The sequence below is a fragment of the Berghia stephanieae genome, chromosome 3 (genome assembly GCF_034508935.2).
Source record: "Berghia stephanieae isolate SIO BIC M18660-M18661 chromosome 3, UCSD_Bste_1.3, whole genome shotgun sequence".
Taxonomy (NCBI): Eukaryota; Metazoa; Mollusca; class Gastropoda; order Nudibranchia; family Aeolidiidae; genus Berghia; species Berghia stephanieae.
Window position 1 is genome coordinate 88,256,019 of NC_088362.1, and position 56,058 is coordinate 88,312,076.

Consider the following 56,058-nt stretch of genomic DNA (forward strand, 5'->3'; position numbering starts at 1 on the left):
GAGAGAGAGAGAGAGAGAGAGAGAGAGAGAGAGAGAGAGAGAGAGAGAGAGAGAGAGAGAGAGTTAAATGACTTTGCCCAGCATTTGACATGTCTGTGAGAAGTGATACTTTTATTTTTTTATTTTTTTAAATTTTGTAATTCATCTCTCTGACTCTGAGTCTTGATAAAATACGAGTATGAATAACCATCTAGTATTTATCTCCTTTTGACGAGCAACCCCGTCTCAATGTCTGTGTGTGTTGATACTTGGTGGTCATACATTGGGTAGACTGCTGCTGTGACATATTTAGGCTTTATTCTTAGGTGCCTGTGACCCAAGATTGCAGGCATTTTTTATGTTTTGTGTACATTTTCTCTTTCATTCAAACGACAGCAAAACGTCATAATCACACCCCCTCTCGGTGGACTCTTCATCGGTCAACATCCTGACTAAACTATCACTTTTTCCCTCTATACTACACCATTTGGATTCCATGTCATTTACTGTCACCTCTATGTGTACAGTTCTTCGGGACCATTTTATTTAGCCTGGGCCTGGGATCTTGAACGAAACGGTACATATGTTAGCTTTTATAATAATTTGCATTTGCACCCATTTGAGTGTATGATATGCTATCTACGTAGGCCTTTTAAATGGCGAATTTGTCCCCAAGTGGTAATTGCCCCCCCCCCCCCCCCCCAACCATGAACAGGGAGATCACTTGCCATTTTTCCCATTCCCCCTCCCCCCGATTCGTTTTTGCTCCTGTCTTGGAATAAAATTACTTTGTTTTGTTCTGGCCCTGATCAGAGACCTTGGCTGAGAGGAAAGCAGTTATTTGTGTCGTTTGTTTTTGGAGATTATGGGTTTTTTTTTTCTCCTTGTAAGTTACCTCTTTGTTTTGTAATTTATGTAGAGTTGTATTCTTTTGTTGTGTGTGTATAATGATTTGTAATCGAGTCTATCTGTTTCAGTTGTATCATGTGCTTGTGTCTGGTGAGACTTTTGGGTGATCTCAAACTAAATACACGGATGGTCCGCTATTGGAATCTACATCTGTTCCCTTTTTGAACCATTTCCGTTTGCCTTATTAATTTTTTCTCGTGTGCTAATATAACTTCCTTTCTACTATCCCTAAAATGACCTCAATGTTTTATAACTATTATAAGTGCCATCAAACCTTCAAAAACAAAGTTCTTGAAAGAATGTTGATTTCATTTTCCCTGCGGCTCACGCCGATATTGCATAGACCAAAAGTGTCCCAAGCCCGTAACCTTAACTTATAAATAAAAATAGGAGCCAAAAATTATTTTTTTTTAAATCGTGCGGGTGCAAGTAGCTACAAAGCAGTCCTTAATCTCTCTCTCTCTCTCTCTCTCTCTCTCTCTCTCTCTCTCTCTCTCTCTCTCTCTCTCTCTCTCTCTGATGCTCCGCTCCCTTAAACATATTCAAGACCCTATGACGATAAAATTTTGTTCTCTTTCATTTGTTGTTGTTGTTGTTGTTTTTGTTTCGTTTTTCTCCGGACTCATATTGCCACGTACAAGAAATGCACAAGGCAATAAATTTTGACGTCTCACTGTCATAAATTAGAATAATAAACTTAAAAGTGAGAAAAGTAAATAAATAAAAAATGTTAAAAGTCAATCGAACTTCTCGAGTCACCAGGAATGGTGTCAACGTGTTGAAGTTGAAAATTAAGAAATTTTTTATTAAGGAAGTACAAAAAAAAAAAAAAAAATTAAGGAATAAAGAAAGAAAATATGCCTAGAAAAGAGCTCGAATCCCTAACTAACCCCACCTGGGTTACAGTACGCTGTGCTAAACAGCCGGCCACATCGCTTTCTCGCGCTAGGTCAAACAGCCCGTGCCGTAAAATCTCTTCCGGTGGACTGAAAACACAGCTGTGTATTCAGTCCACTGGTGAACTGAAAACACAACTGTGTTTTCAGTCCACTGGTGGACTGAAAACACACTTCCTTATTTTATTTTTTGTTTTTGTTTTCCACATTCGTCTTGGAACTGTGTTTTCAGTCCACCAGTGGACTGAAAACACAGCTGTGTATTCAGTCCACCGGAAATAAAAAATATTTAAAAAGGACCAAATATCGTCGATACTTACCTCAATATTGACCACATTGATGCTGAGCCTATTATAGGTTAGGCATCATCAAAAATGGACAGGCATAAAATGTATGGCAATTTGACGGCTTAATAATACAGAGTTATAGTTGCTCACCGAACGGACACCGAACGAACGACTTACCGATCACGTGATCAGTTTTTTCTCGCGTCCTCTCGTCTAATCTCGTCACTCCGGAATAGAAAGAGGAGGCGGAGCTAATATGATATAACGCAATGAAAGTTCTGTCCGATGACGGGTGGGGGGGATATCACCTCTCCAAAACTTACCTTATTATATGAGATCTTGAGATTCTTATCCAATCATCGATTGCTCGTTTGACAGTTCGCTTGTGAACAGTTAGGAGACCATCTCTTGATTTATGGGCAGGCGGCTTTGCGTAAAGGCGGTGAGTGTTGTATACATCAAAGAGTACCGCTGACCGATGGGTAAATAGTGATTGTGTAACCTAAAAGCCCTGCCGACTCGACTGCAAGGTCTTGTATGTAATAACTGCGTCATCATATCAACGATCAGGAATTAATTACTGAGGACTCTCAGTATATATATATATATAATATATATATATATATATATATATATATATATATATATATATATATATATATATATATATATATATATATATATATATATATATATATATATATATATATATATTAAAAAAACAAACAACGCTTTTGAATCACACGAGATACATCAGTGTGCTCGTCGCATTGAGAATTGAAAAATGAGATATAAATCAAGAAAACCGACAGGAAAATAAAGAAACTATCATTAAATTTAAAAAATTGAGCAATATTTTTTTCAAAATCAATCTACTAGAAAAAATTTTTTATTTCTAAACCTATTTTTGTGAAACAAAGATAAATGTTCTCCTTTTTGCAAGCTGATTCAACAATGTGGTTTTCAAATTTATCGTATACGTAATCATTTGGAAGCTCCCGAGAAAGGTATTTTTGTGTAATCTCTTTCACACACGCGCGCGCACACACACACACACACACACACACACACACACAAACATATACAAACAATACACATCCCTGGTCATCTATTGCCTATATTATGAATGTTAATATATACATCCCATGCTGATTGTCACTACCCCCCCCCCCCCCCCCCACCCCCCAACCATTTCCACCATCCAAGTACCAGCGGTCTTTTCTCTTTGATTTCGTATCATGGTCTACCCGAAGCCCAACACCTCGATCGTTTGTGGGTCAACCCCCCCCCCAACTCCCCCTCCCCTCCCCCCACTCGCCGTAATCAATTTCTAATTTTCTCTCTGTATAGAGCGCCATGTGCACAATTATATACTATTGAATGACACTGACCTTGCCCTCCCCTAACAAAACCAACAGCAACCCAAGCTATCCTCTTATCACGTGACCTTAGATCCGATGCTGCATACGCTTGAGAGTCTTCACTATCCAGATCTCGTTCATGGTCACGTGAGAAGGCTATATCCGTTCGGGTTCGGCGTTCGGCGTCTCGTTCGACCCGATTTCGTTAAAAGCCCAATATCATTTACAACGTTTTATTTACTCTCGGAAAGTCTTGATGAGAGTTGCTCGAAATCGGGAGCCCGAGATTCTTACCGTGGTTGTTAGATAGCCATTGACCTGACCGATTTGGCCAAAATTGGCCACACATAGAAAAGTGTTTCTATAATCAATTTAAATTTAACATTTATATCTATTTTTCCTAGTCAGTTAGAATTTTTTCGTGATTATCAAAACCGATGATTATTTCCAAGGAGATCAGAGTTTTGGTATTGTTTGCCCAAGGAAGGTTCTATTTGGCCACTTTTCACATCAATCACTGGCCTCGAGCTTGCCTGTGCCCCCCCCCCCCCGCCCCGGGCAGTCTTGACTTTGTCTTCTTCCAACGTCTTTTTCTTTCACAATCATTCCTTGTCCTTTGGCTTGTAGAGCTAGTCTATTGTTCATTGTCTATCATGTCTTGTAAAACTAGAATTTTTTAAAATGGTATCCCATTTCTTCCTTTCTACTAGCCCGGTCTCTCTCTCTCTCTCTCTCTCTCTCTCTCTCTCTCTCTCTCTCTCTCTCTCTCTCTCTCTCTCTCTCTCTCTCTATCCCTAATCTCTCTCTCTATCTATCTATCTATCTATCTCTAATCTCTCTCTCTCTCTCTCTCTCTCTCTCTCTCTCTCTCTCTCTCTCTCTCTCTCTCTGACGCTCCCTCAGACATATTCAAGACCCTATAACTATAAGGACTAACTATAAAGTTGTTCTGTTAACTTTTTGTTTTCCTTTTTTTTTTTTTTTTGTTCGTTTTTCTCTTGGCTCATATTATTGTTACGTACAAGGAATGCAAAAGGCAATAAATTTTGGCGTCTCGTTCTAAATTAAAATAATAATATTAAAAATGAGTAAAAGTAAATAAATAAGAAAAATGTTAAATGTCGTTCAAACTTCTTAAGTCACCAGGAATGGTGTCAACGTGTTGAAGTTGAAAATTAAGAATTTTTTGACTGGTATCCCATTTCTTCCTTTCTACTAGCCCCCCCTCTCTCTCTCTCTCTCTCTCTCTCTCTCTCTCTCTCTCTCTCTCTCTCTCTCTCTATCTCCCCCTCTCTCTCTGATGATCCCTCAAACATATCCAAGACCCTATAACTATAAAGTTGTTCTCTTAACATTTTTTTTTGTTTTGTTTTGTTTCTTTTTTTTTAAATTTTGTTTGTTTGTTTTTGTTTCGTTTTTCAACCGACTCGTATTGTTACATACAAGGAAAGCACAAGGCAATAAATTTTGACGTCTCACTGTGTTCTAAATCAAAATAATAATATTAAAAGTGAGTAAAAGTAAATAAATATCAAATATAAAAAATGTTAAATGTCGTTCAAACTTTTCAAGTCACTAGGAATGGTGTCAACGTGATGAAGTTGAAAATTAAGAATTTGTTTGCCAAGGGAGTACAAAAAAAAAATGAATGAAAAAAAAAAGAAAGAAAGAAAGAAAATATTATGCCTAAAAGGAGCTTGAACACCTAACCCAACTTTGTATTCAGTCCACTGGTGGACTGAAAACATAGTTCCTAGTCATTTATTCCGTAAAAGCAACAAAAGTTTATGATTACCAATTTGGCTTTTTAAAAGCCAAATTTAAGAAATCTGTCTTTTTCCAAAGCAATTGGTTTGTTTGTTTTTTCCAAATTTTTGATCTTTTTCGCAATTGAGTTGGCTTAAAAAATATCTGGTCGATTCGTTATACATTTCATGGTTAAACTGCAATAAAAAGTGAGTGGTGGGGGTGCAAGACATCATTAGGAGCGATTTGGTTTGTTTTTGTTTTGTTTTGATATTCTGAGCAAATTTGGCTTATTTTTTTTGTTCTGGCAACCTTGGTGATTTTTCAACCTTACGATGTCCATGTTTGGAACTGACTGACCAACTGACCAACAGTAACACTAGAACTAGAATGCAATGTAATAATTTGACCGTGAGAAAAAGGGATTGAAGTTGATGTTCGCATTTTCGGACTAAAAAATGGGGGTTTTTTTTCACCCGGCAAGTGAGTTAAGAAATTGAGAAATAAGATGGTAGCACTAACACGATTAATTTTTAATTAAATTTGAATTTGATAAAAAAAAAAGTTAAAACTGTGCTGTCATCTCTAATCTCTAGAGAAGATAGATAGATAGACCGAGTACGCTTTTAATTTTAATAAACGCTGTGATTATCCCCAGACACCTGTCTGGGGATAACCAAATTTCGTTATCCCCAGACACATTCCCATATGGCTGGCATATGGGAAATTCCACGGGTAACGGACTGACAAATCAGAGTAAAAATGCGTGCCCTGAAATGCAATGTATTTATTGTATGGACCTAATATTTCCCATGGACATGTATCATGTCCTCCCCTATCATATATCAAAAGGATAAAGATGAATCTTTATCAACTTGAATTTTTTGACATAATTATAATGTTGGTAACGGACTGACATCAGAAAATCCATCTTTTTCAGTTTTATATGCAGATGGATCAAACTTTCTGAAGTTAAACCTTCCAGTAACAAATAAGAGCTTTTATAGTAACCATGAGATGTTGTTCTACAAAATTATTTTATTTCATCTTGAAAGCCCATTTCAATGATTAAGATATTTCAAAAACCATTGGTTGATGGATTGGATGCCCTTAGCAGTACAAGTTTAATTTTTTTAAAAAAATTTTTTGGGAGGATTGTAGACACTCAAACTCAAAGTTGAATTCAGTATTTTACTTTCCTTTGCTGAAATGTGAGGCAGATGATGATTTAGGTGTGCTTGGTTTACTTTCTTTTGGAGTTGTAGATTGATTGGCTTTTCTCTTTTTTTTTTTTTCCATTTTGCTTGAAAAAATCCCGTTATTTCTTTTAAGCGTCCTTTACAATCACTTTCAAGTTTTCTTTGAGACTCCTGCTTTTGTTGTCTATCTTTTTCTTAAACAATGTAATGCCCTTCAGTTTTCAGTCTTTCTTGATAATTTGAACCATGGATAGAGTAGGCATCTTGAACCTGTGAATAAAGAAAATTGAGCGAAATTACATCATAAGCTATGAAAGTCAAATCAGAATAAAAAGCAAATCTTGTTTTCTTAAAAATGATACAGCAAAACTAAGAAAATAAAACTTGTTTCTAACTTGTATCACATTACTTTGTAACAACTAAAATATTGACATTATACACATCTAAACAGCTTGCTGACCCATTACATTTAAAGCCTCGGTGACTCAAAAGTTTTTCACATTAATTTAAATGTTTGATTTATTTTTCTTTTTTTTTTTTTTGCTCCCAGGGCTTCTTGCCCCTTTAACAGAAGACTACTACTGGCTCCATTGTCATAAGTATCATTATAGAACAATAAACAGTGTTTTTCCCTCAATTTAAACAGAGCAAAAATCTTCAAGTGATCAAAAGATTCACAAGCTTTGAAAGATTCAACCTACCTTTGCAAAATAGCAGGCTTGATGTTGAAGACCAGTGTCAGTGTTTGAAATTTTATGATCCAAATGTTTATAAAATGGCTGCCTGATCAGTTGAAACACATTGGAGTGGACATTACTCTTGAGACTTAAAAAACAACTTTTATATATTGTCTTTGAATTAAAATAGAATTAGTCAGTCTGTTACTGTCAGTCCATTAACCTTAAAAATGTCAGTCCGTTTCCCTACAAAAGTACCTTAAATGATAAATTTCTAAAAATTATCTTACAGTGCTAAAGCCATTCATGTAAGAACAGAAAATCTGAAATAATGAGTCTGTACAACAATCGCATCTTTTGTAGATGAAAAAATACTGTTTTAATGGTAACGGACTGACATACAATTTCCCAAGGTCATTAAAACAACTGATGAGGACAACATTTCATTTCAATCGTAAATTTGAATTTTTATTTAGGTTTCTGATACTTATAATTGTTTTAATATCAATAAACAACAGCAAAGGTGGCTATAATTTTGTTGAAGTTGAAAGATTTATAATATTAATATTGAGAAAATATTCTTTTCGTTCTTCAATTAGGGGATACCCTTACATAAAGCTACAATAAGCATCCTGTATCACAAATATGCAAGAAATATCCTTATATATTCATAATCCTGAATGATTTTCCAACAAATTGGTACCAAATTTTAACATGTTCTTAAGAATTTGTAAAACACCCCTTCGGTTGACATTTTCATGGAATTTCCCATATTTGAAACTCCGCTGTTTTAAACAATTATCCACATTCCAGAATATGGAATGTTTCCAAATGCACATAGAAATAAGGAAAGTTAATAAAATATCTATAAAAACATAAAATTAACCAACATTAAATCAGTTGTTACTACATATACACAATATGCGTCGACTTCGAAGCGGGTGTCATGGCCGAATGGTTTAGTCGTCTGCCCTGTAACTGTAAGTTTTACCAGAATCGACGTTGTGGGTTCGAATCCTGGTTCCGCCACTTTTTTTTTTATTTTTTAAAAATTCCATCTTCTTTTTACAGTTGCAAGGGATAAATGTCCCATCCATCCTCCCCCCACCTTTTTTTTTCTTTTTTTTTTTTTTTTTTTTGTGCGAGTCTATTGTTTTCTCCTTTTTGTTTGACCTTTTGTTCCATTTCTGAGCATGACTTTCTTAAAATTGTTTTTATTTTTTTTAAAATTATTGTTTTTATTTTTTAAAAAATTATTTTTTGTTTTTTTCTCCTCTATCTGACCATTTGGTCGCTCTCTGAATATTTCTGTTTGTTTGCTTTTTAATTATTTATCCTTTTTAGACACTTTTTGAGATCGGAGTGGGGAGGAATATGACAATTTGTTAGAAACTAGAAAGGAACTAAGAGAGAGAGAGTTAAATAAAAAGAGGTGGGGGGAGGATGGATGGGACATTTATCCCTTGCAACGTTCTGTAAAAAGAAGACAGAATGTAAAAAAAAAAAAGTGGGGGAACCAGGATTTGAACCTGCAACGTCGATTCTGGTAAAACTTACAGGGCAGACGACTAAACCATTCGGCCATGACACCCACTTCGAAGTCGACGCATATTGTGTATATGTAGTAACAACTGATTTAATGTTGGTTAATTTTATGTTTTTATATATATTTTATTAACTTTCCTTATTTCTATGTGCATTTGGAAACATTCCATACTCTGGAATGTGGATAATTGTTTAAAACAGTGGAGTTTCAAATATCTGTCTGGGAATAACGAAATTTGGTTATCCCCAGGCAGGTGTCTGGGGATAACGAATTTTCATTATCCCCAGGCAGAACTGTCGATAGGAGGAACTGCTGTGATTAGATAGGGAAAAAGTTTGTGTTGATGAGCTCAATAAAACTCTATAATTCAATACCACTAGCTATTTTATTAAATTATAAAGTGCTTTTTGACACGATTCTAATGATACAGTCCAACATTTTAAAAATCAGATGAGCAGAAGTTAAGTTATTTTAGAGTTTAAATTTAAAGGTTTAAAAATGCGATGGCAATTCGGACTCGGGTCTGAATAGTCTCCCATGGCTATTCGGACTCAAAGTCCAATATATATAGCATGTGCCCAGATATATCACACTGACACAGCTCATACCCATACTTCAGCCTGAGTAGAAGGATGATTTCTGCCTATCTCACACTGTCACTGTCACAAATATATTCTTTTCGTCCTGATTTTTATGTGGACATCTTGTTATGTTGTAGAAAAGCTTTTGCTTTAGATCACAGTCCCTTTGACTTTTGTTCTGGACTTCCCAGTGATCTATGATTTTGTCTTTCTCAAATAATAAATCAGTCGATGGATAGTAGGTATATTACCGACATTCATGTGGATGGCGTGGCCGAATGGGCCGAAGTGATCTGTCTTAGAAGGCTAGTCTAAATCGACGCTGTATGTTTGAATCCCGGCTCCGCTACTTTTTTTTTTTTTTTTTTAAATCATAGTATTGCCGTTGGAGTGCCAAGCACTAGATACACATCCTTCAAAAGGGTAGGAATTGTTCTCTTCCTTTTATTTTACAACTAACTCAGACCTGGGCCCACAAATGTGGGTACTCTCTCAAATGGGATTTTTTTTTTTTGGTACCATAAAATAAGGACCTCATTATAAGGCAAGTGACGTGATTTGACTAGTCAATTGACGTGTCAATTCTTTGTTGTGTTTATTAATTAATCCATATTTTTGTCCTGTTGTGTCTGTTTTCGCGTGTTCAAAAAGTTCCGACAATTTTTTCACCAACCATTTACAGGCCTGCTTGTAAATGAGTTGAATTAATGATAACATTCAAAAGGGATCCCAACTCCCAACTCACACTGAAGACAATACCGCTTCATAGTAAATAAGTTGTAACTCCATCGCATGTCATCGCGGTGACTGACTTCTGAAATCGTGGTTTCTTGGTTTTGGTGACATGGGGCTCTGGTCGGGAAGTATAATAATCTACTTTTGGTTTTAGACTTTCCATATTTATTTAAGCAATAAATAATTTGTTAAGCCTATACTATATTTATTAATTTAATCTTCGTTTAGTGTTTAATTGCTATGAGCAACACCCTTTTATGATATTAACTCTTAAGCTATTTAATTATCAATTCTATCCTAACCAGGACCGTAGGTTGTTACATCTCCGATGTGCCACCCTGGTCAAATAATTTTATTAATGAAAGACAGTAGATGTTCAAGGCCAAGGTCGATAAAACTAACTTCCTGCTCTGAGTTTCTGTCTCTATTCCATTGTAAAAAATCAAGGCAGCATATCATATAGCTTTTGTGCTCATCTCTCACTTACAATGTATTAGCCACGAGGCGATGGTTGCATGCTGGTGATGGTTGAACAAACGGCCAGGAGGGAATGTACATAAATCAGTGAGGGAGAGATTATAACAAAGCACGCAGCTTGACGAAAAGCCATAAGTGCTAAAATATATTTTTTTATTAAAAACCTTTTAAAGGAAGTTTACTTTGCTGGATGTCAGATTCTTGGAAAAATAAGGCGTCCAGAAGCAACTTTGCTCTGTAGAGTGACTGCCAGTGGCCTTAAATAAATTGTCACCAGTTGTCTCTCTATCTAAATAAAGAGAAATGACGATGCAATAATACATAAAAGTAGCAAACTGAAGTTTCATTTGTGAGACAGTCAAATAAGAAATGATACAATTTAAAATGTAATATTGTTTTGTCATATTCAATCAGATTTTTAAAAAATCTTCATTTCAGTCATAGTTCTCAGCTTATGTGATAGTTCTAGACCCAGACATGGATAACGAAGACATTAAGCCTACACCACAAGCACTGTTTGTTAATGAGAATTTTCATGAAGATGTGAATGATCTTCAAAGAGAGTCATACACAAACATCTGTATTCAACCAGATCTTCTTCTAAATGAGAGTGGAAGATTGACTCCACAAGATAAACAGATTTTTGCCCAGGATTATGTTGTAAATGAAAATGTTAAACATAGAAAAATTGATTACAATACTGTTGGTGAAAACACATTCAATGAAAATATTGAGGTGAAAGTGGAACGAGATAATGTGGATGGGGATTGTGATCATCACAATGTTCTGGAATCCTATTTGAATAGTTCAGAGGAGCAGAAAGCTGAAACTTGTCATCAACATAATGAAGAAAGCAGGATTAAAGTGGAGGCTGAGACAGATGAAGATGCCTTATTGCGGTACTACTTGTCGACCATGCCTCCTAATCAGAGTACAGGGGAGAGTAGCATTTTACAAAGCAATTCCTCCAGTACATCAACTACCAGTGTAAGTATTGCAATAATACAATATACACGCCTTCCTAGTTTATAATTTTATAATTGAGCCAAGCTCAAAAGGTGCCATATGCCAAGTGCTTATTTTCATATCGCTAATTTTGTTCCTAAAGGGCATATGTTATTGTTGGAACTTTAAATTTTATTATTTTTTTAAATTGAAAGATGATTTGTGAAGCTTGTGACTCAAAATTTGACACAAATGTAACAAGTGACTATGGTGTCACTTCTGATCGATGACGACAAAAATATCGCAGAACAAAATGTTCAACAACCCATAACTTTATTTTCAAGGTTATATAGACCACATTCATCAATCAGAGAAGTTCCAAACTTAAAACATGGTTTATACACATAAATAAACATCCAGCCGTGTCATCATCAGAAATGACACTTTAGCTAAACAAACGTTTTCAAATCAACAAGAAATAGAGACACAAATGTTTGGAAATATAAATTTTATGAATTACAACTGATGCTCTATGTAATAAAGACAATGTCAACTTAGACTGAGATTATCTCTGCATTGGATGATACCTGTTGGTGTTGCTTCTGAAAAAATGTTGATGACCCCAAATACACTATTGTATGCATCTCACATTGAATTCTCTAAAATAATATTGAAACGACAAATATAGCCAAATATGTTTTTTTTTTTTTAATTACATAAAGTTCTTAATATTGAGAATTATTAATTAGAACATAAGTATTTGTAGCTATGCATTGGTCTGGTGATACCTACTCCATGTGACAGTGATTTTAGTGCCATAAATTTATCTTGGTTACTTTTAAAAAAAAAAATTAAATCCACCTGGGTTGATGAATAAGCTAATTCTACTTTCATTAGGTTATACAGTAGAATTACTTTAAACCGAAATTTTGGGGACCTTCTAAACCATTTCGGTTTAAAGCAAGTTCCCGTTTTGCGATGTTTTTCAAGGGTAGTAACTATTTAAGGAATTTGCTCATTTAATCGTATCATGGGTTTCCCCTTAAATGGAGTTGTTGAATAAATGCCATCTTCGTGACCATTTTTAAAATGATTTTTATTTTAATTGTTTTTTTTTTGGTGTATTTTAAAAATATTTTTGGGGGTTTTCGTTTTTCATTCAAAATTGTTGAAAGAGTTGAGTTCGGGATGCTCTGTTTTTTTACATATCTCCGTCTTGATCAACCTTTCTTTCATTGACTTCACATAGTATTTTGATTTTAAACTCAAACGTGTAAGCACAGTGCTTTCTTTTAGACATCTTTTAGTAAAATGTAAAGCTAAAATAAGATCGAAAGTTCTTGTGTGATAATTGATAATGAATGATGCGCAGCTTCTCAGAGGTGAAGTGAAATGGAAATGAAAAGGAATGTCAATGCTTAGCTGTCTACTACACACCCCTCTTTTGTTGAAAAGCCATTAGGTTCAAAGGCCCAATTACATAGAAACTCCCCCTCCCCTTTAGCCCATCACACACACACACACATCATGGGTGAAAGTTCGCCGGAAAAATCCGGCATGGCCGGATTTTTATTTTTGAAAAAGAGGTCTCGCCGTTTTTTTTTTTGTCTGGCCTGAATTCGAAAATGAAAAAAACCGGCATTTATATAATTAACCGCACTTCTGTTTTTTCCTCTTATTGGTAGTTGCAGGATTTTTTTTTTCTGAGCACCTGCCTTTGCAGGATTAATATCATTGAGTAACTTTCACCCATGACACACATGTAAACTAAGTGGAAATGAAATGGCATGTCAATGGTAAGTTGGCTAACCCCCCCCCCCCCCCCCCCCCCCATATTGTCATGTTGAAAATTTGTCAGTTCCAAAGCATCAACACATGAGTGAGAACATCTCGCTTACCGGATTCTACACCCCAACTCTCTCTCTTTCCTAATTTTTCACCTGCCAGGCACCCGTTGTCTTCCTTTTCCAGTCTGCGCGCGATTGTGGTGTTGGCCAAGCTCAAGTGCAGCGATTGAAGTGTTTGCCTAACCCCCACCCCCCATTTCACCCTTCACCCTCATCTTATACTTACGCTCTTTGTTTAATATCGCCGGGCATTATTGCGTGTGGCCACCTTCCAAAATTTTTGAAAAATAGAGAAAGAGAAAAAGGGAAGGTGCTCTCAAGTTGTTTCGGTTTAAAGAAAGTCCTGCTTACAAGTATTTCGGTTCATCGTAAGAATTAGTACAAAGATAATGAAGAAACTAGTACAATTTATTAAATTCTCTGTGGTTTAAGGTATTTTTTGGTTTGGCTTCTTTCGGTTTAAAGTAATTTTACTGTACTTTAAATAAATATACTTTCTATAGTTAATTATCGCGTCACAGATGTATAACTCATACCTTGTGGTGTCACTTCTGAAAATCTATACGCAAAAAAACTGTCAATTCTGGCAAATATAAATGTGGTGCATGACAACAACATTCAACTTATCGCCTTGAAGAAACGCCGTCTGGCAACTGAACAAGAATGTGAACTCATCAAAAACATGAGGCAGTTCCTTTTGAACTTAAAGACAGTTTTGTGGAACGAAATATTTACCCTGACTGAGGCTGTGGTGTTACTTCTGAAAAATTACAACAAAATGATGAACCTTTTATTTCTTCTATGACATGGCTTCCTTTTACAAACTGAATAGTATAATTTATAGATTTTTACTTTACCTCACAATTAGGCACAGCAAAACAAATATGATCACAATACATAAAACAAATTTGTAATTTAAATATTAAGGGAATTGATGATGACACATGTCAGAAGTAACACCTGTTTTTATAAATGCCCACAATTTATTAATTTCTTAACCAATTTGATTCAAAATAATATTTAAACATTATATATTTAGATTTGGAAGTGACATAACATTACGAATAATTGTGGATGATCCTTCCTCAATGATCACCTTTAATGAGTGTTGAAATGCACCCAAGTAAATCGGTGTATTTTTGTGATGATATAACCAAAATCAAGAACCATGAGCAAAACAGAAACAATTTGCCATCAGATTTCATATCTTAGACATACTGACTTGATAACTGTAAAGAAATACTCTTTATTACACATGAATCATGAGTCTTAAATCTTGATTCAAAGTCATGCATGTCAGTAAAGCACCTTTTGACCTTGGCTCAATTGGACAGTGAGGTGGGGATGGATTTCCGTCTATGTTTCTTATTTTTGTACTTGGTAATACAGAAATTTTTGCTTCTGGTTCAGAACTTCTATTTGGTCACTCCATCTTGAGTGATAATATTGTCGGTTTATTATCCAGAGTAGTTTAATTACTGTCAAGTTCCCATCAGCTGTGAAGCTGGAAAAAAGAACAAGAAACTAAAACTCCTTTTCATCTAAACTGTGATTGAATGTAATGCTTTGAATGAAATAGCTATTAAATCACTACATCCCTAGTGTTTCAAAGTTGTGCCTTTGTAACCATAGTGGACTGGTTATGTTCAAAACATTTATCAAAGAAAAAAACCCCAGTAGAATAAGGGTTTACATGTACAAATTCAGTTTAGTTCATTTAGAATTTAAAACATTTATAACGTATACAAGCTTGTTGTAGATTAATATGCAACCATTTTATTCACAGCTTTCAGACAAAAACATATTTACTATTCGTTTTAAAAGTACTTTGTTCATTCTTAAACAAATAGATTTAAAAAAAAATTATGTTATCAAAATTATGATTTGAAATAACGATTAAAAAAAAATAATCTTATATTGTTTTTGCAAGGGAAAAGCCTGAACAAAGTTTAGATTTTAGTTTATAATTGTGCAATTTTACGTAGGTATAAACTTCTCCTTGCCAGCCATATTCAGAACTGTCGCCCAAACTTCACACTCACCCAACACAAAGATAATTTTTTTTTAATCAAAGAGAAATGCATTCTCGTTGTTTAGCAAAATGAGCTCAACAACACAGTGTCGTTTTTATAGCTATAACAAACAAACAAAAAATCCTTAAATTTATAATTTTTGTTGTGCATTATAATGAATGTGGCGATTTTCCTATGGATGGTGAGGAGAGGGTCAAATTATATTTAAATATTTTTATAAAACTGGTAGAGAAATGAGTTACGTAATTTTGTTTTTGTCATCTCACAATAACATAATCAGACCTGTTTGTTGAGAAATATGGCCATCTACTGATATTGAAAACAATTTTAATGAATAGAGATTAATTTTAATACTTATTTGCTTATCATTTATGATATAACAATTTTTTTAAAAAAATACCGTCTATAAGAAATTAGACTGGTTTACATGCCTCGATTCCCTTTTCCTTTGATTTAACTTGTTAAAATTGCTTTTATACATCATTAACACTAACACTGGCTTATTATGTAATTTTAAACATTATTTTCTCTCCTAGGCTGCTCTTGAAAGTGAAACACTTGAATCTTCTTTTCAAATTGGAAGGAAGACTTTTAATGTTAGGCCACATGTAAGTGATTTTTTTTTATCTTATTGGTTAAAGGGTGAATACTATTCTAATGGTAAATAAAAATATAGCAAAATTAATTGTGACTTGCATAGCATATCTTAGTCATGTAATGATGGTAGATTTTTTGTGGAAAGGCATTACAATTTTGTCTTTTTCCTCCACTAACAATTATTTTTGCCTTCTGTTCATTAATAAAGTTTGTGGACTTGACTTTAAAAATGCCCGATTATAATTGCAATTCTTGCTTTAACATTTAAAAAAAACATGAATATGAATTTGTTACAATATGTTTGATATTTTTTATCACCCCGTAAAAGAGATACTCTCAACTAAACATAAATGTAATACGTCTATCAACTGTTTGGGTTGAATTGATAGAAAAAGACCAGTGGCAGGACCACTCATACTTTAAATATAGTGGGGTGTTTGGATACATTTATACGTTTCCCAACTGATCAGGATTTTTAAATTAACAGTTTAGATGAATTAAACTGAATTACACATCTATTCTGAGTTGGAAACCATGCATTCTGTGTCCTTACAATGTTATTGAAAAAGTTACACATCTTTAGCAGGTATAAAGACATAATGAGTTCCTGACCTCCCATAGTGGGCAGGGGGGTACATACTGTGTCTTCTATCCCCTTATATCTGTTTTCCAACATGCTTTCTGTCTTTGTCTTGGAATGAGATTACTTGGTTTTGTCCTGGTCCTGGCCGGATCCCCTGGCTGAGAGGGAAACAGTCGAATGTATAGTTAGTTTTGGGAGATGATATTTTTTTCATTGTAAATCATCTCTCTGTTATGCACTGTATTATGCTTTCTTTATATTATATATGATTTGTAAAAGATTTGAGTGTGTTCCTCTTAGCGGGGACCTGTGCTTGTGTCTGGTTGAGACTTTTAGTGATTTCAAACTAAGTACTTTGATAGAGTGCTTTTGGAATCTACACCTGTTTCTTATTTGAACCAATTCCCCTTTGTCTTCCCTTTTCTTGGATGCTTTATTGTTATTCTAGAACTTTTTACTATCCCATTTTCTTCCTTTTTACTGGCGCTGATATGACCTTAATGTGTTGCAAGCGCCGTAAAACCCTTAAAAACAAACAAAACAAAGACATAATGAAAACCATATTAGTCGAGATTATTATATCAATTAGCACAGATTAATTACAACTGGCTTTGGACTTTTGGTATTTTACTACATTGAATTTAATAATTGTTAAAAAATACGACCTTCTCTTTTATACTCTTTCAGATGACCAGAGAGCAGAGAGCAGCAGCAAGGAATGCTGTAAGTTCACTAAATACTATTGATTCTCTCTCCTTCCCCTTTATTACCAAATTTCCAACAAAGAGAAGAGAAATGACTTGGAGTTGGAGAAAATGAGATATGTGTTGGTTCAATTTCAATGAGAACTGGTAAAATCTTTCCTGCCTTCCAGAGGAAAAGAACCTTTTATGAATTTTTCAATTTTCTTTGAAATCTCCATTTCCTCTTATCCGCTGATTGACTGCATTCCATGAGGCTCTTTTTGCTACTTACAAGACTTACTTGTCTTAATTCTCTTTACTCCTCTTGGAACATAGGGCCTCAATGAGTGTCAGCAATCTGTTTCTGTCCTTGGCTTTCTTCTTTTTATAGTTTTTTTTTTTCAATTCTTTGGTTAGTAAGCACCTCCATATTAGCTTCGGGCGTCAAACTTTTCGTCTCCTTTTAGGGTTCCAATCAAGGGACCAATCAATGCATGGTGTTACTTTCTGCTCATCTCAAGGTGTGACTGAACCATCTCCTTTTCCTTCTCTTAATTTGAGTGCTGATGGATTCTTGGTTTAAACTTTTCCATACTTCTGTTTATGGCATAAAGAGGTGTGTTCCTCAGGTGTCAGCGATGAGGGAAAACCTTTTCTCTGAGGGTTGCACCAAATAATACAAAATAATGTGTTGTGGATCACCATAGCCTTGGAGAAGACAATCCCAACTTCAAACTTGAGTAGACTGAATTTGCTAGTCTTGGTAGTAGGCTGTCAATCTAGAATATAATCAACTTCAACTACAAACCATGGGTAGACTGGACTCAGCTTGCAAGGCCACCAGTCTAAAAGAGACATCTCTTATGTAAAACCTGGCCCTCCAAGTTAGGGGGTTATGTGACAGGCGAACCACCCATACATGGAAAAATACTTGTCACAGAAACCTTCACAATGGCCATTTACAAGGATAGAAAACAAGTAATTAAAAAAAAAATAATCTGCCAATCCTTATTACCTGTACACATCAGACGATCCATGGAAAAGATACTTGTTTTATAAATCTTCACAGATGAATTTTTTTTTTAAATGCCAATTTTTCTTATTATTACTCATATAATATTACTATCATTATCATGATGATGATGATAATGGTCATCATCATCATCATCATCATCATCATCGTTGCTGTCATCATCATCATGATCATCAAGATTATTATTATTATTATTATTATTATTATTATTATTATTATTATTATTATTATTATTATTATTATTATTATTATCATTATTATTATCGCTATTAGTGCTATTATTATTAATGTATCTCTAGATTAAGGAACGACTTGAAGCTGCTGCTGCTGCTGCTACTGCTAAGGCTGATAGAGAACAAGCTGTATCACAAGCCAGTTCTAAGTCTAATGAAGGTATGTATCAATTGTATATGAGGATTTGCAGAGTACTTGGATTTATTAGATTGTGTGTATGGATGAGCCATTTTTCAAAACCAAAGAAGTGAGAAAATATGTCTGTTTTGGGCAATCACTTTTCTTATTCGGGTAAGGTGATACATTTGATCTCATGATTCAAATTTTCAGGAGATATAAGACAATTATGCATTTTTGGATGTTCTGATGTGACCGAAATTGCAGTGATAAGATTTTATTTATTTTCTAAGAGGATTTCACATTAAAATCATCTCCCGTAATATCTTTCAAAACCACTTTGTAGTCCTAAATTAAACCCTTACCAACATGCAAAATAGAAAATTCAAGCTAAATTTTTTATTATGCAATTGTTCATGGCTATTTAAAATGTATCAAACTGTAGTATTCAGTTTTAACAAGAGGAGGCCAGTCAGCCATCAAAATGGCTATTGTATCAAATCTCATCCTATTATATCAGGGTTAATTAATGACGTGATAGCAAGGATGAGCATGTGCCCAGCCATGCGTTAAGATTTTAATATAGAGCCCAATTTATTTTTTTATATTCTCAATACTTTATTTAAGGTTTCTATCAGTGGAATGTTGGTGATTTTCAGCAAAATTCCACATTTTTCAAAACCAGGGTTCAAGCATACATACGCCATTTTATTTTATGTTTATGGTTACCAGAAGACCTAATCTAACTTATAAGTATGAAAAAAAACCTCATTTTAGTGCACCGTATCTTCAAGAAAAATTGGCTAATAATGGCACAATTTGTGATGTTTGGACCGTAGCAAAGGTATTATTAATTCTATTAAGTGTAGCTTTGCCATATAACTCGAGCTTTTATAAAGAGCAATATCCACTAAATGTGCTCAAAGCGCTTTAAAAAGGGTCCCTGACCAACAGCAACACGTAACATACAGAATGAGACATTAGGCCTGTTGAAATTGATAAGAACACTGTAAATGGCATTTTCTCGAAAGTTGCATTTTATGCACTTTTTTATTTTTCAGTTCTATAATTTGAGCACTTAAGATATGTACATAATTCATTTTTTGCACAGATGCTCTATATAGGTTGTTCTGATAGTTGACAAATGAGATTTTTTACCAAAAAGTACGTTTTTAAATAAGTGGGCAATTTTAACGCAAATATTTTGACATATTGTTGAAAACATCACAGCCTCTTAAATTGGCATAATTTGCTAAATTTAAGTTGTTAGCTATTTGTAGGAAGAATATATCTTTGTATTAAAAAAGAAACGAATGTCATGAAATTATTACTAAACGAGATGTTAGAATGGAAAAAAATACTAATTTGTAAACAAAAATCCAAGATGGCGGCCATCACCATGGCAACCATATTGTGAAAAATGTTTTTAAATGTGTTTTCCTCTATTTCTGACCATGGTCTTTTCCGCTTGGCATGTTTATATTGTTTACTTTCTTTTTTTTTGTTGTTGTAAAAATTGGTCTCTCTACCGATAGAACCGTTTAACCTCTTTGTTTTCTCCACAACCACTCATTTGATGACTTTGAAACCTTCAGAACATTTGCTGCATTTTGGTGCATGCTATTTTGATACCAGTTTTATATCAGTTTTGAATTACTGATTTTCTACAATATGGGGGGTAAGTATTACACATAAACCAATAAAATTTCATATTTGCTGCAATTAAAACCAAATCTGAAAATATGATCTTTAATTTGATATAAAATTTGTCATTTAAAGCCAATAACTGAGTGTGGTAGATTTTCCCCCCTGTGACTACTGCATATTTACAACTCTATACCATGGCAAAAATTAATTTTAAGCTCTAAACTAATAATCGCAATTGTTATCCTTTATAAAGAATGCTAAAACAATTTTTTTCATTCATCTTTATAATAATTTAGTGTGACCTTTGCTGATTTTACCCATATATTTTTTAATCTATTCCTCTAAACCTTAACTGCATGGCTCTAAAAACAACTCACCCTATCCCTTATCTTAATTTATTTGTTTTTTTCTTATGCTTTCCCAGCATGAATACAAAACTCATTTAGCAGCACAATTAGTTCTTATAGACAGGCAGGCTTCAGTTAGCAAGCTAAGAAAATGGATGGGTAGTGACAATCATTGAAAGTTTGGCGTTTTTATAGGATTTTTGGGTCCTTAGACTCGACTAAGATATGAAATGAATACCTGTTGCATTTTCAGAATGTGAGACTTACAGATGGTTTCAGAATAGCCCTAAGGATATTTATTGATCTCGGGTCTATTCCTTTTTTTTTCTTTCTTCTAAGGTGCTGATTTTTTTCCTCTTTTTTCTTTTATTTTCTCTTTTACTGGTTCTGAAATGACCTAAGAGTGTTGCAAGCACCAACAAATGTGAGGATATTCATGCCGATTCTTCTTAAAATCATCATTGTGGTGATCAATATGCAAGTAAAACATTTTTTTGAAAAAGAAAAAAGCTGTATGTATTAAAAGGAGAGATTGTCTGATAAACTGGTATTGTGGGTTTTTTTTTTCTTTTTTTTTTTTTTTTTTTTAATTTGTGTTATGGCGAGCTTGGAACTAATTGTAATCAATAGCTCTATCATAAAAAATAGCTTATTTTAAGCATCGTTTGATTGATTAAGGTTTTGATGAGGATTTTAATGATACTTATATCATTTTTTAGCCAAACAGTTTTATTTACATTCTTGTTTACATTTATTTACATAATACTTATGTGAATACAATATAAAAATGAAATTTTGAAGCAAAAGTATCATCAAAGCCATTTCATTTTCAGATTGTAAAATGCAGCATCCTTGCTCAGAAAGGACTTTGAGACATACAAGTGAAATCCATCGAAAAAGTTTAGAAAAAATGTGCAGAATATGTGCAGGACTGTCTTCAACTTTTGAAGAAAAGGAAGGTGGGAAGACAGCGATACTATGTGCAAACCATGATGAGGATATTTTTCTTATTTTCAGAATTGATATAAGAAAAGATGATGAAAATACTCATTCTAAAACTATTTGTCTGAAATGTGTAACCTTGATGAGAGATGTAAGAAAGCATAAATCTCTGTTTTTACGACAACTAGCTTTTTTTACAGCTGAGAAGAATTCATTCATATGGAAAGCTTTTGATGGAGATGTTCAATTTGGAAACTGTTCTGTTTGCTCACATGGCAGGACTATCACAAACTGTCAGAGCCTAAAGCAAATAGCTAGCCATTATTTGTCCAGTCCTACAATCAGTTAACAAGCTGACAAGGTGGAGTTTTTAATTCCGTATTCCATGAAGGCTGTTTTTCCTAAACTCGTTAAGTCGATTTTTCTACTTTTGAGATTTCTCCTCCATGAGATAAATTGAAACGTAAAATTTAATTGCATCATTTGGCACAAACATTTCCCAAGATTTTTGTGAATGTGAAGTCTAAATATGATAAAATAATAGCCCGAATGAGAAATTTTAGGGGGAAAAATCCTCAATATCTCAATATGGGGATAAACTGGAAGTTAGGGAGTTTTTGAAAAACACTCTTCATATGAAAACTAAAAACCCTGTTAATATTAGTTAATTTTTCATTCGTCTATAATGGTGCCTCAGTAGGTACATATATTAAATGACTGTTTATCCATATCTATAAATAAAATTGAAATTGAAATATTCCTGATGAGGTTTTATCACTTTGACCGAGTGTAATGGTAAGAATCAAGGATAGCACAAGAGATGTAATTGTGATAGTGATAATGGAGAAGAGATGTAGAAGTAGACACCCAGCGGTTGGGAGAGACATTGAGAGATTTGGAAGTGGTGGCACAGGATAGAAAAAAGTGTCGGACCTTTGTTGATGGCCTATTCTCCTTTAGGGGTAAAAGGTCAAATTAAATAAGTAAGATAATGGCCAATCTCTGGCAGATGAAAACAAATCTATGTCTTTGTGCTACATGCAAAGAATATTTTTTTGCAATTTTTTAATTACAACTTTTAAGCAGAGAGGAGGTAACTTGTAAAATGTTAAAATCAGAAAATGAGGTTCAGAGTATATTCACTAATTAAATGGTGAAGAGGATTGGTTTAAAGAATATTAATTTTTGCATACGTATATGTATTTTTTAAAAGTCTGATAACCGATGTTCTAAATTACATAGAATTTGGATTGAGAATTTTTTCAACACAACTGTTCTTTACAATTTGGGTTTTTAGGGTCAAAAATAAGCACATAATATTGCTTAGAAGACGCAATATATTAAGGAAATGGCATAAATAGTGAGGAGCGGGGGGAGGGATTATGCATTTTGAGTTTTTAGGGCTGTAAATAAGCACATATTGATTGCAGTATAATGATAACTAAAAATTATGTCTATGTAAGAAAATGGCAGAGTGGTTAAGGCATTGCACTGCGACTCAGAAGGTCCCGGGTTCGAGAAAGTAAGGGCCTTTAAGCCATACGGTTTAAATATGAAGGAGTGCATGTGAATTTCAAATTCAAAGAAGTTAAATTTATTATCGAAAGGGATCAAACAAAAAACCCCTCAAATAAATCACAAATGATCTTGTGAAAGTGGATTGAATAATTGATATTTGAATGAATACCAAAAAGTATTTAGCTTGTCTCCCACCCCCGTGTGGGAAATATTGTTTTATTTTTGTTTTTGAAATTCTATTTGAGAAGTTTCATTGAAGCCAGTCATAATCATTGTGTGGAAAATAATTAGCCCTGCCTGTTGTTAAAAAAAATTAAATTATATATATTTATATATATATATATATATATATATATATATATATATATATATATATATATATATATATATATATATATATATATATATATATATTTGTATATACTAAGAGAAAGAAGTTATCGATATTTGTGACACAATTAAAGGTCATTTCAGGACAAAGTAATAAGAAAAATGAAAGTGATAGAGCAGTCCAACAATTTTAGAATTGGTTAATCAGTGCGTGTGACATGCTTTGAAAAATTGTTTTCACCACGAGCATGAATTGCATTTTTTGTGTCTTCTCTTTAGGTTAAAACAGTCGCAAATGTCTGCAGTCCTAAACAGATAAATAATATTATGATAGATAAAGATTTGAAAGAAAGTTACTCTCGTCATTAACTTTAAAAAAACGGATGTTGTGTCAGATTATAGCTGCATTTATGTCCCTGAAAATTTATCGGGTAATTATTTTTAAAAAATGAAATAGATGGGGAAAAAAGCTCTATCTTTGAGCAAAATGTACACGATGACCTAGAAGTCTTTCTGATGTTAAACATCTAAAATTTTAACCAAACTTACACTACCTCATTTTTTTGACACAAGGATAGTCTGCTGATGTTTATACTGCTGATTTATTTCTAATCAATTTCCCTTGTCTTGCATTTTCTTGTGCTTTTTAAGTATAGACAATTTCATTTTTCTAAATACCTTGTTACACATTTCTTAACAATGCATTGATATTAATATGACTTTACATATTTATGTAAACTAATTATCATGTATGTCATCCCTTCATTTAATATAAGAATTATTTTTTAGAATGAGCATTCCATATATGTTCATAATAACCAAATGCTGGAATGAAATATGCATTTATGTATTTATTTGATGCAAATATTGATAATTTACACAAAATTTAAAGGATTTGGGCAATTGGGCGCCTAGAGCAATTTGGATATTGGGATTGTATGCAATATATATATAAAGCATTTATTATTTTCATTACACATTGTGTCATTTGTGTCTATGACCTATCAATCAATCAACAAGCCATGATTGAAGTAGAAGGAATACAAGTAACGATCACTCCCACCATTTCACAGCCTGCCATGATGGGCAGGGAGGTCACCGTTGCTTTGTCTTCTATCCCGCTATATTTCATTTCCCATGTTGCTTTCTGTTTTTGTCTTGAAATGGCCCTGGCTAGGGGGGAAACAGTCAAATGTTTAATATCAGTTTTATTGGGAGATGAGATTTTTTCCCATTGTAAATAATCTCTCTGTCATGTATTGTTATTGTTTTTATTTTGAATATATTTTGTAAACATTTGAGTATATTCCTTTCAGTGGGATCCTAAGCTGGTGTATGAATCAGACTTAAGTAATCTCAATTTAAAAACGCTGATAGTATGCTCATTGAATCTACTCCAGTGGTATATGCATAAAGTCAACTCTGCTTAAAGTCAACATCTCATGTTGGTCCAAAGTTATCTGCTCTTTATCCAAGTATAATAATAATAGATAGAGTCAACCTTGCTTTAAAGTCAACCAATCTTTCTGGTCTGGCATTGTTGGCATTATCAGGATTCCACTGTATTTGATCAAGTCCCTCTTGTCTTATTTTTTCTATGGTGCTTTTACTCGCAAATCTAGAATTTTTGAACTACCCCGTTTTCTTCATTTTTACTGGCACTGATATGACCTAAATGTGTTGCAAGCACTGATGTAAAACCCAGATAAACTAACAAATATGTAGCCGTGTTATCTCTGTCCCCTGATACTGATATCATTTGTGGCCTTATTCTGTACTGTATTGAGACCATTCGGTTTCACCTGGGCCCTATCTAGAGTTTTTTGTTAGAGGGGAAAGATGGATGAATTATTTTATTTTATGTCTTTTTTATCAATTTATCCACATCTTTTATTTCATTTTTAGTTTGTCACTTGATGTCTATTTATTGCTAAACAAATGACAAATTTAGGCACATTTTACACTCTAGGCAGCCATGTTGTTGCTATGACAAAGTGATGATCTGGCCTAGTCATTTAGATTTTTACTGTCAAAGATGTGATGTCGATTTTAAAAATAATTGCATAGGAATACCCCCTACTGGTAGTTTATAAATAGTCAAAAGACAGATAAGGATTCATGCCATTGTGTTAAAAATTGCAAAAGTATTGCCATTGTATATATATTGAATCGTGTTTGATACAAATATGGTACGAAAAGTGCTCGACATGCAGTAATGGAGCGAATTATTATTTAAAATATTTACCACAATGTTTGAGACAGTCTACATTAATGTTTCAGGCTTAATTTGCCATCGTCAGGACTGAGTTGTTTTGTTGTTGCCATTGTATATATATATATTTTTTTTTTTATTTTTTTTTTTTGTGGAAAATGGTACTCACAATACTTATAATTTGGAGACTGGACAAAAGAGACTTTGAAAGTGCCACGTCGTTTTCTAAATTATTCAATTTTTTTTCTTATGCTTTCATGATAGAAAGTGTATAGGAACAATAAGAGTTACTAGTGGCTTATGAAGCAGTATATGTGTATAAGGCAAATAATCATTCTTTGCACCAATAAAACTGATTCAAAATGGATAATAGGGTGACATTATTTTTTGTTAATCGGGGAAAAGATGTAAATTTAAGACGAGAAAAGAAGCAAATAAAATAATAATAATAATAATAATAATAATAATTAATTAATTAATAGCACTTATTATAGTGCTTTACCCCGTCTAAACAGGCACCAAGCGCTTTACATTAACCTCAATTGAAGTAAACAAATACATAAACAAGTAGATCATGAATCGACTACTATTTGAAACAAGTGGGATTTTAGTTGTGTTTTTAAAATTTGTGGGTACGAGGATGACCTAAGGGATACTGGTAGGGAATTGCAGCACTGAGGGGCGGCAAATTGAAACGATTGAGTGCCAACCTTACGAAGTATCATTTGGCCTAACCAATTTGAACTTGTCATCACTCGAGTATATACCTTTAAAAGATTTGTGTAAAGATTTAATAGCCAGGGTAGCAATTTTATAAAATATTCGATTCTCAACAGGAAGCCAATGAAATGACTTCATTATAAAGTCAGGAGATCAGGGAAAGAAGAACAATTGCATGCAGAAAAAATAGTTATCTATACCAGGACTTATTTATTTCAAGTGGATTGATGATGAGAAAAAGAAGTACGCAGTTATGTTTGTTATTTCCATAAATTATTGTTTTAGCATGTTCATTGTAAGTGTTGTTCTACTGTAACTAAGTGTTGCAAATGCCATTAAACTTTTGAAATTTATAATATGAAATTGAATGTAACCTTCAATTTAATTACAAAAACAGATCAAATGAACGCTTCGGGTTTCCCCTTTATCAACAAAACAGGATGAATGAAACACTACAGATGAATGAGATAATGTGGCGTTGTTAAGATGAATAAACAAAACAATGTTTTGTTTATTCCCTAAACAATGTTTTGTTTATTCATCTTAACAACGCCACTACCACATTATCTCATTCATCTGTAGTATCTCATTCATCCTGTTTTGTTGATGTTTTTTGTAATTAAATCGAAGCTTACATTCAATTTCATATTATTTATTTCTTCGAGCTTCGAGCAGCAACATTTACATTAAACTTCTGAAACTAATTAGATTGATATTACCTGAACTAATTTTGATTCATCACAGGTTTACCAGCTACCTGCACCGATGTCACACAAGAAGAAAATATAAACGAACACAGTCAAGCTGAACACATGAGATGTGTGGAAACATTGTGCCGTCTTTGCGGGGAAAAACTACAGCATGCTAAGATGAAGTACAAGTACAATCATAAATTCCTCTGTAAAAGATATGCAACTGAAATATTGGCTTATTTCAGAGTCGACACATCTTGTGATTCTCAGTATCATCACAGTCCATTCTTTTGTAAAAAATGCCATACCAGGATTAAAATGATTATATTTCGTAAATTAGATGACTCGTCTTCTACATTAGAAGTAGCAAGAAAGATTGGAGAGTTCAGCAACGACTTGTGGAGAGTTGAAAATCAAACTTTGTTAAATTGCTCTATTTGTAACCATTATAAATACATTAAGAAAGGGGCATTAAGGTATGAAATGAGGCGGTTAAGAGGCAAGCGTCACACTTACAGAATGCCATTTTTTAAATCATTATCATCACATGCAAAATTATTTCCTGTTTCGACATCAAGGTCATCTTCACAGAAATTGTCGTTATCTCCATCTTCTTTCACACGGTCACTGTCACATGTAACATCGTTACCATCGCATTCAACATCGTTACTGTCAGATATAACATCATCACCGTCACATGTCACATCATTACCATCAAACTCGACATTGTTTCAATCACAAAAAGCACCATTACCATTAGATACAACACCATTACTATCACATGCAGCACCATCACTATCACATGATGTAGCACAATTGCAATTATATGCAGCACCATAATCATCACATTACAGCACCATTTCTGTCACATGAGCACAATTACCATCATACACAGTGCCATTACCTGCATATACATCTTTATTACCATCTCACAAAATGACATCATCATCACCTGTAGCACCATTACCATGACACACAGCACAATTACCATCTCATCATGTATACACATCCCTCTTTTAACTTTTTACCAAATTTGATTAATTTTTTCTTTTTTTTTTCTTTTGGGGGGGGGGGGGTTAGATTTGTTTTCCTTTCAGAGGTTAACGTCTCGTGCAACATACAAGGGTCATTTAGGCGCCAGTCAGGGCATTGTTATAATATTATGTTGTTGTTTTTCAAAAACATTATTTGGAATCTTATTGTGTAACTTGCTGTACTGAGAACACTAAATGCTTTTGTCCCTGTTACAGATTTTTAAAATTCATTTCACACCATGCTGTCTGTAATGTTTATATACTATTATATAAAACCCTAAAATACATTTAAAAAAACAAACAAACAGTCACTCTACGTGGTTCCAGCCAACTCACCTCGGTGACACACACACACACACAAAGATAATATATATATATATATATATATATATATTTATATATATATATATATATATATATATATATATTATATATATATATTATATATATATATATAAAATATATATTATTATTATACACACACGAGGGCTGTCCCAGAAATCAGGTAAGTAAGCTCGTAACTCAAAATGTTGTGAATGGAATCGAATGAAACTTACAGTATAACCTTTGACATCATTTATTTACTTCTCAAGGTGGTCACCGTTCTGATCGATGCATTTCCTCCATCGTGACAGGAGGGCAAATACCCCCTCCCTATAAAAATTGACGTCAAGACATTTCAGGAAATTCTCCACTTCTGAAATCAATTCATCGTCGTCATCAAACTCTTTTCCACCCAAGTGTCTCTTAAGGGGCCCCAAGAGATGGAGATCTGACGGGGCGAGATCTGGGCTATGAGGAGGATGTGATAAAACTTCCCACGCATCCTTTGGAACTGGTGCTTTGTCATGTTTGCAGTATCAGGAGTGGCATTGTCGGGTTGAAAAACGACTAATCTGCTGAGCCGACTGGGTTTCTTTCGTCGTACGACCTCTTTAAGTTTGTTCAAAGTTTCACAGTGTCTGGCAGCGTTTATGGTTTGACCTGGTTGCAGAAAATCAATCAAGAGAACACCTTTGGCATCCCAGATTATGGTGGCCATCAATTTTCTTGCTGAATGTTGCACTTTGAACATTTTGGCCGGTGGCAAAGAAGGACGTTTCCAGATAATTGAATCCTTTTTTTATTCTGGCGTGTTGTGGTGGACCCAAGTTTCATCACCAGCGATCATATGGTCAAGAAAACACACAGACTGGTCAGCAGGCCCAAGATCTCCACCAGGTCCAACTCGCATTTCTTGCTCATCATGGACTCGTTGAAGGATGTTCTGTGACACTTCTGCACGCTGTGCCTGATGGTCTTTTGTCAGCTGTTTCGGGACCCACCGAGCGGAAACTTTCCGAAAGTTCAATTGCTTGATTATTCTTTCGACATTTCAAGTCTAAGGGCAATATTGCGAAGTTTCAGTCTCCTGTCTTCACGAATCAGGGTCTCAACACGTGGGACATTTTGTTGTGAATGGGCAGAAGGAGATCACCCTGCACGTTGCTTATCATGCACATTTGATCGACTTTGTTGAAACTCATTGAACCAGAAAACTACTTGTTTGAAGCTCATCACAGATTCTCCATACACGCTTACCAATTGCAGCAAAAAACCTTATTACAGCTCGACCTTCTTCTTTGGACCACTCAGTTATGGGAGTAGGCATCTTTGTTTTTATGCATATCAGAATCTTGTTCATCAATAGTGCTGAAACGTTCAGCACTGATGCACAACAAAATTATCTTTAATCTCCGGTTTACAGATTTCGAATATCATCAATGGTTCAGGAGATATGGCTCTACTTACCTTATTTCTGGGACAGCCCTCGTGTATATATATATATATATATATATATATATATATATATATATATATATATATATTATATATATATATATATATATATATATATATATATATTATCACAAATGTAATTATGATCAAATTCTACAATATTGTTTCGAGCATTCGCTCTCATCAGGAAGTGAAAGTGAAATATTTTATAAATAGCTTTCTAAAAAAGTTGAGCACTATTATTTCATGTTGAGAGAGAGAGAGAGAGAGAGAGAGAGAGAGAGAGAGAGAGAGAGAGAGAGAGAGAGAGAGAGAGAGAGAGAGAGAGAGAGAGAGAGAGAGAGAGAGAGAGATGCATGTATTTTGTGTGAGTGCATGTCTATTACTATTATTGATTTTCTCTCTTTTTTGTTTGTTTTGTTTTGTTTTTTTAGTGCCTTACTGATAATATACATGCCAAAGTTGATATTAAACATTAATACAAACATTTTTCTGGAAATTGTTACTCATTTTAGAATCACATTGTCATTATTACTGAATGTTGGCAGTTAAGGAACTGGGTTGGGTTCCTGACCTCCCATAGTGGGCAGGGAGGCACTTACTGTGTCTTCTATCCCCCTATATCTGTTTTCCAACATGCTCTCTGTCTTTGTCTTGGTATGAGATTACTTCTGGGAGGGAAACAGTCAAATGAACAGTTAGAGTTTTGGGAGATGATTTTTTTTTGTCTTGTAAATCATCTCTCTGTTATGAACTTTATTATGTATTGTTTACATGTTATATAAGATTTGTAAAAGTTTTGAGTGTGTTCCGCTTAGTGGGGACCTGGGCTTGTGTCTGGACGAGACTTTTAGGTGATCTCAAACTAAGAACACTAATTGTGTGCGCTTGGAATATACATCTGTTCCCTATTTAAACCAATTTCCCTTTGTCTTCCTTTTCTTTGGTGCTTTAATTGTAATTATAGAACTTTTTGCTAGCCCATTTTCTTCTTTTATACTGGCACTGATATAAACTTAATTTCTTGCAAGCGCCATAAAACCCTTTAACACAAATCACAAAAAAGCCCCCCAAAAAAACAGCAGTTAAGGTAGACAGCCCGTGCTGTGAGTAGGGGAAGGGTTCTTATTCTACTTTATACTCAACTCTCTACCCACTCTCTTTACTAAATGTTTCTTCCTTTGTGGCTTTAACTTTATGTCCCTACCCTGGAATGAAGTGAAATTAGTAGTATTGTCCCTACCCTGGCTAGAGGCCTTTCTGTGAGTGATTTAGTGGGAGTGGGATGTGTGGAAATGTTGTTTTGTTGGATGTTTTATCCTGTATACAATCTTTCTGAGTGAAATTGTATATTATTACCGTCTGAGTTTCTTCTCTTTGCTGCCTCACTGTCTGTTTGAAGCTGTGAGTGTGAGACGTCGAGTAACTTTGGGCTGGGCCTGTACTGTTAGGAGGTCACTTGCTGTATATTTATTCCCCCCCACCCCCCCATCTGTTTTCTGAGTTGCTTTCTGTCTTGGAATGGGATTATTTGGTTTTGTCATGGCCCTTGGTGGTCTGCTTGGCTGACAGGGAAACAGTCAATTGTATAGTGTTAGTTTTGGTTTTTAGTTTCTTATTTTCCTCTTTTTCACCGGAACTGTTCACATTTTCTAACTTGGTCTGGAATAAAACGAATATTATGGTTTGTCAGATATCACCACAGCCCTTTCCAGGTCTTGGCGGTATTTCTCTGCTGTTAGAGAATCTGGGGGTGCGTATTTTTCTGCTAAAATTGATTACATTTTAAAATTATCTAATCCAATCCATAACGAAGTGGATATTTCTTGGCAAGAGTTTGTTTTTAAGGGTTTGCAGCACCTTCATGTCATTTTAGTGCCAGTAAAAAGGAGAGAAATGGGATAGTTAAATATTTTAGATTTACAATTAAAGGTACACAAGAAAAAGTAAGACAAAAGAGAATTAGTTCAATTAGGGAACATAATATGTACAAAAAAATGAGTGCAATATCCACTAAACGTGCTCAAAGCGCTTAACAAAGGGTCCTTAGCCAACAGCAACACTTAACATGTAGAACAAAATATGACGCCTATCTGGCGATATTACAATTGTTTTCGGATAGATACCACCCTGTCAAACAACTGAGCTACCGGACCCCCATTTACAAATAAAAGCACCCAAGAAAACGTAAGACTGGTTCAAATAGGGAACAGAAGTAGATTCCAAGAGCATGCCTTTTTGTTGTTTGTTTGTTTGTTTTTAAGGATTTTACGGCGCTTGCAATGCATTTAGGTCATATCAGCGCCTGTAAATAGGAAAACTATTGGATAGTAAAAAACATTCTAGATGTACAATTAAAAGGACTTGAAGAAAAAGTAAGACAAGGGGAATGGTTCGAATGTTTTTTATAATGTAGATTCCAAGAACACACTATCAGTGTAATCACCTAAAAGTCTTACCCAGACACCAGTACAATATCAAACTAAGAAGAATAAACTCACATGTTTACAAATCATATGTTATTAAAAATTCTATTGGAAATATCAAATGTAACATAAATTGCTCGATTGTGCAAAGATCACCCGCTGTTAAAAATCTCGGATCTTTATGGATGAGAACATGAGATTAGACCGGCACATAAAATATCGTTCTCAATGCCTAAATTTTCAACTTAACAGAACTGGTAAAATTAGAAATTTACATAAATACAGATGTGACAAAAACCTTGATTACATCATTTGTTCTTTCAAAACTTGACTCTTGTAAATCTCTATTTTTGAACCTCACCAGAGAGAGAATACTCAGGCTGCAAAGAATTCAAGCAATATAATAATAATAATAATAATAATAATAATAATAATAATAATAATAATAATAATAATAATAATAAATCTTTATTGTCCATAAATATGGCAATTTGTCATTTTGTTACACTTGTTATAACGTTAAACGATAACTGTAACATTGAACAGATATTTCACTCCTACTTATTTCTCTCTCTCTCTCTCTCTCTCTCTCTCTCTCTCTCTTCTATCTCTCTCTCTCTCTCTTCTCTCATCTTCATCTCTCTCTCTCTCTCTCTCTCTCTCTCTCTCTCTCTCTCTCTCTCTCTCTCTCTCTCTCTTCCTCTCTTTCTTTCACACGTGCGATATACACAACATTCATAAACATATTCATTTCGTTTTCAATTTATTACAATTGTGGCAATTCGACACCAAAAATTATCATTATCAATTGGTCAGTTAATCTAACATTAAATAAATTAATCAGTTAATCAGTCAACGAATCAATCCTTGGTTTTTCTGTACCATATGAAATATTCAAAATTTTTATTGCTGATGGAACGAACGTTGATTTATACTTGTTAGTTCTACATTTAATCTGACAAAACCTTCTCCCAGATGGGAAAAGACTAAATTCATGGTATAAAATATGTTTTTTATTATTGGTAATTGAGAATGCTTTCCTTTCTATTGCTTTTCCTTGAATTCTTTCTACTCCATCAAGAGGATGGTTTATTATTTTTGATGCCTCTTTGATAGATTTTGAAATTTTTGATTTAACTTTAAGTCGGCATCCGCCAAACCATATGCGGTGCAGCCATATATATATATATATATATTATATATATATATATATATATATATATATATATATATATATATATATATATATATAATATCCATCTGTCCCTCTACCTTTTTTTTTTTCTCCACTTTCATGTATGTTAGCATCAAATTGTTGATTTATTGGCGAAAGCCTAAGATTGAATAAACTTTGAATAAACTTTCTATCTATATATATTAATTTTGTTATACCTCCCTTACTCTGTCAACTACGCTATCTACCTATCAATCAATCTATCTATCTTTCTACGTAAATATCTATCTATCTATCTATCTATCTATCTATCTATCTATCTATCTATCTATCTATCTATCTATCTATCTATCTATCTATCTATCTTTCCATCTATCTATCTATCTATCTGTCTGTCTGTCTGTCTGTCTATATGTCTATCTGTGTGCTAGAAATAATAATCCAAATTTTAATAATATTACGAATTTGTACAATATTCATATCCTTCTCCTTACAGAAATGGCTTCTCCTGGAGAATCGCTACCATTCCAGAATTGTACGCAATCATTACATCAATATGTCAGCAAGACTGGAGCAATTTATATTGAAGTAGGGGGATACAGGTTTAGAAAAGATCAAAAGCACAATGAAAGTATAACTTGGAGATGTATCAATAGAAACTGTAAAGTACTTTGCAAAACAAGTCTCGACTACAAGAAACTTATATCCGGTGTTGTGCAACATATGCATGATCCCTCTCAGCAAAGAAACCCACTCTTTAATACCCAGTCAAAAATATCGCAAATTATAACGATTGCTAATACTGTTCAACAAACAATATCAACCGATACCTCACAGGCCACTCATCAACACATACCAACCGATGCCTTACAGGCCACTCATCAACACATACCAACCAATGCCCCACAAGCCACTCATCAACACATACCAACCAATGCCCCACAGGCCACTCATCAACACATACCAACCGATGCCTCACAGGCCACTCATCAACACATATCAACCAATGCCCCACAGGCCACTCATCAACACATATCAACCAATGCCCCACAGGCCACTCATCAACACATATCAACTGATGCCCCACAGGCCACTCATCAACACATACCAACCAATGCCCCACAGGCCACTCATCAACACATATCAACTGATGCCCCACAGGCCACTCATCAACACACATCAACTGATGCCCCACAGGTCAAACCGGAACACGTATCAATCATTGCCCCACAGGCCACTCCTCAACACATATCAATCGATGCCCCACAGGCCACTCATCAACACATATCAACTGATGCCCCACAGGTCAAACCAGAACACATATCAACTGATGCCCCACAGGCCACTCCTCAACACATATCAACCATTGCCCCACAGGCCACTCCTCAACACATATCAACCGATGCCCACAGGTCAAACCGGAACACATATCAACTGATGCCTCACAGGCCACTCCTCAACACATATCAACCATTGCCCCACAGGCCACTCCTCAACACATATCAACCGATGCCCCACAGGTCAAACCGGAACACATATCAACCATTGCCCCAAAGGCCACTCCTCAACACAGATCACATGATGCCCCACAGATCAAACTGGAACACATATCAACTGATGCCCCACAGGCCACTCCTCAACACATATCAACCGATGCCCCACAGGTCAAACCGGAACACATATCAACTCATGCCCCACAGGACACACCGGAACACATATCAACTGATGCCCCACAGGTCAAACCGGAACACATATCAACCATTGCCCCACAGGCCACTTCTCAACACATATCAATCGATGCCCCACAGGCCACTCATCAACACATATCATCTGATGCCCTACAGGTCAAACCAGAACACATATCAACTGATGCCCCACAGGCCACTCCTCAAAACATATCAACCATTGCCCCACAGGCCACTCCTCAACACATATCAACCGATGCCCCACAGGTCAAACCGGAACACATATCAACTGATGCCTCACAGGCCACTCCTCAAAACATATCAACCATTGCCCCACAGGCCACTCCTCAACACATATCAACGGATGCCCCACAGGTCAAACCGGAACACATATCAACCATTGCCCCTCAGGCCACTCCTCAACACAGATCAACTGATGCCCCACAGGTCAAACTGGAACACATATCAACTGATGCCCCACAGGCCACTCCTCAACATATATCAACCGATGCCCCACAGGTCAAACCAGAACACATATCAACTGATGCCCCACAGGCCACTCATCAACACATATCAACTGATGCCCCACAGGCCACTCATCAACACATATCAACTGATGCCCCACAAGCCACTCCTCAACACCTATCAACCGATGCTCCACAGGCCACTCATCAACACATATCAACCGATGCCCCACAGGTCAATCCGGAACACATATCAACTAATGCCCCACAGGCCACTCCTCAACACATATCAATCGATGCCCCACAGGTCACACCCGAACACATATCAACTGATGCCCCACAGGCCACTCATCAACACATATCAACCGATGCCCCACAGGTCACACCGGAACACATATCAACTGATGCCCCACAGGCCACTCATCAACACATATCAACTGATGGCCCACAGACCACTGATCATTCTTTTACAGAAATGGCCGCTCCTGGAGAATCTCTACTATTCCAGAATTGTACGCAATCATTACATCAATATGTCAGCAAGACTGGAGCAATTTATATTGAAGTAGGGGGATACAGCTTTAGAAAAGATCGAAAGAACAATGAAAGCATAACTTGGAGATGTATCAATAGAAACTGTAAAGTACGTTGCAAAACAAGTCTCGAATACAAGAAACTTATATCCGGTGTTGTGCAACATATGCATGATCCCCCTCGGCACAGAAATCCACTCTTTAATACCCAGTCAAAAATGTCACAAATTATAACGAGATCTAATACTGCCCAACAAACAATATCAACCGATACCTCACAGGCCACTCATCAACACATATCAACCATTGCCCCACAGGCCACTCATCAACACATATCAACCGATGCCCCACAGGTCACACCGGAACACATATCAACTGATGCCCCACAGGCCACTCATCAACACATATCAACTGATGGCCCACAGGCCAATGATCATTCTTTTACAGAAATGGCCACTCGTGGAGAATCGCTACCATTCCAGAATTGTACGCAATCATTACATCAATATGTCAGCAAGACTGGAGCAATTTATATTGAAGTAGGGGGATACAGCTTTAGAAAAGATCGAAAGAACAATGAAAGCATAACTTGGAGATGTATCAATAGAAACTGTAAAGTACTTTGCAAAACAAGTCTCGACTACAAGAAACTTATATCCGGTGTTGTGCAACATATGCATGATCCCCCTCGGCAGAGATACCCCCTCTTTAATACCCAGTCAAAAATATCACAATTTATAACAATTTATAATACTGCCCAACAAACAATATCAACCGATACCTCACAGTCACAGGTCATTCATCAACACATATCAACTGATGCCCCACAGGCTACTCGTCAACACATATCAACCGATGCCCCACAGGCCACTCATCAGGACATATCAACCGATGTCTCAAAGGTCTCTCATCAACGCTCAAAGGATGCCGCCTCTGAAAATCCACTTCCTTTGATTTCAATCCATGAAACGTCCCGTGGGAACAAAAAATTGCGAATAGGAGGCTATTTTTATTGTAAAAAAAGATCGAATATGGACAATTTAGTTTGGATATGCCCATCAGAAGGATGTGGTGTAATTTGTAAAACAAATTTGAATTTTAACTTGATCAGCCCGCCTTCTCATGACCACAATCATGACAAGCCTAACATAATAGGTGAAATGAAAAGGGAGATAAATAGAAATCTGAAACGAAGAATCGCATCTTATCCCAACGAACGACCAACTAAAATACTTTGCAGAGAAATTGAAGGGGTTGAAGATATGATCAACCACCAGGACTTAAAGAACTTCAGAAAAGTCATATATCGAGCAAAGGCTTCCATGAGGCCAAATTTGCCAAAAAAATATCGAGTGCTTTAAAATTTAAAAGCCGCACTGACTGTCACGGCCGACACTGTGCGGTTTTGTTGTGTTTTTTTTTATTCTGACCTTTGACTGCCGTGGCCGAACCCCCTCGGTTTCATACGTTACTATTTCTTTTTCTACTTCTGACCGACCTGTATCGGCCATGGCAGTTTAACTTTAACTTTAACGGTGAGGTAGTTAAATTTTAAAAATTTAAATCTTTCATTTCATATCAAACATGATGGGGTACTTTTTAATCTTGACATTCTTTCTAGTAGGTCAAAGTAATAGATACCTGGTATTTTTTGCTGTTAGTTTTCCAGCATAATGAAGAAACGAAATCAATTTACTTGAATAAATTACGATAAAATAATGTTCCTTTTTTGTATGTCTTATATCTTGTTGTATTGGAAACAAATTTATAAGTAATTTTAGTTTAAAATGTATAATCAACTGGTTTTTTAAACATTTACGTCTGGTCTGCTCGAATAATAATATTTGTCTGAAGAACTGAATCTAGATATTTAATCTGTTATGAGACACATCATTCAGCCAATCAAGCAGCATCGAATCCATTGACATTTGGCTCACACGTCCTTGCCAAGTGACATTTATTTGTTTACTCACAAGACGGCAATATCCATGACGTAACACCTCGTGGTTGACTGCGCCGCAGGTTGGGGGCGTCACCTTTCGTCCAGGTAGAAAATTTCGTTTTCGGAAGTAATGTCCTTCTCCCCCCAAAACTATAACTATGCTTTCGACTGTTTCCCTCCCAGCCAGGAACTCAGGCCTGGGTCAAGACAGAAAGCAATTGGAAAACAGATATAGGGGTATAGAAGGCACAGCAAGTACCTCCCTGCCCACTATGGGAGGTCGGGAACCCCACCCGGTACTTTTTCGTTTGAAATCACCGAAATGTCTTGTTTTGTTATTGTTTTTTAAGGGTTTTAAGTAAGCGCTTCTGGCACATTAAGGTAATTCAGCGCCAGTAAAAAGGAATACTAGATTTACTTTTAAAAGCATAATAGAAAAAGTAAGACAAAGGGGAATGCTTCAAATAGGGAGCAGATGTCGATTCCAAGAGCACTTAGTTCGAGATCACATAAAAGTCTCATCCAGACATAAGCAGAAGATCCCACTAAGATGAATGCACTCAAATGCTTAAACTTAAAAACCATTATACATTCAAAACAAAACAAAAAGAAGAACGGTACATAACAGAGGGATGATTTACAAAGGGAAAAAATATCATCTCCCAAAACTGTAACAAAACATTTGACTTTCCCTCCTTGCCAAGGACTTCGGCAAAGTCAGGACAAAACTAAGTAATCCCATTCCAAAACAATAAACTAGGGAATAGAAGACGCAGCAAGTGACCTCCGGCCGACTATGGGATGTCTAATAAACTCAACCAGACCTAAAATGTTCATCCAGACACCAGCACAGGATCCCTCTAAGAGGAATAACTTAAATGTGTACAGATCAACATTTACAGGGATAAAAATATCATCTTTCAAAACTAATCCCACTTAACATTTGACTGTTTCCCTCTCAGCTAAGAGCTCCATCCAGACAGTGACAAAACCAATTACTACGGTAATATTCCAAGATAGAAAGTAACATTAACATGGGAAAGGACCAGGGAAACAAAAGACACAGAAACAGTGACCTCCATGCCCACAATGAGAGGTCAAAGACCCATTTAATGCTGCTCTATGGAAACATATTTTTCACAAGATCGTAATTAGACATTGTAACTCATTCATCGACGCCACATACATATTCCGGGATACCATAAAGCATAAAGGCGCATACAGCTCTGCTCAGTCGAGCCGTTCCTTTTGTCTTAAAAGCAGTCATTCAGAGACATTAAGCTCATGGAGCTGGAGTTTATTCCGGTTTCTATATCAATAGCAATTGCTTGCTACCATTTGGATAGGATGCTTGCTTGTCCATTGCAAAGTACCTTCCACCAGATCTAACGGACCCAGCTACCCAATCACTGCTAGGTAGACAGGGGGTGAGAAAAAGAAACTCAACATCACAATAGATCGATCTCGGTCCCCTTGTGTGTGGAAGCAAGTGCTCTAGCCACTGAGCTATCGGACCCCCGTGAGAAAGGGTTTTTTTTCTCGTATTTATGGGTTTCACGGCGCTTGCGAGACTGTTAGGTCATTTCAGCGTCAGTAAAAAGGTAGATGATAGAGGAAAATTATAGATATGAAGTTCAAAGCACTGGGGGGAAAAAAGGAAGACAAAGGAGGCTGGTTTAAATAGAAGACAGATATAAGGGGATAGAAGACATAGTAAGTGCCTCCCTGCCCAAACTGAGAGAGATGATTTACAAGTAAGCAAATATATCTCTCAAAAAAGGTATTATACATTGACTATCTCACACTAATCTAAGGATCCCTGTAAACACCAGGAGATAAACCGAGCAATCTCAGCCCAGAACAAGGACAGAAGCAACATGGAAAGGGAAAATATATGGGGGATAGAAGACACAGCAAGAGACCTCCGTCCCACCATGGGAGATCAGATGATACCACCCAGTCATGGGAAAGGAATAGGAGGACAAAAAGAGGTACGAAATAACAATAAACTTTTTAAATTGTGATTTTATTGAGTTCAAGCACAAGATCAACACATGAGTGATACTCATCCCATAAAGTAATATAGAATTTGAAATACTGAGTATATGATACAAATTCAAAAGTAAGATAAACTCTATTATTACTTAGCATGCCAGATTACATATATTAGAGCAGAAAACTTTGTTTTCTCTCATACCTGGAAAAGAAAAACGTGTATAAAACATTCCTTTGTGGGAAAAAAATGTAATGTTTCATTGTTTTAAGAGGTTTTACTGCGCTTGCGACACATTAATGTTATTTAAGCTAGACCAAATTTGGATTAAATTAACCTAAAATGTAACTATTAGTATTAGTAATTAGTGGCGAAAATAGTTGGGGGTATGTAGATCCAAAAGTAATATTATCCTTGTGGGAAGTTAGAAACCACTAGGCTAAGTCCCACAGTGCTACGGAATCTCCGAAAGAGATATACTCAAAGGGTTACAAAATACGCATTATTTTAAAACCCTAAAAACTGACAAAGTACATAATGAATGAGGGATGGTCTACCCTGAAAAAAAACTCCAACAAAAACAAACATGTATCATCTCTTATTAAAAAGCAATAATAAAATATTAAAAAAAATAATAATAAATAATCTTTTAAAAAATCATCTGTTTTCTTTTCAGCAAAAGGCGTCAATGGGTGGAACCAAATGGTTACACTCCAGAACAAAGACACAAAGTCATATAGAAAGGACAAATTATATACGTAGGGGGAGAAAAGAAATGAAGGTTTTGATCCATGTACTCGTAGAAACTATATAAAATATCAAATTAACGATTACGTTCTTAACCTACAACGATCGACGTGTAGAAAAAACCCCAAACCCCCCACCCAAAAAAAACCTGTCCTAAGACTCTGTGGACAGTTCTTCGTATTCTTCCACGTCGATCGTTGTATTTGTTTTTGTTTTGTTTTTAAGGGTTTTACGGCGCTTGCAACACATTTAGGTTATATCAGCGTCAGTAAAAAGGAAGAAAATGGGACAGTAAAAAGTTCTAGAATTACAATTAAAGCACCCAAGAAAAAGTAAGACATAGGGGAACTGGGAACAAATAGGGATCAGATGTAGATTCCAAGAGCATACCAACAATGCACCTAGTTTGAGATCACCTATAAGTCCAATCCAGACACAAGCACAAAATCCAACAAAGAGGAATACACTCAAATGCCTACATTATACATTAAAATAACAATAATACATTTCAGAGAGATGATTTACAAGGAAAAAAAATATCATCTCCCAAAACAATAACTATGCATTTGACTGTTTCCCTTCCATCCAGGACTCGGGCCAGGGCCAGGACAAAACCAAGCAATCTCATGCCAAGACAAAGACAGAAAGCAAGTTGGAAAACAGATATTAGGGGATAGAAGACACAGTATGTACCCCCTGCCCACTATGGGAGGTCAGGATCCCCACCCAGTCGATCGTTGTAGGTTGGAAACGTAATCGTTAACTTGCTAATAATGATAACAGAAGCCAACGCTCCTCTGCCCTACGGAAAAATCTACCAACCGCAAACAGCAATTTCAGACACCATTGAAGAGCAGTGATTCTGTTTGTTTGTTTTTGAAAAGTTAAACAGCACTTGCAACACACATGGAGTCATTTAAGAAGAGCCAGGAAAAATAAGACGGCAGGCTTAGACAAAAGGAGAAACAGAGGTAGATGACTTTGTACAAAATTCAGCGCCTCGCCTGGGTATTTGCCTAATATGAAAAAAAAAATGCATCGCATATTACTATAATAATAACAAACATATAGGCATTATCTGGTTCATATATAATATAAATCAGCACACCGATATAAAATGACATATTAAAACAGAGAGATGATTTACAAAGAAAACAAATCCCCTCTCATAAGAAAAATGGGTGACCAACAGTAGCCATACTCCCATGGCTCCACAACCCGGGATTTTCCACAGTTCTTTGAGTACAAGCGCAAGAGTCTTCTGTCCACCTAGATATCAACTGACCCCGATAGTTTTGCCCCACAGTTCATTACACTGGATATGGTCAATTAAATGAAATCAAACCAAAATAGAATCCAGGGACAACTATGTTATGTCGGTTATGATAGTTACAGAGGATATACATGTTGTCAAGGCATATAAGCTCTTCAGATATGAAAGAGCAAAGCTTGTGTAATTTTACCATAAATCTCAAAACCAGATTATTTCTATCTTGCACTTACAGTCATGGCTGCTCCCCAAATCGTCACTATGTAATTTCGCCAAATGCGAAGAGATGATTTTTAATGAAATAAAAACCACATACCAATGATAGAAATTGTAAGTCACACTGAAGGGGGCAAAAGGATTCAAATAGGGGACATTGTGAAGGATATGCAGACCAAAAAAACAATTGAAATTTGTAGTTTTTAGGAAATAAAAATGCAGTCACTATGGCTAACGTTATAGATCAACATTTCACGTTCACAATAAGAAATAAATAACACTTTAAAATGTTTTAAATTATGTAGTCTGGTGGAATCAAACTTTCATTTTCAATAAATTTTAATGACTTTTTCATCAACATGATCATGATCATTATTATTAATAATATTATTATTATAATTATTATTGTTATTATTAATATGTATACATTTTAATGAAATAAGAAATCAACAAACGAGCTAAATTGAATCTTGTGAGCCTTGGACGTAATCCGTTCCGATAAAATCATTACGACAATGTTTCAAAAGTGGATTCCATGTTTTGACTTTGGTGATATGTGTGAAAAAAAATATTTTTTTTAAACTCTAGAAGTAGAAGTTTCTTTGACTATTAATTGATTGACAACCGCTTCTTTCTGTTTGTTTTTGTTTTTATGGTTTATACAGAATACGGCGCTTGCAACACAAAATAAGGTCATATCAGCGCCAGAAAAAAGGAAGAAAATTGGATAGTAAAAACATTATAGATGTACAATTGAAAGGACACGAGGAAAAAGTAAGACAAAGGGGAATTGGTACAATTAAGGAACAGATGTAGATTCCAAGAGCATGCCATCAGTGTACTTAGCTTGAGATCACCTAAAAGTTCACTCAAGACACCAGCACAAGGTCCCACTAAGAAGAATACACTTAAATGTTTACAAATCATAATATGTTAAAATTAAAAATAACAGTACATAACAGAGAGATGATTTACAAGGAAAAAAATATCATCTCTCAAAAATATAACTATACATTTGACTGTTTTCCTCACAGCCAAGGACTCTGACCAGGGTCAGGACAAAACTAAGTAATCTCATTCCAAGACAAAGACAGAAAGCAATTGGAAACAGAAACAGGGGAATAGAGGAAAAAACAGCAAGAACCTCCCTTGTAATAAGAAGCCATTTACGGTCTTTTACCTAAAGACGGCAGTATGGGAGGTCGGGAACCCCACCAAGCGCTTCTTTTTGAGCGATCATATCATTTTGATCTGACACCCTCTTTGAGATCAATGGCAAAAATCATACTGAGCTATGAGTATAAAATACAATCAGAAAATGAGAAGTATATTATCACAGAAACCGCAACAAAAACAAGTGCTTTGGTGTATATCATTTCATAACTAAATTGTAAGATACCGTATGTTTTTGTTTGTAAAGGTTTTACAGCGCTTGGAACACATTTAGATAATATCAGCGCCAGTAAAAAGGAAGAAAATTGGATAGTAAAAAACATTCTAATTCTAGATGTACAATTCAAAGAACTTCAGGAAAAAGTAAGACCAGACAAAGGTTGAAATAGGGTCAGGAGAAAACCAAGACAAAGGCAGAAAGCCATTGGAAAACAGATACAGGGGGATAGAAGACACAGCAAGTACCTCCCTGCCCACTATGGGAGGTCGGGAGCCCCACCCAGATCTTCTACTTTCACTTTCATGAGCTGAATGTTAACAGCTCATAATTAGCGTAGCTCATATTTATCTCTCACAGTTATATATAAGGATGGATTTCAATTAAATTTTCTCACAACCATCAGAAGTTAAGACCCCTAAAATTGTGTTGTTTTGAATGTATAAAAGAGTTGTTTGTTTGTTTTTGTTTTTAAAGATATTACGGCGCTTGTAACACATGAAGGTAATATCAGCGGATAGTAAAAAGTTTAGAATTACAATTAAAGCACCCAAGAAAAGTCAAATAGGAAAAAGATGTAGATTCCAAAAGCACACTATCAAATGTACTTAGTTTGAGATCACCTAAAAGTACCACCCAGACAGAAGCACATGTTCCCACTAAGAGGGATACACTCAAATGTTTACAAATCATATAATATGTAAACAAAACATAATACAGTGCATAACAGAGAGATGCTTTACAATACAAAAAAATATCATCTCCCAAAACTCAACGATACATTTGACCGTTTCCCTCCCAGGCCAGGACAAAACCAATTAATCTCATTTCAAGACAAAGACAGAAAGCATGTTAGAAAACAGATGTACGAGGATAAAGACACAGTAAGTGCCTCCCTGTCCACTATGGGAGGTAAAAGAGAGAGAGAGAGAGAAAAAAAAAACCTCTCCCAAATCAGTCAAATAAATTATGTAATTCAACTCTTCAAATACAAATCATCTACCGAAGGTTTAAAGCATGGTGATGTGTGATTTAAAAAAAAATCATTACTACCAAAATGGAAGTACTTAAAATATAAATTATAAAATACATGACTTTAAGAACAAATTATGTATGATGAATGGCACTAAATAAGACAAGCTAAAAAAAAAAAAAATAGATAACAAAAGAAAAGAAAAATTTTCTAAATATGGGAACGTGATTGGGTTATGGCTTGGTTGTTTTTTGTTTGTTTGTTTGTTGCTTTAGGTCTCTTCCAACACAATTGAGGTTATATGAGAGACCGCTGAAACAAAAAAACAAGCAATCTAACAAAAATAGTACAAATGTAAATCAAAATCATAACCTAAAGATATCATAAGCTAAATTATAAATAACCAAGAACAAACAGGCAGAAGATTTACAGAAAAAAAAAAATATCCCCTGTCAAAAATACAATCACAAACCAAAGAAGCAGGATAGGCTAGTAAAGAGAAGAAGAAACGACATCACTATCGGATCGTACACCCATGCGAACATCATAGGTATATGATTCAAGGGTGATGCTCCCATCCAACCACCCGCTTGGCTTGGTTGAGAGTAATGAACAAATAGCTTTTAGGACTTGTTCTTGCACTCAGTGCTTATACATCTATATTAAAGCAAGTGATGAAAGATTAATGTGCTTGTGATATATGGCCACACTGACACCTCTACAGGATCTTCGCCAAAAGAGATACACTCAGATGATTACAAAGTAAGCATAACTGTAAAATCTTATGGATGATATGATCAATAGATACAAAGCAGTATCCTTAAAGAATACTAAGGTTAACTAAAAGAAAAAAGAATTGCACAGATCGGTGAAATTTTAAAAATAACTTGTTTTTCCAAAAACCAATCTTAAGTGATTGTTTCATGTTAGCTTAACCATACACAATTACACTTTCAAATAAAATAACATTTTTAAATGAAAAAAAAATTATTAAAAAAGAAAACATAATAAGTGAGGGTATTTATTAGCATTTTTTAAGGGAAATAAAACCTAGGAAAATGGACAAAAATCTACTGATGATTCCGATATTGCATGAGATTGTAGGATAATGATAAATAAGTAGTAAACAATATTAACATCAATCTCAACAACCTCAACCTAAGTAACAAGCAGGCTAACTAGAAAATTATGAAGTGAAAAAGTTCACATATCAAACTAAATAAGAGAAAACACAAGCAACGAAAATGAGTAAAAATTTTAAAACGAAAAGAAAATTGACGATCTTAAAAAAGATGATAAATGATGAAGAAGAAAAAAAAATAAGAGAAGCTATAAGTCAAATCATTCACACAACTTCAACATCTGTTTTGTTTTGTTTTTAAGGGTTTTACGGCGCTTGAAACACATTTAGGTTATATCAGCGCCAGTAAAAAGGAAGAAAATGGGATAGTAAAAAGTTCTAGAATTACAATGGAAGCATCCAAGAGAAAGTAAGACAAAGGGGATCTGGGAACAAATAGGGATCAGATGTAGATTCCAAGAGCATACCACCAATGTACTTAGTTTGAGATCACCTATAAGTCTCATCCGGACACAAGAACAAAATCCAACAAAGAGGAACACACTCAAATGCCTACATTATACATTAAAAAATAACAAATATACTAATACATAACAGAGAGATGATTTACAAGGAAAAAATATCATCTCCCAAAACAATAACTATGCATTTGACTGTTTCCCTCCCAGCCAGGACTCCGACCAGGGCCAGGAAAACAACTAAGTAATCTCATTCCAAGACAAAGACAGAAAGCATGTTGGAAAACAGATATAAGGGGATAGAAGACAGTGTGCACCTCCCTGCCCGCTATGGGAGGTCAGGATCCCCACCCAGAACTTAAACATCACTCAAAGCATTATAATTCAATGATTTATGTTTTTGTTCTGTTTTTTAAGGGTTTTACGGCGCTTGCAACACATTAAGGTTATATCAGCGCCAGTAAAAAGGAAGAAAATGGGATAGTAAAAAGTTATAGAATTACAATTAAAGCACCCATGAAAAAGTAAGACATTGGGGAACTAGGAACAAATAGGGATCAGATGTAGATTCCAAGAGTATACCAGAAAAGTGAGTGGAGCAGGCACTTATGTTGGTAACAACAAGATATGAAGTGAGTAGAAAAGTGCCAGAGGACAATAGAGAATAAAAATTTTTTTCGCGGCGGTGGTGGGGTTTGAACCTGCGACCTTATTGGTACGACAACTCCGCCTGGCAGGTGAGAGCGTGGCTCTACCGTGTGAGCTATCCACGAACACTAAAATATTCGTTTCAAACCCAAAGTCATTTCTAGATCCCTCTCTCACCCACTTCTTGAGACCGCCGATTCGTTCACCACCATCGCGAAGTAATTTTGACCAGCAGTTAAGCTTAATAGCCAATATTCTCATCACAAACATATAACATAGAAACGATTGAGACATTGAGTATGCTCCGGTGTATGGGGTGAATTTTTAATTCAGAAAAGTGAGTGGAGCAGGCACTTATGTTGGTAACAACAAGATATGAAGTGAGTAGAAAAGTGCCAGAGGACAATAGAGAATAAAAATTTTTTTTTGTTGTTGTTACCAACATAAGTGCCTGCTCCACTCACTTTTCTGAATTAAAAATTCACCCCATACACCGGAGCATACTCAATGTCTCAATCGTTTCTATGTTATATGTTTGTGATGAGAATATTGGCTATTAAGCTTAACTGCTGGTCAAAATTACTTCGCGATGGTGGTGAACGAATCGGCGGTCTCAAGAAGTGGGTGAGAGAGGGATCTAGAAATGACTTTGGGTTTGAAACGAATATTTTAGTGTTCGTGGATAGCTCACACGGTAGAGCCACGCTCTCACCTGCCAGGCGGAGTTGTCGTACCAATAAGGTCGCAGGTTCAAACCCCACCACCGCCGCGAAAAAAATTTTTATTCTCTATTGTCCTCTGGCACTTTTCTACTCACTTCATATCTTGTTGTTACCAACATAAGTGCCTGCTCCACTCACTTTTCTGAATTAAAAATTCACCCCATACACCGGGCATACTCAATGTCTCAATCGTTTCTATGTTATATGTTTGTGATGAGAATATTGGCTATTAAGCTTAACTGCTGGTCAAAATTACTTCGCGATGGTGGTGAACGAATCGGCGGTCTCAAGAAGTGGGTGAGAGAGGGATCTAGAAATGACTTTGGGTTTGAAACGAATATTTTAGTGTTCGTGGATAGCTCACACGGTAGAGCCACGCTCTCACCTGCCAGGCGGAGTTGTCGTACCAATAAGGTCGCAGGTTCAAACCCCACCACCGCCGCGAAAAAAAATTTTTATTCTCTATTGTCCTCTGGCACTTTTCTACTCACTTCATATCTTGTTGTTACCAACATAAGTGCCTGCTCCACTCACTTTTCTGAATTAAAAATTCACCCCATACACCGGAGCATACTCAATGTCTCAATCGTTTCTATGTTATATGTTTGTGATGAGAATATTGGCTATTAAGCTTAACTGCTGGTCAAAATTACTTCGCGATGGTGGTGAACGAATCGGCGGTCTCAAGAAGTGGGTGAGAGAGGGATCTAGAAATGACTTTGGGTTTGAAACGAATATTTTAGTGTTCGTGGATAGCTCACACGGTAGAGCCACGCTCTCACCTGCCAGGCGGAGTTGTCGTACCAATAAGGTCGCAGGTTCAAACCCCACCACCGCCGCGAAAAAAAATTTTTATTCTCTATTGTCCTCTGGCACTTTTCTACTCAAGAGTATACCACCAATGTACTTAGCTTGAGATCACCTATAAGTCTCATCCAGACACAAGCACAAAATCCAACAAAGAGGAACACACTCAAATGCTTATATTATACATTGAAAATAACAAATATAATAATACATAACAGAGAGATAATTTACAAGGAAAAAAACATCATCTCCCAAAACAATAACTATGCATTTGACTGTTTCCCTCTGAGCTAGGACTCCGGCCAGGGCCAGGACAAAACCAAGTAATCTCATTCCAAGACAAAGACAGAAAGCATGTTGGAAAACAAATATAAGGGGATAGAAGACACAGTATGTACCTCCCTGCCCGCTATGGGAGGTCGGGATCCCCACCCAATTCAATGATTTAGATCTTGCTCTTATGTATGAATCAAATTACCTACCTTTTTACTTATGATTTAAGAACGTATGTGAGGATAATGTAAATGCTGCTGATCAAGGAATCTTATTGAAAACATTGTCAAATCAAACTTTAGTTTCTCCATCAACAAAACTGAGATTACTGAATAGAGTACAAAATAAAGAATAATGAAGTATTATATATAAATAGTTATAAATAAATCATCTATCAATCTGATCTAAACATTATATACAATTTTAAATGTCTATGATATTACATATGTTTTATTAGTAATAACAATATATTGCTTTTAACCTGATATTCTCTATATTTAAACAAAGGGGCAGGGGAGAGGATAAAGGCAGCAGATTATATGGATATGAATGTTATTTATCTAATATCTTTTAAATGCTGATTGGATTAAGGAACAACAATATTCTAATAATAGCTTCTCCAAACCGTGCGATTTTGACGTCAGCACGAGTTTTATTCTCTCAATATTGGTGTTTTAAAACTACCGGTATTTGCTTCATAATTAAGCTTGGAACATATTTCTAGCATAATTTAAAATGCTTTTCCTCTTCCTCTTTCTTTCTTAAAGTATAAAATTAAATTTGTTTGATTAGTGTTGCTGGATATAGGTTAAATTGATTCGCTTTTGACACCTTTCATTGGAGGTTTCAGTGTAGCTTTGATAGTCAAATTACATCCCTCTAGCACTCTCCACAGAGGTTGAAATTATGTACCTCATTGATTTGTTTGTTGGTTTAGGTCTCTTCCAACACAATTGAGGTTATATGAGAGACCGCTGAAACAAAAAAACAAGCAATCTAACAAAAATAGTACTAATGTAAATCGAAATCATAACCTAAAGATGTCATAAGCTAAATTATAAATAACCAAGAACAAACAGGCAGAGGATTTACAGAAAAAAAAATATCCCCTGTCAAAAATACAATCACAAAACAAAGAAGCAGGATAGGCTAGTAAAGAGAAGAAGAAACGACATCACTATCGGATCGTACACCCATGCGAGCATCATAGGTATATGATTCAAGGGTGATGCTCCCATCCAACCACCCGCCCTCATTGATTGGATTTATTGACATCATATCAGGTCAATGGGACAAATTATATTTTACCCTGTCTAAAACCCTATTCAATTCGATTCCTCATTGAAACAAAACAAGATGATCAAATTTTCTGATTATGTTTGGTTTTACACACAAACTTGCACAAATAAAATAAACCCTACTTTAAATGAATGTGAAAATGTATCATAATACACCCATTTTGATTTATTTATTACAAAAAAAAATGTTGATAAAAATTGTTGATTTGATGAACAATCAACTTTTCTTTCAACTATAACTTACAATGTATTTTTTTTTTTTAATGACAGATACTTTGTGATAATAGAGATACCAGATAAAACAACTCCCAAAAATAATAATAGTCAGTTCAGACAATGAGGGGCATTTTTTATATTTGATTTTATTTTTTTTAATTTAAGGACGCTAATTATATCAAAGCCTAAGAAAGCAGTTAGTACACCGGACTAAAAAATAATTAGATTTTAGAAAATAATGCCTGCAACATCCTTGGTCCACATGCACCTAAGAAAAAGAGAGACAAAGGGGAATAGTTATCAGTAGATCCAAGCAGCAATCAATCCCAGTGTCCAAGCTAAGGCCACCCTGAAGTCTCCTACAGACAACTGCATGGGATCCTTTAAAAAGAAGGTTTGTTTATTTGTTTTAAAGGGTTTTACGGCGCTTGCAACACATTTAGGTCATATTAGCGCCAGTAAAACGGAAGAAAATGGCATAGTAAAAAGTTCTAGAATTACAATTAAAACACCCAAGAAAAGATAAGACAAAGGGAGCATACCATCAATGTACTAAATTTGAGATCACCTAAAAGTCCCATCCCATCCGGACACCAGCACAGGACCCAACTAAGAGGAATACACTCAAACACATTCAATATAACAATACATAACAGAGAGATGATTTACAAGGAATAACTATACATTTGACTGTTTCCCTCTCAACAAAGGACTCCGGCCAGGGCCAGGACAAAACCAAGTAATCTCAATCCAAGAAAAAGGCAAACAGTTAATTGGAAAACAGATAATATAAGGGAATAGAAGACACAATAAGTGCCACCCTGTCCACTATGAGAGGGCAGGAACCCCAGCCAGCATTCGGCTGGTTGCTAATATTATTAATACAAGTAGATGATTAATAAGTAAAAAGATATCTCATAGAAAAACCTACCCTCTCACATCTCATCATTTCCATCACAGAGAGTTCTAAGCCCAGGGTATGCAAAAGACCATACACTCACTCCTAGACAAGGACAGAGAGCTGTAGAGAAAGGGACAGCAGATAAAGGGGATAGAAGACCTTACCAGCAGCTCTCAGAAACTACCCACAAGCACTCAGTTAAAAGCAAACCAATGGATTTTTAAGTGCATTAAAACTTTGAGGAGGAATACACTGAATAAGCATGCATAAATACTTTAAAATGTTTTATATATATATAATATATTCATCTGTTTTGGGAATTCAATGATCAAAAAATTGTCAAATGTCATAAAACGTACAGCTATCGTGACATATGAGACATTGCCAATTTAAACAGATTTTAACAGTAAATAAAATCCAATCTATTATAATATAGAAATCACATGGGTGTATGTTTGCCTGTTTAAAGTGTTTCACAGTACTTAAACTTGCAACACTCCTCAAGTGACCTATATAAACATCAGAAAAAATGTAAATATGTAAGAAAGCCAACTTGTTTTTTCCCCCAGTTTTTAAGGGTTTTAGGGCGCTTGTAACATTAAGGTCACATCAGCACCAGTAAAAAGGAAGAAAATGGGATAGTAAAAAGTTAAAGAATTGCAATTAAAGCAGACAAGAAAAAGTAAGACAAAGGGGAATTGATTCAAATAGGAAACAGATGTAGATTCCAAGAGCACACTATCAGTGTACTTAGTTTGAGATCACCTTAAAGTCTCAAACAGACACAAGCACAGGTCCCCACTAAGAGGAATACACTCAAATGTTTACAAATCATACATATGTAAATAAAACATAATACAGTGCATAATAGAGAGATTATTTACAGACAAAAAATATCATCTCCCAAAACTAACTCTATATGGCCAGGACAAAACCAAGAAATCTTATCCCAAGACAAAGCATGTTGGAAAACAGTAAAAGGGGGTAGGGATACAATAGGCCAACTTATATAATGGGATAGGTTCATCTAGACTTACAAGTGTCCGGAAGAAATTCTTGTATATATATAGATATATAAATATCTATGTTTGTGAAAAATTAATTTACATGAGTCGTACAGAGTGCTCCACAATTTAAGGAGCACGAATTATATCCCTGATCTAACCTGTTTTACTTTCTGGACAAAAAATTTGTTTCTGCATTTAGGCTTCTACAGGGTGGCAAAATTTGTTCTTTCCAGCCCGAAGAAGCGAAAAGGCGGAAACAAATTTGTTGGCCAGAAAATTAAAAAGTTGAGACATTGGATATAATATAATATATTACTCATTTTAAAATTTCAATTGGATTTATTTCATATTGTGTAGTTGGAGGATTCTTAAACACATAAATATATATATATACACATAGCTGCCAACTTTTCACAAATCTAAATCGGGACACCCTTTGGCACAATACCGTCATGACCTAAAACAGCAGTATGTTTGGAGTATTATACAACTATAATCTAAATTTAGAACCTTTTCTGTTCCTTGTTTTAATTTGCTAGTCAAAAAAAACAAAAAAAAAAAAAAAAAGCATAATCATGGGACATGCAAGAGTCATTTCAATACAAATAAAGTCCAATTAAAAAAAACTTCTCCAGATTGCCAAATCTGGTCAGTCCCGATTTTATCAGGACAGTTGGCAGTTATGTATACATATATATTATATACATGATCTCAACTTTATATATATATGAGAAAAAAAATAATCTTACACTGTTTAATTTCTTTAACTTCATTTGCACTCGTTCAGCAAATTCCATACAAAAAAATTTTCAATCCATATGAAATAAGGGCTACATGAAGATTTGTCACAAAGACAAACATGATTTATCACTGTCATCTAAATTGACCCAATACTTGATAGAAAACTTGAGCATTTATATAACGCAATTTCCTTCAATCGGGCTCAAATCACTTTACAAGGGGTCTCTGACCAACAGCAACACTTAAGATGAGACATGACACCTGTAATGCAAATATTACAATATTTTTTTTGCTAGTGTTAACAGCCAAATCAATATACACCTAAGAATGGTGGGAAAATGTGAGTAAAGAGCTTTTTTCATGGACTCAACTATGCACTCTCAGTGTCATACCACAAAATCCATAGCCGCAAAATGAATGTGAATGGCAGATTGTACATTTATTTATTTTTAGCATTTCAATTTCTAGTCATTATACAAGCAATGAAACATAACACACATTATGTGGTTAAGGGCATGTTTGAGTTTACACTAACCTGATCAAATAATCATTTCTCAGAATAAAATAATCAAGAAAATGTCACAGCAAATCAACTCAAGCTTCAACTTCACTACTTCCTGTGACTGCTCTCTTTGTGAAAACTAATGTCTAGGGCTATATCAAGATCAATGTCTGAGAAATCATTCGATTAGATTATAGTAAACTAAAACTGTGTCGTTAGTCATTTTGGCTGAAAATAATTATGGAATAAGAAACATGTGAGAAAACCCAACAGATTTGTTTGAGACTGCTCATTTATGGCAAGAAATGATAACAACTGTAGAAATTTATTTTTCAAAAAACATTTTTTTAAATTAAAAAAAAAAGAAAGACCTTTAAATTTCGAGCACCAAGGTCAGTGTGTGACTAGTGAACCATAAATTGTATTGCAGAGGAATAACGCTGGCGGTATCTAAAATCAAGTAGAATATTTGAATGACATTCATTTTCTCTTTCGAATTTTAGATGTGACTACAAAGTAGTCTGAAAATCTTGAACACACAAAAATAAAATGATTTCCAGATGCCCAAATTAATATTTTGCTATTCCTCCCATAACCAAAGCTGACTCTATTTTTTTCCTTCATTAAAGACTTTCTATTGATGTGTTAAGATCACATCTAATTTAATGTCTCATGTCTTTTTCAAAACTTGTTACTATAAAGCAATTCATCATTTACGATTAAAACCTGCTATATCGTCTGGGACCAATACATATTTGATTGATATTATGAGGAACAGCTATGATAATAAATTGATAGAATATTTTGGTATTATCTTTAAATCGGCGATATACATGTTTCAAACCTACATAGTCTGTTTGATCGCTATTGATCTATCTGTTTAGCAAATTTTTACTGTAATGCCAAACCAAATAAAACATTTTAAACACAAAAATAAAAATGTGCTGAAACAATATTCAAAGTGCTCAAATCAAGAGTATTCTTGAAATCAAAATCCTACTGGGGCTTAGCACTGTTACTCTGTGATAAAGGATAATGTGCAGAACAATGTCAGAAACAAACACACAAACAGTGCCTAAAGTAGAATATGAATCTTGCCCGAAGAGTCTATATCAACAAGTGCAGAAAAAAAAAAAAAAGGATAATATTCAATGCCAAATCAATAGGTGGATATAGCAGTGAGCACTTTCATAGCAGAAATAAAAATGATGCGCTGTTTTATACATTTAAGCAAGAAAAAGGATAAAACAAACTCAGCATTTACTAAGAAGAATATGATTATCTCTCTCAAGTTCACCATGAATGGAAGTTGTCCGGATTTATGACCTATCACATCGATCTGGTATTAGGTCAGAATGAACTAGATGAAGAAAATTGAGTTTCAAGTTAAAACAATCACTTCTAGACAATGGATGCTTTTCAAGTATAAGAAACAAAACTCACAGCTCCCAAATAAGTCTGAGCTTAAAAATCAATTTAGTGAAATAAGATTGCCTTTATAAGAAGGCTAAGTAAGATGATAGTCAATGATCAATGATTTTACTAGTGGTTGCTGTCAAATAACAACTTTACATTGGCTTTCTTTTCAATTATGCCTGTAGCAATGAATAGGGAAAAAAAACTGTATTTTCCAGACCATAACTTATAGTATAAGGTGCACCATACTATAAGCTGCACCACCCACAAAAAATTGTTTAAAATTAAATATTATCCTACCATAAGTCGCTCCGGGGTATAAGCTGCATCTGAACTAATTTCATTTTAGGTCAGGCATTTTATTTCAAAAACTAATAGTGTTTAGCTCCTTCAACAGTTGATTTCATAATGAACATTTGTGAGTAGACCTAATTAGAAGTGTCATTAACTCTTTAAGATTCAACCCGACAAAAAACGACAATGGCCATATATTCATGGGCGGGGTAGTCAAGACTGGCCTCAGTAAGTAAAATCCAATCGTTGTGAATGAAATGACAGGCCCTGTCACTGTCGCAGGATGTTTTCAGCTTTGATTTTTATAAATTTGCCGACAGAAAAGAAAATATATTTCAGAAATTGCGATTTGGATCCTATTTTATTTGCGGGTGAAAATCATTGACATTGCACTTTGTTTGATAAAAATCGGTAAAAAATTACGACTTTGGTGATGAAAAATGACTTTGAAGACAATTATTGTAAACTTTAAAAAATATTATGAATAATCTATAACTCCCTTATTTGTGGGTCGATTTTGTCATTCAGGGTATCAATTTTATTGTAATAAAGAGATAGGAACTTCAGAGTTATTTTTTCTGATGCGAAATTATTACTTTGTAATTTTAGCACCATGAAAAATAGTCGGTAAATAAATTTGTTACACCTCTTTGATCCACCGCCACCGTCTATTCGTGTAGAATTGTGAATCAAGTGACTCAAAGTCTTCGACCAATCACAGGCTATCTATCCAGCTGGCCGAAACAAAGACGCTTCTCCCCGTCAATGTATTACGCTATTGTTATGCAAGGAATATAAAACCTTATTGAGTAGGCCTAAAAGCTAAAATCTAAAAGTAAAAAATATAATTCTGAGGAATTTGAAAGTCACCTTGCTGAAATCAGCTTGAAAAAAGAAGTACATTGGTCTTTGTTTCAGAAAAATCGGTTGAGAACCAACTGTTTTACGAATAAATTTGATTTTAAAAATTGCTTTTGTTTATTTTAGCTTTTTTTAGCAACTTTTTTATTTATCGACCGATTTTCTTGATTTTTATATCATTCTTTATATCTCAAAGAGAGGAGATCAGCGATATACTTTGTTTCTTTCGAATGTAACTAGAACATAGTTTGGCTCAACGTGGTGATTGTGACGCAACTATTCCATGGCCGTCTTCCACTGCCTCAACGATGATTCAATGTCAGAACGACCAATT

General features: G+C 35.1%; 2 protein-coding genes across 5 annotated transcripts; both read left to right on the top strand.

Moving 5' to 3' along the window:
- Positions 1 to 5,357: 5,357 nt before the first annotated feature.
- Positions 5,358 to 37,684, top strand: LOC144968753 (uncharacterized). Of its 4 annotated transcripts, none has more exons than XM_078907400.1 (7): positions 5,480 to 5,661; positions 10,832 to 11,380; positions 15,755 to 15,826; positions 17,086 to 17,121; positions 18,414 to 18,507; positions 33,783 to 34,339; positions 34,412 to 37,684. In XM_078907400.1, exons 2-7 carry the CDS (start codon positions 10,871 to 10,873, stop codon positions 36,002 to 36,004), a joined length of 2,862 nt encoding a protein of 953 aa, XP_078763526.1. In that variant the 5' UTR covers positions 5,480 to 5,661; positions 10,832 to 10,870; the 3' UTR covers positions 36,005 to 37,684. The 4 variants fall into 4 exon arrangements, with proteins under 4 accessions (XP_078763524.1, XP_078763526.1, XP_078763527.1 ...); XM_078907401.1 differs by having other exon boundaries at positions 5,480 to 5,575; XM_078907398.1 differs by having other exon boundaries at positions 5,358 to 5,661; positions 33,783 to 37,684.
- On the top strand, positions 20,082 to 27,845 carry LOC144968755 (uncharacterized). Its single transcript, XM_078907402.1, has 2 exons — positions 20,082 to 20,143; positions 26,926 to 27,845. Exons 1-2 carry the CDS (start codon positions 20,137 to 20,139, stop codon positions 27,711 to 27,713), a joined length of 795 nt encoding a protein of 264 aa, XP_078763528.1. The 5' UTR covers positions 20,082 to 20,136; the 3' UTR covers positions 27,714 to 27,845.
- Positions 37,685 to 56,058: the final 18,374 nt, after the last annotated feature.

Bases quoted from the DNA above. Each gene is read 5' to 3' on its own strand.
- LOC144968753 (XM_078907398.1), top strand. From the start codon at position 10,871: ATGGATAACGAAGACATTAAGCCTACACCACAAGCACTGTTTGTTAAT. The intron at 15,827-17,085 runs GTAAGTGATTTT...ATACTCTTTCAG, and splicing joins CTTTTAATGTTAGGCCACAT to ATGACCAGAGAGCAGAGAGC. The intron at 18,508-33,782 runs GTATGTATCAAT...TTCTCCTTACAG, and splicing joins CAGTTCTAAGTCTAATGAAG to AAATGGCTTCTCCTGGAGAA.